Source organism: Camellia sinensis, chromosome 3 (assembly GCF_055761805.1).
Source record: "Camellia sinensis isolate YWXY chromosome 3, ASM5576180v1, whole genome shotgun sequence".
In the NCBI taxonomy this organism is placed as follows: domain Eukaryota; kingdom Viridiplantae; phylum Streptophyta; class Magnoliopsida; order Ericales; family Theaceae; genus Camellia; species Camellia sinensis.
The window spans coordinates 179,592,789-179,664,877 of record NC_138963.1 but is presented as its reverse complement, the minus strand read 5'-3'; the positions used below and the strand labels follow the sequence as shown (position 1 = coordinate 179,664,877).

The following is a 72,089-nucleotide window of genomic DNA, read 5'->3' as shown; positions in this document are numbered from 1 at the left end:
CCGATAGGTGCATCAGAATTTGATTGTAGCTAGAGAAAGCGTCCATGAAGCTTAGCATTTGATGTTCGGCCGTGGCACCGACAAGTAGATCTATGCAGGGAAGGGGATAGTTATCTTTGGGGCAAGCGCGGTTGAGGTCGGAGTAATCGACACAAAGTCTTCATTTACTGTTGTTTTTATGGACTAAGACCACATTTGACAGCCATCTGGGGTAGTTCACACTTTTGATAAACTATGCCTCAAGGAGCTTATCTACTTCGAAAGCGATGAGAGTATTGCGTTCTGGGTGAAAGATGTGCTCCTTTTGGCGGAAGGGTCGAAAATGGGGTTCAATGCTGAGACGATGAGTGATAAAGGAGGGGTCAATACCCGGCATGTCGGAGTGGGTCCAGGCAAACACGTCATTGTGCTCAATCAGAAGAGCAGTAAGGTCAGCCTTAGCTTAGGGGGACAGTTGGCTGCCGATCTTGGCAGTTTTTGTCAGGTTAGTGGGGCCGATGAGGACCTCGACAAGCTCTTCCACCAGTTCTCCTCTGACCAGCCCGTCTTCGTCTCTGACGTTGAGTCCTTCAATGATCATAGCCTCCTTCAGTTTGACATCTTTAAGTGTAGCAACATAACATTCTCTGGCCACGGTCTGCGCTTCCCTCACCATGCCGACTCCGAGGTCGGTAGGGAATTTTACGGTTAGGTGGAAAGTAGATATGACAGCTTAAAAAGCATTTAGGGCGGTGCGACCGAGGATAATGTTGTAAGCAGAGGGACAGTCGACGACGAGGAAAGTGAGCAACTTTGTGGTCTGCCGCGGATATTCTCCAATCGTGATGGAAAAGTCGATGGAGCCTATGGAGGTTACCCAATCTCCAGTGAAGCCAACCAATGGAGTTTGGAGAGGGGACAAACTTTCTTCCCCGACCTTAAGCTGGCGAAAGGCGTTTAGGAAGATGATGTCTGAAGAACTGTCGTTGTCGACAAGCACTCGTCTGACTTTGTAATTGGACAGGACAGCGAAGATGACGAGGGGGTCGTCGTGAGAGTAACAGATGCCTGTGCAGTCGGCCTCCGTGAAGGTGATAGGCTCCATCCACTATTTGGGATGTTTGAAGGGGCGGCCCAGTGTCGTGACTTCTTTATTAGAACCCTGCTTGATTTTTCTAAGTTTTACTCGTTGGGCCGAACGAGATGGTCCCCCACATGCAAGCCCACCGGCAATAACTCTGATCTCTCCGACCGCGGGGGGTAGGGTTTCCTTGTGCTCGAGGTTGTTGTGGGGGTCGATCATTGCCTTGGTCGGGTTGTGCGGGTTGTCGAAGAGAAGTGTGGCGGCGGTTATTTCTGGTAAGTTCGGTTCTTGGCCGTTGCTGAGAGCGGGCTGTTGTGAACCGACTGAGACGACCCTGGAGTACTAAACCCTCGACATGGTCTTTGAGGTTAATACACTCCTCGGTATTATGGCCGTGGTCCTGATGGAAACGACAGTATTTGGACTGGTCTCATCGGTTGGAAAGAGACCTAGATGGTAGGGGCCATTTTAGGGGGTAATCTCGCTGGATCTGGTTCAAGACTTGTTCCATAGGGGAATTGAAGGGACTGTACCGTTCGAACCGACCGGACGGTCGGATAGGCACCGATCGGCTGGCTTGAACAGGTCGGTCGGAATACTGGGGTGTTTGATATGTGTACCGGGTAGTTCTGGTTTCAGGGTCCTTTATCTTCTCTCTGGTGGTTGGATTTTTGGTTGTGGAATCTTGTCGGGCCGCTAGGAAATCTTCGACATTCATGTATTTTTGGGCTTTAGAGAGGAGGGTTGCCATGGAGGTTAGGGGATTTGTAGAAAGGGAGAAAAGGAAATCGGAGGATCGTAGACCGGCCATGAAAGCCGTAAGAATGACCTTGTCATCATTTTCTGCCACCTGTAAGGCCTCGGTGTTGAAGCGGTTAACAAAGTTGCGTAGTGACTCCCCCTCCGTCTGTCGGATGTTGAGGAGTTGAGTCGCCGGACGCCGCTGGCACTGGGCACCAATGAAGTGGCTGAGAAAGGAGTCGCTTAGGTGCTGGAAAGTGGAGACAGAGTCTGTCGGCAGCTGACTAAATCACAGTCGGGCCGACCTCTTAAGTGTTACGGAAAAAGCCCGACACATGATCTCGTCGGGGAATGCATGGAGGACCATGAGGGTCCTATAAGCCTCCAAGTGGTCGATTGTGTCCGTTGTACGGTTGTAAGAATCGATCGAGGGCATTTTGAACTTAGAGGGTAAGGGTTTGTCCTTAATGGATGCAACAAATGGTGAGTTGGTTGTGGCAGAGGGTTTGTTCTGTATGTTCTGTATGACCCCTTGCAGTTGGAGTTTCATGGCTCGGAGTTCTGCATCTCAAAGAGAAACGTTGTCACCACCGGAATGTAACGGGGGTTAGACAGGTGCTTGGATCGGTGGATGTGGGGCTCGAGGTGGCGGGTTCATGTCTTGAGGGGGGGTTGTAAGCCCTCCAAGTTGGATGGGTGAGATTGTTGGATGGGATGGCTCGAGGCTCGTTCCTAGTTGGGTGGGACGTTTTGAGGTGGCGGAGGAGGTATAGGGAAGTCACTTTGAAGTAAAGCATTGATCAAGGCTTGGTTTTGCTCGGCTAGGCGGTTAATGCTATTGGTGAGTTCTGTGAAATACTGCGGTGGGTTGTTTGGGTTAGGAGGGTCGGCTTGAGGGTCGGTAACGTTGTGTTGAGAAGCCATGGATCTAGTTGTGGCCATCCACCTTTGCGGGTGGCAGGTAGGGCTTACCGGGAGTGGGTCTCCGGGACAATGAGCACGTTGCCGCGCAGAGCAAAAAGGTTTCCCACAGACGGCGCCAACTAATAATACTTTTGTTATTGGATACTCCAAATGGAACGGGTCAGAATGATCCACGCTTCCCAAGTTGTCTTCCGAGGGATGAACCCGCAGGGAAAACTTGCAAAAGAGTTCAACGGGGAACGAAGAGTCCCCCAGCGAACCCTCCGACGAGCAAGTTAGAGAAGTGAGGGTGATGAAAATATAGAAAAAAGATGAAGATAGATAACTTAACCTTTTCTTTGTCTTAGAAACCTGCTTATATCCTTTGCTCATCATTTTCTTGTCTGCCCCGACCTGTCATGTTGGCCGAAAGTCTATGTTTTAGCTCGCCTTGTTCATGGTGAAGCCATTCTACCCCGACGTGAAGGAGTTATCGCATTAAATGCTGAAGTGAAACTCACTAATGGCTGATGTGTGGTGTAATAACTTTGCAGGATCTTCGTCTGCTGATGTGGCTGGTTCTTCTCTTGACAGGTGTTCTAATACCATTGGTCGTGGGTGTAATGTTAGGCCCCAGCAATGTTGGGCTTTAGTATTTGAATTATGCATTGGGCCCTAAGTGGTGGGTCAACAGTCCTTGTAGGCCCACCTACGTCAAAATTAGTGTTAATTTTTTCAAAAAACGATTCTGATTTTTTTTTCTTCTAAACAACAAACTAAACATGGTTCAAAAAACTTTAAAAAAAAATTCATCTAACGTAATCTTTTTGTAAATTTTGTTGACTTTTTAAAGAAATTTCAAGTTAAATCAGGTTATTTGGTGCTTTGGAAAGATACAAAGGGTAATATTGTCTATCAATATTGCCCCTGTAATCATTCTTAACGTTTAGTTTACCGCATGAGTTAAATTTTTATGCGAACATAAATCTAAAAAGGCAAGATGAAATTTTTAATTTTTTTTTTTAAAAAAAAACTTATAATTTAACAAATCAAGAGAGGTGTAAGTAATTTGCCCTTAGTTTTAAGGTTAGTGTTTGTTTAGAATTGGTGCGTGGAATGGCTTATATATTAATCTTTTTTAGATGACGCCATATTTTCCCAACTTGATCTTTCCCCATTTGGTTATGAGAACGACATAAGTTAAATTTTGGTGTACCTACTAGTGGGTTTCAAAATTTTTGTTTTGTTTTGTTTTGTTTTGTAGAAAATTAGTGAAAAGTAATTCGAAATAAAATTTTATTTGGCGATATGGCTATGTCAAAAAGTCATTGGCGTCGCTAGAAGAGTTGCAAGAAAATTGGTTGAAGAAATCATCGGCAACAATAGGTGGTAGTGGTGAGATAGAGAAATGTGATATTCAACTAATGAATTATTGAATGAGTGACATATGTCACATTTTAATATAATTTGGTAAATTTTAATAAATAGATTTCCATAGATAGATTCTTTTGGGTAAATTGTGTCTGTTTTTCCCAAAGATTAGAGTTTGGACATCTCAAAAGATTAAAAAATAGACTTATACCCTAAAATTCCTTTGTTTTTGTGTTTTAGATAACAAAATTATTAAAAATCTTAGAGCATCCACATTAGGTTTCCTTTATTAATTTTGGAGCTATATTAGTTAAATAAGGCCTAAAAGAATCCTTGCATTAAGTTAGTTACAACAAAATAAATTTTGACATTGTTACAGTATATCACTTGATGTAGTGATGTATTTTACCAAGTGGTTCACCATCTGGTCATTTACTCGGTTGACCACTCAATAAAAAATGAATATTTTATAAAATTAAATTTTAAAATAGAGAGTCTGATGAAGTGTGTGCATAAAAAATAATAATAATAATAAATAAAAATAGAGGATTTGGTCAAAGCCTCTTTATAATAAAATTTTAATACATTAAGGACAGGTATAAAAAGTTTTCATTGAAATATTCAACACATATCACTATTACCAAAATATTAAATTTTAAAATAATATAACTTTTGATCTAAATATCGATTTTTAATAAAATTAAAATTTTTACAATCCTCTCATCAAGATCTATGAAATAAGATTCATGTGGGGTTGTTTAGGATGATCTAAATAAGTGCAGTTTTTGACTTTTTACGAAAAAACGTAAAATATGGGTTGGGTTTGAAGTGATGTGGTAGAGAGATGATGTGACTTAAATAAGATAGTGACTTTTTGACTTTTTTGTGTTATGCCAAACTAGGCCTGAGTATGAAATTCTTTAAATTTTTTTTTATTACCGTCAAGACTTTTGTAAATAGTAACATGTTATCCTGATTCATAGTAACATGTTACTCTAGTAATATTATCCAAGAAAAAAAATAAAATTTTACTTTATTCTTACTCAATTATGCGCCTCCTTCTTAGTAGGTTTATGAAGTAAAATAGATTAGGTTGCCCTTTCACCAAACAAGGGTCTAATAAAAGGGTTTTGATTTTAATAAAAAAAATGCTAGCTAAAATACAAAAGTAAATTTTTAGTTATAATTTGATTCAAATTTACTAAATCTAATGTGGATGCTCTTGCAAAGGCTAAGAACCTATTTGGTATTGGTTTTATTTAAAAAAATTTGTTTATACTTACAAAAGTCTTATAACTTTAAAACATTTTTGAATCTGTTTACAATTTTTGAAAAAATAAATTTTTTTTTCATAAAAAATAAGCATAAATGTATTTAATAATTTTTGTAAGCAAAATATAACAGATGTAAACATTATCGAACTACACCTAACAATTTTCAGAAGTTTAGAAAACAATTTAAAAACAAAAATCTTACTAAAAAAATGTGACAGACTTTTGTCTCGGTTGTGTGGTAGAGATTAAAATGGTGTTACGTTGATCGTGTATGGAAAAAAAATCTAAATCACAAATTGATAATTCTGGATAAAAATGTTGGATTTGTGGTATTCAACAAATCTATAAATATCTTCTACAAAAAAGTGTATTTAAATTTTTTTTTTAAAAAATCAAAAATAGTTTTCAAAAACGTGATTTCTGTATTAGTTTTCATTGTTTTAAGTTTTCAAAACAGCGAATGAAAAACAAATATGTTTCGGATGCGCGGATGAAAGATAAAAAATTTAGACAATTAATTACAAAAGAGAAAGAACTGTGTCCTCTTCGTAATCTGAGAAGTCCCTCTTTCATGACTTCGTAAATACAAATGAACATACTACTGTTTTGAATTAAAAACAAAAATTTACATAAAATCTTCTCCAAATCAAATGTACCAATTAAACAGGATTGAAAAACGTTGTGACTCTTTCAAACATGTAGTAATGTATAGTCTTTTTTTGTTATTAATTAATGGCATATTCGTAGCTTCCAACACGTGATAAATAAAAAATTCACTTAAATAAAAAAATCCAGAGGTGATTCGAAGTCCAACATTCGTTTGGCATTTTTTCTATTTTTTTTTTTCACTTAAAAATGCACAAAATAGTATTGTATTCATCTTTGTAGAGTAGACCCCATCTAAAATAAATGTTGTGTTATTAGTACTGTATTTTATGCACAAAAATAATATTCAAACAGAATTTTTACACAAAATTTAGAATAAAAATACTATGGCAATGATATTCTTATAATTATGAACTAAAATAACAAATATTTTGACTTCTAACAAATATATATAAATGAGACATCGGTATAAATTTTTTAGAATTAATTACAAAAAAAAACCTTCAAGGTTTCACACATTTTTCACTTTAAATCTTGATGTTTCAATTTCGACAAATTAAACTATGGAGTTCCATCTATATTTCAATTTACTCCCTCCATCCATCTCTATCTGTGTAAGGTAACAGAGGGGGTTTGAAGTAAAAAGTACGTGAAATCTTAGGGTTTATTTTGTAATTAATCATTTTTTATTTTTAGTATTTTAATTTTAAAAAATGGTTAATTACACAAAAAAATCTAAAGCTTCATGTATTTTTCACTTTAAACCCTAGTATTTTTCATTTTAAACCATCTCCGTTACCTTGCACAGGCGGAGATAAACGGAGTGGGCAAATTGAAGCATGGATGGAACTCTAGGATTTAATTTATCAAAATTAAAACACTAGAATTTAAAGTAAAAAATGCGTGAAACCTTAGAGTTTTTTTTTTTTTTTTTTTTTGTAATTAACCCAATTCTTTATATTTTGTTTGTATAACAATTACCCTTAGGACTTGGAGCATGGTTCATCCACATTATCATGTATGAATTTTTTTTATTGATTGGAAAGAAATGGCCGGAGGCCCATTGTTTACTTGAGCACAAGGCATTAGGTTTTTACTTTGCACTAATCTTTCTTTTTCTTCAAAACTTATCACCTAAACAATTTTAGCCATTGAATAAGCTTGCCCATTAATCAAGAAAAAGAAAATAAAAAACTCCTTCACCTAATGGCTGTTGCTGGGTATTTTAAATATTTTAATTTGAACAACTCTTTCCCTCTTTTAATATTTGCCACATTCTCTCTAATTGGACTTTCATCTCTAAAATTTTCCAAAGAAATAAAGTTGGTTCCTTGGCCTGCACTCCAAATAGGGCCTTAAATGTATAAATACACGCCTCCGCTGAAACAACCCTGCCATGTTACATCCTTCTCATACAAGCCTGCTCTTGATATTCTTTTATTCATTTATTGGTATTAAATTTTCTTCTCCAGGCGCATATATTCTTTCAAGTTCAGTCTTTATAAAGCACATAATAGCTAGCATTTTGTAGTATCAACATTTTCAATTTTTTGGTCTGGAGAGAGAGAGAGAGAGAGAGAGAGAGAGATTCATGGCAGAAACAGTGAAATATGCTGCAGATAATGAACTGGGTTGTGGTTTCATGAGTTCAATTTTCCGACATCGAAGCTTTGGGCCGCGAAAAACACCCAGAAAATCTCTTCCAACTAACGGAAACAACAATTCAATCAAGTCTCCAAACACCCATAATGTCAACAGGCTGCGAAGTGGCTCCGGTGAGACAACACTTCCTGTCCCTGCTAAATCTGCACCAAAAGGCAATGAAAACCCGAGAAAGAATCCAAATTCCACCAGTTCAAGGCCTTCAGAAACTAAATATCAACCAAAAGTCGAAGAAAAACCGATAAAGAATCCAAATGCCATCAGTTCAAATCCTTCAGACGCCACGAGAAGCTCGACATCATCATCAAACAGTTCAGGCCTAAGGCAGGCTTCAACTATCACCTCCGGCGAGCTGAGCCTGACGATCAGGGAGCACCACCGACTGTCCAATTCAAGCGGAACACTTCACAGAGCCTCTTCGGGCAACATTCTGAAGCAGCCGGGGACCAAAACTGTTTCATTAACAGACAATCTTAATAATAAGGCTCTGGATTTTCATCCTAGGACTGTGATCACAGGCAACATTGTGAGGAGGACAGGTGCTGAAAGCCCACAATTTCGCAATATTTTGGGGGGAATGATGAATAGATTAGACCCTGAAGTGTTGAAGTCTCTGGGAAATGACAGGTACAAAGAGGGTAGATTTGAAGAGGCTTTGGGTTTGTACAATCAGGCAATTTCTATTGATCCAAACAGGGCATCATATCATAGCAACAAAAGTGCTGCTTTGATTGGTTTGGGGCGTTTGGTAGAGGCAGTGTTTGAGTGCAGAGAGGCTATTCGGATTCAGCCTTGTTATCACAGAGCTCATCATCGGCTCGCGACACTGTATCTCAGGTATCTAATTTAATCTAATGAATTGAAAGAGGGTTTATTTATTATTATTATTTGAAAACAATCCACTTTTAATGAAACATCAAAATATTGTTCATAAACTTTTTAAAACTATTTTGCAGAAAAAAGTGGTATGAAATTATGGCTTTTTATTTAGTTATTAATTTTTATTTTTCTTTTCGAAAACACCAAAAAAGAGAAAGGAAAACCAAAGTGACACCAAACAGTGCTACTTGGCGAAACCTGTTTGGTTGTGTTTTGGTTTTGTATTTTCTGTTTGCATTTTCAAAAAATAGTAAAAAATTATTTGGCGAGCTGTTTTTGAAAACTGTTTTTGATAGAATTTTTTTAAAACAACTCACTTTTTAAAAAAGATCATATAGTTTTTGAATTTTTGAAAACTATTTTCACACTGCATTTTTTGAAATTTTGGTTATTTTGTTGCAAAAACACACAAAAAAAGAGGGATAAAAGGGGTGTTTTTGAGAAAAAGTTTCGCCAAAACAGTTTTCAGAAACATGATGTATGACTATGTTTATTGTGTCGCATAGATTGGGAGAAGCAGAGAAAGCATTGCATCACTACAAACAATCAGGCCTTAAGGCCGACAACAACGACATTGCCAAAGCTGAAGCTATTAAAAAACATGTCACCGCGTGCACCAAAGCCATAGAGCTAAAAGATTGGAACTTATTGCTAAAGGAGAGCCAGTCTGCAATTTTTTCCGGTGCTGATTCAGCTCCACAGGTTGACTACCTCTCTCCACACCCCCTTCTTTTCCATGTCAACACGGAAACTTATTAATTAGCAGTCTTGCCATACTTAGTCTCCTCATTGCCGGTTAACTTTTTTTTCTTGAAGATCTTTGCTATGCAAGTTGAAGCACTATTGAAGCTCCATAGGCACCACGACGCGTACAACACATTTCAGAAAGGACCTTGTTTTGATATTGATTCTTGTACTCAGTTCTTTGGCCCATCGTGCAGTGCTTATCTGCTATCAATTCGAGCACAGGTCTACATAGTTGATGGCAGGTGAGTAAAATTGAAAAAGTTTTAATGTTTGTTACAATGTAATGTTGAAGCGTCATACTTGGGACTGTTTTACGTGGCCTAGTCTCACTTGTTTGGTGCGTATAACACTTGCGATTTGAAGATTTACAATATTTATAATGAAATGTCCTAAAATTCCAAATCTTGAAATGTCCTAGGTTTGAGGATGCACTGTCTGTTGCTCAGTGGGCAGCTCGACTAGACTCAAGTAATGAGGTAAATGCAGTTGTGAAGAGGGCTCGGGCTGTGGTGTTGGCTCGTTCAAATGGTAACCAGCTTTTCAAGGAGATGAAATTCTCAGAGGCCTGTTTTGCATATAGCGAAGGACTAGAATACGATTCACACAACTCAATTTTGCTCTGCAACCGAGCAGCTTGTCGATCTAAGTTAGGCCAATTTGAAAAAGCAGCAGAAGATTGCACTGCAGCCCTTAATGTCAAGCCTTCTTACAGCAAGGCCAGACTGAGAAGAGCCAACTGCAATGCCAAGGCGAGACTCCCTTTGTTTCCATATTGAAGTCTAATCATTTAGATTTTCTAACAACATTTTGCTTTACATGTTTTCTGTTTGCAAATTGGTTTTATACCCACAATTTGTAAAGTTGACTGTTGGTTTGTTTGGTCAGCTGGAAAGATGGGAGGCTGTAATTCAAGATTATGAGACGCTGCTACGAGAAACTCCAGGAGATGAGGAGGTGGGGAAGGCCTTGTTTGAAGCCCGAGTTCAGATCAAAGAACAACATGGTGAAGACACAAAGGAAATGAAGTTTGGGTCTAATTTGGTATTCATCTCTAGCAACGAGCGATTCAGACACTTCGTAACCGCGCCTGGTAATTCATAAATTTCCTTTCCTTTTAGTTCTTTTTGCTTTTGTAGGATTTCTGAAAAATTGAACAAATTCAATTTTCCTAAATGACAGGGATGTCAGTGGTGCTTTTCTGCAATAAAACATGCCACAAGCAAGTGTTACAGCTCATGGAACAAGTCTGCAAAGGCTTCCCATCCATCAACTTCCTCAAGGTTTGTCACTTTCGAACAAAAACTAGAAATAAAAAGATCAAAAGCAAAAATGAGTTAATTTGATGCGAAAAATTTTCAATGTAGAATAAATCATTGGTGGCCATCATTGAATTGATCTAGCTAACAATATCTATATGTGTTGGTAAATTCAGGTGGAAATCGAAGATCATCCCTACCTAGCAAAGTCAGAGAATGTGAGCTCCATTCCATCTTTCAAGATTTACAAGAATGGATCAAAAATAAAAGAAATTCCTGGAGACAACCGTGAGTTGTTGGAAAGCTCAGTGAAATTGTATAGCAGCTAAATCAAAATAAAAACAATACCAACGATGAGGATTTACGCGTGCATAAAAAGAGATCACAATTTGTTTTTCTTCCAAGAAGATAGCTCACCCGGGGAAAATTGGAAAGGTAAAAGAAAAAAAAAAGGGTGAATTTGTGTCTCCATTTCTCTGGCTTGTGACAAAGTTTGACAATGAAATTAGAAGAGACTTGGTTTTGTTTTGATTGAAGAATATATGCAGTGCTTTGCTTAGACAAAAAGTTGCAAAAGAACTAGTGGATTGTTTATTATAAGAGAAAATTACTCAAGAAGGTTGGTTAGATGAAGTCTAATCATACTTCTTGGTGTAGGCATGGGACGGTGGTTTGGTGTGGATTAATTTTGAAAGAGAATTATACTTATTCTGGTTATGGTAGAAGATTCCCCTCTCTCTCTGTACTATCATAATGAAATTCTCTTTAGTTTGATACTAACCATCATTATATGAGTCAAAATATGCCCAAATACAAATACTGGGTTGGGCCTATCAATCACAAAGTCAACAGTTAATAAGCCTAATCCGAGCCTAATTCGAAATAAACCCAAACCTCTAATCTCTCACATCTGAGAGGCTGCTTACAATTTGATGATTTCTCACCAATTAATATAACCCTATAATAAGATGACTAATGATTAGAAGAGATTCAACAATCTAATTGTTGGCTTATAAACTTAACAATCAACTATATGACCACCTCTCACTCATTCTTTTCCCAAATGCAAATAAGCTACTGTAGCTTGACTTCCGTACTCCTTTCGAATACGACTAGCCCTACAGTTCGGACATCTGTGATTCTGAATTTGATTCCACAAATGCAATGTCAAATAGATAAACACAATTGAGTCCAAATCCAACAATTTTTTTGAAAAATTGATTTTGAATCAAAATGTTAAAAATTGGCTGATTTGCCAGATATAGAGTCGCTACCTAAATATTTTTAAAAATTTAGGAAATCCGAGACTCGTGCCAAAAGCCACGTGTCTGTCATCACCAAGATTGTCTCGACTCGGGAACTTAGATATTAGAGGGGAAGGTCATAAGTTGAGCACCCTACTCGCCCGATCAAAGATCGGTCTCTACTAATCATGATATGAATCTTATTTATATTATATACTCTCGTTCCGATTTATTAGGCTAACTTATTACATGTTGCACACAAGTATAGACTAATTGGCAAAAATTAGAATACTTTGATGTTTGTTTTGAAAAATAAAGGTTTGAATACATATCACTTAAAAAAAAGTAGGCTCATATGTACATTCATCAACTTATCCCAATTTGAACAACTAGCCTTCATCCACAAATATAGCACTTAAGCACTTAGCCTCATGGTAATTATGCTCGACATGGTAACAATCACACTTATGCAATATGCTAAAGCAATAGAGCTTACCCCAATTCCCGAGGCGAGCCAAAACAGAGAAAATAGTTAGAAAAATACATGATCCTAACTAATGAAATATGATTAATGCAACACATGCAATATGTAATTAATAGGCTCGGCTACTAATATGGCATTTGAAACAACTTGATAGCATGCAGTTTCAACATGTTTTCAGCGAAGTATGTAACTACAATACTTTGTTAGAATGATGAGCTAAACCTCATGTATGCAAAACAAATGGATGCAAACATGGAAAATGCTAAAAGAAATATGATATTCTAAACTACCCATCATAAGTGAGTAAATAAAAGGGAGAAATACTTGGGGTTGGAAGACATACACATTATTACATATTGGCCCTCGCACAAGAGGGTCCGAATGAATGTCCTAGCTAATTACTACGAATTAACTAATCTATTACAACCTAAATGAAATAAATTAACTATACTAGCTAATTATTATAACACCATAAATTAACTAACTACTTTAGCTAATTAATTAAGTACAATATAAAACTAAATAGCTATTCTAACTGAACTAACTAATTAGTTATAGGTTTGCCACTTTAAGTACAACATACTACTATTACAACATTATTTTAATGAATCCCAAGAATCGAGGGACGGTTCATGCATGGATGTGGATTTCCACCCAAAAATGCTTTCCGTTTTGCTACCGAAATGCTTCTGTTACACAATCAGGAGATTGCACTAATTTTTCACCTCAGTTTTTGCCCTGTTCTGTAGGAAACAGTACACTTTCTTGTTGGAAAAAGTGGTCGGCCACCCACTAATAATGGCCCTGCCACCTAGTAAAGATGGCCTGTCGGCCACTGATATTGGATTTCTCCTGTTACGACAGAAAATAAACAAAGCACAAACAGAGCATTCTTAGGGGATGTTTGTCCACTCTGCCTCTCCCTATCATCAAACAGCTCAAATGAGAGGTAGGCTCGATTCGCAAGCCATAAACCGGTGCAATTTCATTGCGTGATGACTTATGAACCAAGGGATACAATTTCGATAAATGCACAATAAAAGACTCTCAAAACCTCCTCCCTATCATAGATTGATCAAGGGAAATGGTTGACATTGATTCTTGAACCGTTTTCATCACTAACAAGTATGAAACAACTCAAGACTCAATGAGTCCAATTAATGTCCGATTGAACCCAAACCATTTTGTTATCTTGTTCCATTTTTTAAACCATTGAGTACCCTTTGTTAAATTATCTTCCATTCATTAGTCAATTAAGTCCAATAATGAGCTTTAAGTCCACTAAAGGAGGGAAGTACCAAATCAAATGTTGTTTTAGGCATGAGAGGGAGATCATGCTGTTGGTAATGAACCCCCAAAGAGATTAAACCATTAAGCACAATATCACCCTTCAAGCTTAAACAACACTCCTTTTAGAGCAACTCTCAAAATAAAAAGAAAAAGTCAAGAAATGAGAGAGATTGCAGAGATGCTTAGAGGTGAACACAAGTATGGAAAGCAAGAAATAAATGCTATCAACTCAAATAGGTTGGTAGCTAAGGCCTAAACTACCAAGCCTATGAGGACCATTATACTACAAGCATGCAATACAAAGCATAAATGAAACTAACACATAAAAACAGTCCCAAGTTAGCTCAAAATAATGCTGGAATTGAGGTAAAAATAGCTAAATGAGTAAGCTAAAACAATAGAGAATTTAAACTAGTTAACAAGCCAAAGGAGGGGTGGCTAACCCTTCCATTTTTGGGACTTCAAAATCACATTTTTAGCCTCTAAAAACCTCTGAAAATCAGTGGCAAAAAGCTCAAAAAAAAAGTTAAGGAAGAGATGGGAAACACAAGTGTAAAGGCTTAGGAGATAAGGTTCAAAGAAGGGTGATTAACCTCTCTACTTTTAATAGCCTTAAATCACAAGTTTCAGCCCATAAAAACAGTGTAAAAATAGTTAAAAAAATAGTAAGAAAATATAGAAAAGAAGTAGTGTATAGATGCCCAAAATTATACCTCTTGAAGCAAGGTAACTCTTTTGTTAACAAACCCACAGTTCTCACTCTCAAGAGCTGAGATTTGAGCTCAAGAACCTTAGCAATAAGAACTAAATTTTTGGTTTAGGAAGTGTAGAGAGAGATTGTGCAGGTTACAAGATAGAGAGAGAGAGAGAGTGCTATGCAAGTTATGGTCCTTAAGAATTTTTTTCTAATCTAATTTCAAGAGGGGTGGTCAAGTATATATAAAAAAACATGTTACTCAGTCAAAAATATTTGTATAGGAACAATTGGTGCCATGCATGCACTTGTGGGGGACAGCTGGCACAAATATCTGCAAAAATCTATTTTTTGACATAAGTGGTTGGCAGGCCACTAAAAAGGGGCGGCAGGCCACTAGTGGTTGGTCAGACAAAAATTTGTTTTCAAGCCCGATTCAAATGGGCATATCTCCTTCATTCGGACTCGGTTTTAGGTCATTCTTGAGTCTAAATTGAAGTCCTAGAAGTATACTTTTCAATGGTAGCGGCCTCACATCTAAATTCTAAGTGTACAAAGACATATACCTATTTTAGTGAAGGTTGCTCATTGCTATCCTAAAGGATTGATGCCCAACTTTTTCCCCAACTAGTTTTCTTTCCTCCCCTCCTGTTTCCTTCAACTTTAAACCTATAAATAAGAATGTTTTTAAAGATTTTTCAAAGAGTTCACCTTCTTTTCATTTATTTTCACTTTGTCCTTACTCGATTTACTGAAAAGTGCAATGTTTTAAACGAAATGCGAGCCTCGGAATATCGTAGAAACATTTGGAAAAATATTTTGAAAAAGATGGTTTTAAGGTCTAAAATAGTTTTGATCTAAAATAGTTTTGGTAAAAAATGGGGTGTAAGGTTGGGATTTAGAAGCTCTTCTTGCTGAAGAAATCTTACATTTGCACAACGTAACTTTTATTATCGAGTGATTAACTTGAGGAGCCCAAGTCTTAAAAAAAGTCAAAAATGGGATGTCTACAGTTTTCCCTCTTTGACAGAGCTCGAAGTCATGAAATGACGTGAGTGAATGTCAAAACCCGAAGATGACCCATTTTGACAAGGTTGTAAGACTTGGGCAAACAAACAAAATGCAAATGCAGTTGCCTAAACCCGACGGTTGCCTACGTATCTCTTTGCAATGAATCAAATCAGCGTTGTTCAGGAGCAAGATGCAAATGATATGTACAATGTAATGAGACAATCAAATCACAAGCAGTGCAAAGCACACGAATACCATAAAGGAATGGATATGCAAATCAAACTACGTTTTATATAGAAAAAAAGTGGGCACATCCAAACGACGCCTAACACAGGCTAAGTGCCTACACCCTCAATACTGGCCTCAGCGCGTCATAGATGCTTATACATAACAGAACCATGTTTCAACGTGAAAGGGGTACGAGCACATGCAAAACTATGTTTTTCGTAGAAAGAGTATAAGTAATTGGGTGGTATGATATAAGTGAAGAATGATCTGTTGGGGAAAGACGCATTCGGAAATAACAATGCAATGGGATGGTAATGATCCTAAATGCTTAATGCAACATGACAAAGTACGATGCAATGAATACAATGGATGTAGTGAATAAGGCGTAGGCTGAACCACATTTTACCTAAAAAAGGCATGGACATAAAACATATCACGTCTAAAACAAAAAAGGTATTGACACCCTCAATACTGGTCTCAGTGCAGCATGGGTATTTACACATGACAAAATCATGTTTCAATGAGGGAAAGGTATGAGTGCATGCCAAACTAAGCTTAACATGGAAATAATGCAGGTAATAAAATGGTATGATGTAATGGATGCGATGGATAATGTAGTAGATGAATATGGTGACATACTCCAACCACGATGGAATCGTGACAGGAAGAAGAACAAATCCCAAACACGCTGAAATCGTGTGAGGGAGAGAACTCTCAAACCACGCTGAAACCATGAGAAGAGGTCCTGCTGCTTAGGGTCGTGCCTCACGCATCCTGAGATAAATTCCAAATATACTGAAATCATGTGAGAAATGGTGAGAAATGGTGAAAAAATCGTGAGAAAAGGTCTTGAGAAAACCACTTAAGGTCGCGTTCCATGCGTCTTGAGATAAATTCCAAACACGTCAAAATCATGTGAGGAAGGGACACTCAAACCACGCTGAAATCATGAGAAGAGGTCCTGAGAAAACCACTCAGGGTAGCGTTCCACGCGTCCTAAAATAAATTCCAAACACGTCAAAATCGTATGAGGAATGGAACACTCAAACCACGTTGCAATCGTGAGAAGAGGTTTTGAGAAAATTACTCAGGGTCGCGTTCCACGCATTCCGAGATTAATTCCAAACATGCTGAAATTGTGTGAGGAATGGAACACTCAAACCATACTGAAATCGTGAGAAGAGTTCCTAAACTGATACGATAAATGCACAAAGTATAATGAGTTTGTACGATAGATGCACATGATATATGTAACAAGCAATGTAGTGGATGATGCTGAGAAAATGCAACAAACAATCGAAGCAGAGCTTTTGAAAGTAACTTATGGGGCTAGTGGTGATGAACTGCTCTACTCTAATGGGGATCTCCCCCTTGCGTTCTTCGAACTCTTACCTTCAACTTACAATTCAAAGGCCCACAAATGCTGACAACGGGTAACCTCTGCATATAGAAGCCACAGATGCCGTTTTTTTTCTTGATCACATTCACAATTTTTCCTATTCTCTAACGGGGTGACAAACTAGGTTGGTGCAGTATCCAAAGTTGAGGCGCATACATGCTTCCTCAACCTATGGGGCTGTCATATAGATTTCAAGCCAAGGATACACCCTTGGGTATTTAAACTAAATTTTAGTCTCGAAAATTTCAAACCTTTGTGTTCTAAGCATCGCCATTCGAACTCTAGTTTCCATCGTCGCAGTTGGTCTCCTAAGAACTCATTGGAAACACAACGAAGATGCCATTGGCAGGGAATGGTGTTCAGGGAGAGCATTTTGATTGCCATTCTGACTTAAAGCAGGTTTTGAGCTTGAGGTCGAGGTACACTCATACTTCAAAGAAATGACAAGGCCTGATAAGGTGCATTTGGAATGCAATCTCGAAATTTGCTAAAGTTGAAACAAACTCAAATGCTCTAATTTTTCCTCTTTTCTTTTGCTTTGCAGTACAGAACCTACGTAGCTTCAGATAGGTCCTTGTTCTATTGCTTCCTCTTCTGATCTGGGTTGGACCCTGTAGTTTATGAAAGGAAGAATACTGTCTTGCATAACATGTTGGGAATGACACGACACTCTGAACACAAAACAATTTATTTTCTTGAAATTGGAACAAAGAATGAATTCTTAATTGGGTATTGCGCCTACGACTGACCACAGTACAAAATACGACTCAACAAAGGAAGAACAAAGTAAAAACAATCTAAACACGTCTATTTACATCTACCGAAATGAAAACGACTCAAAACAAAAATCACAAACACAACACTTCGATATTTGCTTTCTATCGACGGGAGACCTGTCGGTTTACGAGGAGCCTGTTTCTCCAGGTATTATTTTCTGCCCTTTTCTTATTTGTGGCCCTCACATCACTTTGGCCCTCAATCTCTTTTTCTCTGAAAAGCCTTTTCTTTACTTTTTCTCTCAGTGCACATCTTTCTATTCTTTAATCTCTCTTATTTTTTATCCTTTCCTAGGTGTGGTTAATGGATAAGCTGAAAGTTGTGGACCTTATGAGGGGGTTCGAATATTCTGCTCCATTTCTAGTTCGTGTTTCGCACTTGGCTCGATACCTTGTTGCTTGAAGGATGAGAGAACTTTTGGCCTCTGTTGTTAGCTTCAACTGTGCCCTTTCTGGCGAGTCCGCTGACAACGGGGAAAAGATAGAAAACCTGATTCGATTGTGCCCCCTAGTTCATCATTTTGACCTTTTTTGTGTTTTTACTTTTGCTAAAACAATTTTGACTACCATGAGAGTTAGATTGACATGCGTGTTCAACTTTCTGCTTTGAAATCATGTAAGTCAGGCTGTGAGCACTGAAAATTTTCCTTTTTTGGGTCTAAGAAATGATCCAGTTTTGGAAAAATAGAATAAGTTTCGAGAAATTAATCAACCTCATTAAAAATCCTCAAAAACTATGTTTGCAAATGGCCATTGCTCAACTAACATGGAATTAACTCTTGAGATGCACAACCTCAGATCTGAACTTGAATTATCTTGCAGCTGAATCTTTTAACGGAGTAGGACAATCGATTTTGAACGAAGATGAGCACGAAGATAAGCCAATTTGCATATGGATAGGATAGCCAAGTTTGAACAAGGATAAACCAATCAACATAGATAAGACAAGCATGTTAAAAATGGTTGGGGCCGAACTTTAGAATGAAGTTGCCTACGTATCCCAAAGATGGGAATTAGGCCATACATAGTTCCCAGGTAAGGTGCACTCGGGTATTAACACTCTCCTTTTGCGCTCTAACTTTTGCCAGGGCCGTCCTTCTGGATTTTCAACCTTGCGAGCTATTTTTCCTTTCTTCTTTTTTTTCTTTTATTTTTTCTTTGTTTTCATTTTTTCATTTTTGTTCTTTTTTTTTTACTCACTTTTGCTTGGGTCACCCTTCTGAGTTTTCGGCCTATCAAGCCTCTCAAGGATAAAAAGTTTAACTTGTCTATGTTGATTGGCCGTAGGATCTTTAAGCCATCTAAATCCACAAGAATGGTTTATGTCCCTGACTAAATAGTCTTGATAATGTAAGAGCCCATCCAATTAGGTTTGAATTTGCCTCTAGTGTTGTAGATAGGAACTCGATTGTCTTTCAGCAAAAATTTTCTTTTTTCAGATTCTGGGACTTGGCTTTCTTGCCGATCTTCATTGGCCTAAAAAATGACCTGGTTTTGAATATTTGACCTTTTTTGCCCCTAGTTCAAGAGCTACTTCTAATCCAGCTATACAAGCTTCCTTTGATCATCTGACCTTCTTGCCCCTAATTCAAGTGTTGTTTCCAATCCGACCATGCAAGCCTTATATTTTGGTTGATCGTTGAACATTTTGAATCAAGGTTCATGGTTTGAAAACAAAGGGGTCGAGTCTTGAGGCTGAGAGTGATCCTATGCTGTACAATCTCAAGATCAATTCTAGGCATGTCTTCGTAGGACCACGCAAAACATATTTTGAAATATTTTAATAAAGCAACTAGTCGCTTATGCTCTTCTGAAGACAATGCAGAACCAATTTGGACCAAGCCAGGATTTTTCTCAATACTCACATTAATAGACATGATCTCATTCATTAAGGGCTTAGTAGGTCTCTCTTTCTCTCAGTTAATCAAATTTTTGCAAATCCCAAAGAATTCCTTCCTCTTTGTTTTCATCACAGTTTTGGAAATAGTTTTTAAAAAACTTTGGTCAATGCAATGATTTAAAGGCAAAGAGAAGTAGGTGAAAATTATTGTCATTTCATTCAGAACTTCTAGCGCAACTGGCTCAATAGTAAAAACAGACGCAAAAGAAAAAGTGAAAAGACAAACAAAAACAAATAGGGAAGTGATGTTTGAGTTAACACCCCACGAAATCACCAACCTCCGACATAACAAGACTGACTCAATACAACACAACAAGACTAATTCAATACCCAAGTTTGAACATAAAATAAACAGCATTTTCAAAGTGCTAAAACGGTGCGTGCCATCCACCATATTTGGAGAAAAAAAGCGCCATCAGCAGGTGGTTCATCTACAATCACATAATCACATTTTCCCCCAAGTTCATCGATCTAGCGCCGATAGACTTTTAGGACCCGGTGAAGCGATAACATTGTCATCAATCAGATCTTGTATTTTATGGCGAAGCCGAAAACAACAATCAGTGTCATGGCTAGTTTGTTGATGGACGGTGCAGTACTTGGCAGCATTATACTTGGCTGAAAGGGGATTAGGGAGAGGCCGAGGCCGAGGCTCAAGGGTTTTGAGATAGCCTTGTCCTATGAGGATTTGGAGAGCTTTGGATGAGGTCATGAAAAGGGGATTGAATGTGCAGTTACCAATCCTGACAGGATTGATAGAAGGGTTGGCAGGTATTAATTGGGTTTGGAGGAGACCTCCTACAAGTGTAGGATTGGAGCTGAAAGGAGTGTTTCTGGTATGACAGCCCTTTTCATAGTTTAGCCCCAGATTCAAAATGGCCCCAACCTGAATGATAAAAGTGTTATCCACAGTCTTTGTAATAACTCTAAGCACTTGCGATTTGTTCAACCCTTTGACCTTCAAAACCTCAATAGCCTACTGAAGATGTTCATAGGGATCGATGCTTGCCCTGACCTTGTTCTTGCCACTTGTTTTAGTTTTGCCAAGAGATTTGGTGGCTATGTTAAGGCGAGACCTAGTTGTTGTTGACATGTCGTCACCCAGACTTAAAACGACTTCGGGTTGGCCTTCTTCAAATGCAGCCCGTCCTAAGATTGGAGACCCTTTTGACAAGAAATTCCTGGTATGTGATGTGGTCGATGATGGAGCCAATATCCCAAAAGCTAGATTTGCCACAGTTCTCTAAAGATCTGCAATCATGCTCATTAGCTCAAAAATAGTGGGTTCATGGGTTTGAGATGATTGGGGTTCAAGTGCATCCATCATACACAAGTCTGTGCTTTTGAGAATGAACACCTCAGGCTCAGGTAAACGGGCTGGGGTGATGTATATGCTGGGGTTATAGATAGATGGCAGTGAATGGATTAGGTTGAGGTGGGGAGGTGATGGGTTAGTGGTGGTATGAGGACTTTTTGGTAGAGCTATGATCTCTTCGTCAATAAAATCCTGAATCTTATGACAGAGACAGATGCAACGGTTTGTATCATGATCTTGCTATTGATGATAAACACAATATTTAGCGGGGTCATGTCTTGATGGAAGAGGATTTGGAAGGGGTCGGGGTTCTAAGAGCTCTAGGTGCCTTTTTGCTAGCAGCATTTTCAAGGCTTGAGAGAGACTCATGTAAAGAGAATGGAAATTTCAGGCTTGGGGCTGAGTTGAAGTGGTCGATTTTTAGCTATTAGCAGGAAAATGGTTTTTGATAGGAGTGGTGACAGTGTTTACTTCTGAGCAGTTCACAGCTGTGCTACCACTGGTAGTAGCATTGGAACTGCAAACAACATTCTTCTTCAAAGGCTCATTATCTTCCACGATGATCCCTTGCCTGATGGCATCCTCGATTTGAACCCTCATTTCATGAAGCTCTGTAAAGGTAAACAAAGGTAGAACAATCATCTTCTGCAGCAACTTGCCATGTAAATTCTGAACAACCATTCTTATCTGATCCTTCTCGAAAGGTCTCGTGGTCATCATCGAGGCTTTGGCCCTCATCTTTTCACAAACTTAGAGAAACCCTTCTTCGGCTCTTGTCTTGTTGCCTCGAGATCACGAGTTGTGACCTCAATCTGTGTATTGTAAGAGTACTGAGCAATGAAGGCTTCGGCCATCTCCTTCCAACTCTGTTTGACGGAATCTTCTAACTTAGCATACCAAATGGCCGCTATACCCAACATGGTGCGACTAAAGAGAAATAGCTTCTGTGGTCTAGTTAAGCCCATCGGCCGCAAGATATCAGAAAACAATCACAAGTGGACCATTGGATCCCCAGAGCCGTCAAAACAATCAATGTGCGACATCTTAAACTGATCTGATAATGTAACTGCAGAATCAGTGTATCCATCCTTTATGTCCGGAATGGAGTTAACCCTTTGTGCTCTCTTGAACAACTTCTCTAATTTGTTGATTTGAGCACAGTTGGATCAACTTCGAATTCAAATGGTGCCTCGGTCTGATAAACCGGTGCTTTGGAAGCTTGTGTTAGGATTGGCTCTGCTGGATTACCTTGGTTTTCTTGGACATTGGCAATATTAGCAGTGGTACCGAGCAGGGATAGCTGCGGTGGGTACATGTGATGCAGAGGCTACTATTGGCTGCGATTACTGCTGCTGTAGCCTGGTTATAACCTCGGTTTGACTGGCCATAACCTCAGCTTGACGGACTGCGTCATGCTGTAGTGTCTCGACTGTTTGTTACAAATGATGTATTAGTTCCTCCATACTGGCTGGGGGATACTATGCCATTGGAATAGGTGACTAGTCTTATGTTGGGCTGGAAGTAAATGATTGTTCCTGAACTGGACTAGACATAAGTGAGCCGAAGGGTGACTGCTATAGGAACTGGACTAGTGAATTCAGTCTAATCCTCCTTCGTCTTGAAACCGGCGGCAGTGAAGCAAACGCTGGTTACCCCTGATCTAGGTCCCCGACCTGAACAAAGTCTTTTGACACAAGTCTAGAGCACCCGAGGGATATCGGAGCCTTCTGAAGCTATGGTTCCAGGACTACCTAACAAAAGAGAAAATAGACAGTACCTCAGCCTAATTTCACTAGAATAGATATGATCACAGCTGAGTGACTGTACTCCACACTAACTTCTGCCCCAAAATAGATACTAACCTTGCAACTGATATGCACATTCCTGTACAGTTTCACTGTAAAGCACATACCAGTTTAAGAGAGAGCCAAAACACCCCTAAAAAGGGATAAGGTTACTTTGTTCTAGTTTTGGCATGAACTAGGGTTTCACTATTTCAATCAATCGGTTTCATGCAATCCTGCATATGGGTGAACACCCTGTCATAGTTTGGAACAGTCACTATAGCTTTACTATATGTAGCTAGGCCAAATGGTCAAAAAAAGGTACCTTAGCAAGACTATCTAATATACCTCTTACATCTAACACCAAAAAGTAAAAGGAGGATCAAACGATACAGCAGTAATCCAGATCTAAGGGTTGTGTTCCCAACATGGCAGAGCTCACGACCAGTCAGCCTCTTGGCAAGCTTTTAGGCAAGCCTCCAGAAAATCATCCAGGAATAGCAGATGGCAAACATAGTGACTAAGCGCACCAATGCAAATACAATGCAAAGAACATATAAGTGTAGATAAAATTTCACATCATGAAGTTCGAGTCAAGTTCTCTAAATTTCCCAGCAGAGTCGCCAGAAATTATAGCTTGACTTTCATGTTCCTTGCGGATACGACTAGCCCTGCAGTTCAAACTCCTGTGGCTCTAAATCTGATTCCACAAGTGCAATGTGAAATAGATAAACACAAATGAGTCCAAATCTGACAATTCTTCTGGAAAATCAATTTTGAATCAAAATGCCAAAAATGGACTGCTTTGCAAGATACAGAGTCGCCACCTAAATATTTTAGAAAATTTAGGAAACCCGAGACTAGTGCCAAAGGCCACATGTCCGTCATCACCAAGATTGTCTCAACTCGGGAACTTAGATACGAGAAGGGAATGTCATAAGTTGAGCACCCCACTCGCCCGATCAAAGATCGGACTCTACTAATCATGATGTCAATCTTATTTATATTATATGCTCTTGTTCCGATTTATTAGGCAAACTCACTACGTGTTGCACACAAGTATAGACTAATTGGCAAAAATTGGAACACTTTGATGTTTGTTTTGAAAAATAAAGGTTTGAATACATATCACTTAAAAAAAAAGTGGGCTCATATGTACATTCATCAACTTATCCCAATTTGAACAACTAGCCTTCATCCACAAGCATTCAGACAGATGTAGCACTAAAGCACTTAGCCTGATAGTAATCATGCTTGACACAGCAACAATCACATTTATGCAATATGCTAAAGCAATAGAGCTTAGCCCGATTCTTGAGGCGAGCCAAAACAGAGAAAATAGTTAGAAAAATACATGATCCTAACTAGTAAAATATGACTAATGCAACATATGCAATATGCAATTAATAGGCTTGGCTACTAATATGGCATTTGAAACAACTTGATAGCATACAGTTTCAACACGTTTTCAACGAAGTATGTAAACTACAATACTTTGTTAGAATGATGAACCGAACCTCATGGATGCAAACAAATGGATGCAAACATAGGAAATGTTAAAAGAAATATGATGTTCTAAGCTACCCATCATAAGAGAGTAAATAAAAGGGAGAAAGACGTGGGGTTGGAAGACATACACATTATTATATATTGGCCCTCGCACAAGAGGGTCCAAATGAATGCCCTAGCTAATTACTACGAATTAACAAATCTATTAGAACCCAAATGAAATAAATTAACTATACTAGCTAATTATTACTACACCATAAATTAACTAACTACTTTAGCTAATTAATTAGGTACAACACAACTAACTAGCTATTCTAACTAAACAAACTAATTAGTTACAAGTCTGCTACTTTAAGTATAACATACTACTATTACAACATTATTTTAATGGATCTCGAGAATCGAGGGATGGTTTATGCATGGATACTCCGAAAATGCTATCTGTTTTGCCACTGGAATGCTTCTATTGCACAGTCAGGAGATTGCACTGATTTTTCACCTCAGTTTCCACCATGTTCTGCAGGAAACAGTACACTGCCTTGTTGGAAAAAGTAGCCAACAGGCCAGAAGTAGTGGTCGGCCGGCCACTAATAGTGGCCTGCCGGCCATTGATTTTGGATTTCTCCTGCTGCAATAGAAAATAAACAGAACACAAACAAAGCATTATCAGGGGATGTTTGTCCACTCTGTCTTTCTTTATCATCAAACAGCTCAAAGGAGAGGTAGGCTTGATTCGCAAGCCATCAATCGATGCAATTTCATTGCGTGATGACTTATGAACCAAGGGATGTAATTTCGATAAATGCACAATAAAAGACTCTCAAAACCTCCTCCCCTATCATGGATTGATCAAGGAAAATGGTTGACATTGATTCTTGAACCATGTTCATCATTAACAAGTATGAAACGACTCAAGACTCAATAGATTCAATTAACGTCCGATTGAACCCAAGCCATTTTATTATCTTGTTTCATTTTTCAAACCATTGAGTACCCCTTCTTAAATTATCTTCCATTCATTAGTCAATTAAGTCCAATAATGAACTTTAAGTCCATTAAAGGAGGGAAGTACCAAACCAAATGTTTTTTTAGGCATGAGAGGGAGATTGTGCCGTTAGCAATGAACCCCCAAAGGGATTAAACCATTAAGCACAATATCACCCTTCAAACTTAAACAACACTCCTTTTGGAGCAACTCTCAAAACAAAAAGAAAAAGTCAAGAAATGAGGGAGATTGCAAAGATGCTTAGAGGTGAACACAAGTATGAAAAGCAAGAAATAAATGCTATCAACTCAAATAGGTTGGTAGCTAAGGCCTAGACTACCAAGCCTATGAGGACCATTATACTACAAGCACGCAATACAAAGCATAAATGAAACTAACACATAAAAACAGTCCTAAGTTAGCTCAAAATAATGCTAGAATTGAGGTAAAAATAGCTAAATGAGTAAGCTAAAACAATAGAGAATTTAAACTAGTTAACAAATCAAAGGAGGGGTGGCTAACCCTTCCATTTTTGGGACTTCAAAATCATATTTTTAGCCTCTAAAAACCTCTGAAAATCAGTGGTAAAAAGCACAAAAAAAAGTTGAGGAAGAGATGGGAAATACAAGTGTAAAGGCTTAGGAGATAAGGTTCAAAGAATGGTGATTAACCCATCTACTTTTAATAGCCTTAAATCACAAGTTTCAACCCATAAAAATAGTTAAAAAAAACAGTAAGAAAATATAGGAAAGAAGTAGTGTAGAGATGCCCAAAATTATACCTCTTAAAGAAAGGTAACTCTTTTGTTAACAAACCCACAGTTCTCACTCTCAAGAGTTGAGATTTGAGCTCAAGAACCTCAGCAAAAAGAGCTAAATTTTTGGATTAGGAAGTGTAGAGAGAGATTGTGCAGATTACAAGATAGAGAGAGAGAGAGAGAGAGAGAGAGAGAGAGAGTGCTATTCAAGTTATTGTCTAAGAATTTTTTTCTAATCTAATTTCAAGAGGGGTGGTCAAGTATATATAAAAAACAAGTTACTCAGTCAAAAATATTTGTAGATGAGAAACTAGTGCTGTGCATGCACCTGTGGGGGACAGCTGGCACAAATATTTGCAAAAATCTATTTTTTGACACAAGTGGCTGGCAGGCCACTAAAAAGGGGCAGCAAGCCACTAGTGGCCGGCCAGACAAAAATCTGTTTTCAAACCCGATTTCAAATGGGCATATTTCCATCATCCAGACTTGGTTTTAAGTCATTCTTGAGTCTAAATTGAAGTCCCGGAAGTATACTTTCCAATGATGGTGCCCTCATATCTAAATTCTAAGTGTACAAAGAGTTATGCCTAGTTTAGTGAAGGCTGCTCATTTCTATCCTAACGGATTGATGCCCAACTTTTTTCCCAACTAGTTTTCTTCCCTCCCTTCCTATTTCCTTCAACTTCAAACCTATAAATAAGATGTTTTTAAAGATTTTCAAAGAGTTCAAATTCTTTTCATTTATTTCCACTTTGTCCTTACTCGGTTTATCGAAAAGTGCAATGTTTTAAATAAAATGCGAGCCTCGGAACATCGTAGAAACATTTGGAAAAATATTTTGAAAAAGTGGGTTTTAAGATCTAAAATGGTTTTGGTCAAAAATGGGGTGTAAGGTTGGGATTTAGAAGTTCTTCTTGCTAAAGAAATCGAACGTTTGTACATTGTAACTTTCATCATCGAATGATCAACTTGAAACGCCCAAGTCTTAAGAGTTGTCAAAAATAGAGTGTCTACAGCTACTCACTCCATCATTTGAGTTGTTTATGATGGATCCTATTTGCACCTGATCGCCTCTCCGTTTGGAAATGACTTGAAAATCCCATTTGGAATCAAAATGTGAGTTGAAAAAATGGGAGCATGATAATTACCCTAATTTTATGGGGGCTTAATTAAATGAGAAGAATTGAGACGCAAGAAGACACAATCATCTACCTAACCATTATTACAAGCACCATACTCTTTTTTCCTTGCACGTGATTTCCTTCCTGGAATTACTGGGAAGAAATTCATAGAGAGAGAGAGAGTCTAAATATATGACCATGAGAGAGAAATATATGATGTTGCACCACCAAAGTCATGTAAATCATAATAACCCATTTGAAACTAAAAGAAAGCTCCTGTTCACTGCTTTTTCTACCTCAATTCTTCATTGCTACATTATGCTGCTGAGTACAATAATGATAAGTAATCCGAAAATAATTAAAAAAAAATTTAAATTTAAAATGTGTGGATTGTATTCAAATTAGATATAGGTTATAATTCACGTTACACTAAATGATATTTTTACAATTAATAGTCATCCTACAAATTCTTTATTTTGAAGTGATAGAAGCCCACCGTATGTAACCACATCATTTTATACAAATTTATATTTTTTATTTTGAGGCCTCGTTTGGCAAGAGGCTATTTTAGCCAATTAGCCAAAAAGTTACTAAGGCCTCGTTTGGGAACAGGCTAATTTAGTAACTTTTTGGCTATTTGGCTAAAAAGGTAGGTAAAAAAAACTTGTATGTTTGGGATGACTTTTTGGCTAATTACGAAAAGATGTGCAAAAAGTAGAGAGAAAAGAGAATCTTTGACTTTTTGGTATGGGTTGTTGACTTTTTGGCTAATTTAGTAACTTTTTGGCTAATTGACTAAAATAGCCTCTTGCCAAACGAGGCCTAAATTAGCCAAAAAGCCAACAACCCATACCAAAAAGTCAAAGATTCTCTTTTCTCTCTACTTTTTGCACATCTTTTCGTAATTAGCCAAAAAGTCATCCCAAACATACAAGTTTTTTTTACCTACTTTTTTAGCCAAATAGCCAAAAAGTTACTAAATTAGCCTGTTCCCAAACGAGGCCTGAATATTTTGAAAAGTTAGGATGGTGAATCAAAATCAAAATCAAATCCAAATTTGGTAACCCTGCGCATGTATGCGTGTCTTTTTCCAATTTGTTGCTATGTGCTAGGGTTTGTTAGGCACATGCCAGAGCTCCAGCCCTGCCGAGATCTAGGCCATCAGAGTTTGTATTTATTCTAAATCTTATGCTACAAATTGGAGAGCCCAATGAACCATTAAACACCCCCAAGAAAGGTTGGAGCTAAGCTCACATCCCCAATAAATTTAACAAGTTCAAGAATGAGATGGCTAAGGAGTTTGCTCGGTATTGTTCTTAAAAAGCGACATGTCTTTTAAAAATAAAAATAAAAATTGCTAATAGTTTTTAGTAATAGTTTGTCATATAATTTTTATGATTTTTATATTTTGATCCATGTAACTTTAATTGTATTAATTTTCTGTTTAATTATTCACATTATATCATTTAGTTCAATCAATAACATCTGTTAAGAATATTAATAGAAATTAAAGAGAAAATGATTTATTCAAAAGGAATAGATCATTTCAAATTAAAAGTCAAATCCCTCAATCACTTTTTGATTATGAACCCCTTGATATAAATTCAATTTTTCAAAGAACGTTATCAATTTAATTAAATTGAAACACTATGAAGATTTAAAAGACAAATTTGATACGATTAAAATTACATAGACCGCATATTGAAACAAGAGGCAAATTACGATCGTTACGTATCCAAATAAAAATAAAAAATGATAACAAACCTGGTATGGTTCAGACATGTATTTCATTATGAAGTGAAGGAGCAACCAAAATTGTACACCAATAGAGGCCCAAAATGTCCAATTCATGCATAGATTTTCTTGAGAAATACATGGTGCATTAACACTCTATAAAAGAAAATAAAAATATACATGGGCAGCAAAAATCTTTTCCAAGGAAAGATCACAAGCTGTACACAGAGTTATACATTTGACAAAACAGAGCACAATTAAGAAAACAAAAATGTAACCTACATCACTAAATGGTAGCTTGATTAGGAGGATTTCTCACACAAGCCAGACCATTTCAAACAACTGAAAATAATAAAAAAAAATAAAGAACTATAAATAAAAATTATAGAGTGACAAGAAAAGAAAAAATGGCAAAACAGAGCAATCAATCACCTTGATCATCATGTTATATATTATCTATCATCTCTTCCAACTTCGACTCCTTGATAATGGATCTCTCACACCACCAACAACCCAAGTTTCCTTTGCAATATCAGATGATAATTTGTAGAAATCAGTGTCACATCTCATCAGCACTGCCAAGCTCTTACTATTCTTCTCTTCCTCCATACCCAACTTTCCTTTCTTTTCTACTTCCTCTTCTCTCTCTCCACTCTCATCTTCTTCTTCTTTTCTCTCTTCTAACCAGGTTTTAGCAGGAGCAGACCTACAACGCATGAGCAACAGAGCATTTGGGGGTGGAGCAACAGTCTCTTCTTTATCGGATTCGTTTATCTCTTTACTCTGTTCTTTGGTACACTCATTCTTTAATTTGTTTTGATCTTCTTGTAGAACCATGAACCATTTAGAGAAGACAGTTCTTGAACTCTCATTCTCATTGCTGACTTGGTTTTGTGAACAATCTTCTTCTTCATCATTGTCATCATCTTCATCATCAGAGGTTATGTCCGAAGCAGGGAATGTGCCGAAGCATCGAAAATCAAAGCGAATTCTCCGTAAACAAGTCAAGAAATGCATTACATCTTTCTTGATTCCGAGAGCTTCGACCCAATTGGCTCTCTTCTTTTGTTTTCTATCATTGTGAAGCCTTTCAATCTCTTCCATAACTGATTGCCAATTCTTGCAAGAACTGGCTGATTTGGGCCTCACTTTGATCTGTCCGGCGCAGGTAACTTTGGGTGATGTGGGTTCAGATATGTCTGAGCCCATGGACTTGGTTTTAGCCCATAAGAGAGGGCTGGCTTGGACTCCACCACCACCACCACCTCCTCTGCTGTTGCTTGACCTTTTCAAGTGGTGGTGGTGGTGGAGGTGGTGACGCTTGTTGGATTCAGATGGTCTTGCAGGGCTGCAGATGGGTTTGGGCATTAGGGTTAGGTGGGCTCTAGAAGGAAAACAGACCAAGAGATCTGCAGAAGGAGGGCCTTTGTTTTCTCTGCCTTTCATGGTGTTTTCTCTCTCTCTCTCTCTCTCTCTCTCTCTCTCTCTCTCTCTTTTTCTTCTTGTTCTTCTCTGTCAGTGTGTGTCAATGTGTTTGATTCAGAGAATATCAGATCTTGTGCTTGTGATCTTTGGGGTTTGGGGTGTGTTTGGATTAGCTTTTTAAAAAGAAATGAAGGCTGGCTGTGTGTGTTGACAGCTTTCCTCTGCTACTTTTGTTTATGTGTGTGTTGTGTTCCTCTTTATCATCTGTATGTTAAATTTTTTCCAACTTCCTTTTTGCTGCCTTTGGACTATGGGGTCACAAGAGAGTGCTTCTTTCTAGGCCTCTACTTTTTTGTTTTCTTTGGTTTTTTAATTACCTTGCCAAACAAAATTAAAATAAAGAAAGAAAGATGAAAAAGTTGAGGCCCAGCTGCCCACATTCATTGTTTCATGATCCAATGATGTCCTCAACTTGTGAGCCCATATGACAGTTATGCCATGGTGATGGCGTGGTACTACAACCCAAGAGTTATCCACAACTACCAAATCACCCCCTCTTAAGGCTCACAGTGACACTCAATTGTTTTAAAGAGTTAGAATTCATTTTAGAAAAGGCTCATAGATTAGAATCAATTCATTTCTTTACGTAAAGTTAGAATCAATTTTAGAAAAGCTCATAGATTAGCTTGGTTATATATTGCACTCTGCATGATCTTAGTGAATTAATAACTTAACAATCGTGTATTTAACGGTATCACTATTTGTTAAGGATTTAAATTGATCGTTTAAATTTAAACTTAATTTGATATGAGTTTTACTTAAAATAAATTTAATTGACATATTTTAAAATTTTAAATATTTTTTTAATATCTAAAAAATATTAATGTCTTATTTTTGAAGTGAGCATGGGATAATAAAGGGAGTGATGTGATGCAATTGAGAGCACGAGGGATGGCCCCTACCCACCACTCCTCTTTGAGTTGAGACTAGACTTTAACTGCTTTTGTTTGGGACCTTCCATGAGGAGGCTCTCTACTATATTCTCTCTCCTCCCTCTTTTTATTATTTATATCATCAGGGGGTGGAGGCGGCTCAGTAGGAAGTTGGAATCAATCTTCTTTTCCAAAGTGTCTTCTTTAATTACTAGTATGACATTGTTTTTAAGTAGTGTTTATTATTAGCAATCACAAAAAATATGTAAAATTGAAAAGTTTAAGCATCAGCTATGCCTGAGAGAGCCACTTAAAAAAGATTTCTAATGTTTGCTTTTCCAGAATGGCATGTGTACTGGCTTTTTATTTTATTTTTTATCTTCAGCTGATTTGTAATTTTGTGCACAACACCAATATTCATAACATTCCCTCTCAATTACCCACCCCCATATGCTACAAAAGCTATCTTCTTAGTTTGTTCAACAATATAAAATGTTCATTGTGACACATAAATGGTAGCTCTGTTGGAATGGGCAACCATAAATTGCAGGACTTCAACTTGATTACAAATGACACCATCAAGGATCGATCGTTACCTTTTCAATGAGAGTCATCAGAGTTATAATTTAACAAGTCATTAGAGTTACGATACAGTGTGATTGAATCATAACTTTAACGCATCGTGTTGTACCTGAAAGAGATATCCATAATTGGGATTGCAAATGAATCGAATTGTTCATGAACGAACTTGGCTCAGCTTGTTAAGGGCTCGACTCGGTTCGGTTCGGTTCGGCTCGTTTAGTAAACGAGCTAAATTTGAACTCGAATATTAAGCTTGGTTAGTAAACGAGCCAAGCTCGAGCTTGCGCAAGCTCGGCTTGTTTATATTTATTTAAATTATATAATAAATATATTATTTATATATTAAATAATATATATATATATAAATAATATTTTTTTATTTAAATAATATTAAAAAAAATTATTCGAGTCGAGCCGAGCCGAGCTCGGGTTTCATTAATATTAACGAGCCGAGCCGAGCTCTAACTTAATTCCTTATTGAGTTGAGTTCGAGCTCAATAAACGAGCTGAATAAGTAAACGAGCCGAGCTCAAACTCAGCAAAACTCAGCTCGGCTCAGTTCATTTGCAACCCGACCCATAATGCGCACTAAAAGGATGCATACTAAATTTTTTTGTCTAAAACATTAAGTATTTTTGCCTAAAATATAAAGTACCATTGTAGTGCTTGAGACATGTGGGGTGTAGGGAAGATGGTTTGGAAGTGAAGAAGCTTGAATGAGTTATAAAGCTTAAGGAGTTTACAGCTGTGGGAGGCGAGCAGAAAGTGTCCATGCCCCTATATGATTCCTTCCTATTGTCATGAGAAAGAGCACTTCCATTCTTAATTTTTTTTTCATTAAAGGGCTGTGTATATGTTTGATGACCATTCTTGTGGTTTGAGTTTTGTCAAGATTTAATTTGTTTACCATTTAAATTAATCTCAAACAATTTTTGATCAGGTCAAGTTTAAATAGTATGATTTTGATATTAATTTATTGAGTCCAGATTCAAATTGTGTATAGACTTAAATTTATTTATATTATGAATTGAGATTAAGTTGAAGGTATCAAATTTGAAGAAGGTTCTATGGAGAAAAGTTCGTCAATATGACTAGAAAAATATTGCACTCTCAACACAAGATTCAGCTCTATCTTTCTGTGCCTAATCTTTATTCCATGCATTTCTTTAGAACTAAAAAATTCTCTGGAAAAAAATATAAATAAAATACTGTTATGATTTTGTAGCCTGTGTTTGGCAAGTGGGTTTGTAGGCTTTTTTGGCTATTTTAGTCACAAAAAACAAAATAGGCTATTTTAGCCATAACAAACAAAACATCACATCCAACCCATAATCATTACATTCTTCTCTCACAAAAAAACTCAAAAAAGCCAAAAAGCCAAAAAGCCCTTCCCAAACCAAACTTTTAAGCCCAGGCTAAAATAGCCAAAAAAACCAAAAAGCCAAAAAGCCAACCCACTTCCCAAACGGAGGCGTAGTGATATGCTAAATTCGGTTAACCATCTCTCTCGTTAATCTATGTAAGATTCGATTCCTCTAACCTAGATTCTCTTAGGAAAGATAGTGTTTTCTATATTAGTATTCTATTAATTTATGTTTTCTTCGACAAAAATCATGTACTTAATCTACATTGCAAAAAAGTAAAGGTATTGTTTTAGATTATTGTAGATTGCAATAATAAATCATGGTAATCCACATCCCACCAACAATGATGAATATGAATTGAAAGTCCCACAAGAATATACAATTACTTGTGTGTGTGTCAATTTCCGATGACTACACTGTTAATCAAGCACTCAGCTGAAAAACACTGGCAGAATAGATTAACCTCGAACGACCTGTTACAAAAAGAAGAGATTGAGATTCCGGTGGTGGTTCGTCCACTCAGGGGCACTCTGACGATCAAGTCAGTTATCTCTCAAAGATAGCAAAAGTGCTTAACTCACTATTCAGAGCATAAAAAGCATACCTTAAACCCATGGGGTGCCTCTCTTTTATAGCCAACACTTACCTAATCCCAATAAAAACCTAACTTCAATGGACTTAGGGCTAGTTTGACATGTACTAAATAAGTCAAAAAGTCAAAAAGTCACTATCTTATTTAAGTCACATCATCTTATTTAAATCACATTACCTCTCTAACACATCACATCAAACCCAACCCAACCCAAACCCAACCCAAACCCACCAATAAGTCAAAAAGTGCACTTTTTTAGGACATCCCAAACCAACCCTTAGTATTATTGCTAATCTTGGACTGCTAGTAGAATTGGGATAAACTCTCTAAGAGTCTTATCTTTACCCAAATTGAAGTCCTCTCTCATTCTAGGACTCTTGTCCCTTATCCGCTTATCCCGGATTTCAGTATCTTCGTAGATAACCTTGGTATAGCCAAGATGATCTCGGCGTCATGACCAGGACACGTGGCACCTCGGCTGGCACTTCGGTGACACCTCGGCCACGTGTTGTCATTCAAAAATTATGTCCTCACAACTGCCCCTAGGTTCTATTACCTCGGCATCCTGAGGTGATGGAACCTATATCATTCATTCCTTTAATCATGACCCCGGTTTAAATTCAGCTTGTAGATTTTTCTAAAATTTCAGCAAGTGTTAAACATGACCTCGGTTTAAGTTCAGCTTGTAAATTTTTCTTAAAATTCCAACAAGTGTTAAACATGACCTCGGTTTAACTTCAACTTGTAAATTTTTCTTAAAATTTCAACGAGTGTTAAACATGACCTCAGTTTAATTTGACATCGGTTTAACTTCACCTTGTAATTTTTTCTTAAAATTTCAACAAGTGTTAAACATGACCTCGGTTTAACTTCAACTTGTAAATTAAAATTTCAACAAGTGTTAAATATGACCTCAGTTTAACTTCAACTTGTAAATTTAAATTTCAACAAGTGTTAAACATGATCTTAGTTTAACTTCAACTTGTAAATTTAAATTTCAACAAGTGTTAAACACATCATCGGTTTAACTTCAACTTGTAAATTTAAATTTCAACAAGTGTTAAATTAAATTTCAACAAGTGTTAAACATGACATCGGTTTAACTTCAACTTGTAAATTTAAATTTCAACAAGTGTTAAACACATCATCGGTTTAACTTCAATTTGTAAATTTAAATTTCAAAAAGTGTTAAACATGACCTCGGTTTAACTTCAACTTGTAAATTTAAATTTCAACAAATGTTAAACTAATCTTAGCTTGTAAATTCCAACTCCCAAGCATCATCCTCCAGCCCTCTGTCCCCGCGTGTCTTCCTCGGCCCTTGCATACTTCTCAATTTTGGCCATGAGTTCCTCCATGCTCTTTGGCAGTGTCTTTGCCAGTGATTTTCGAAGCAGACAGTCATCTTTCAGGCCGTTCTTAAAGGACACGACCACCACCTCTTGGTTGCATCCTAGTATTCGGTTGAACACCTCATAATACCTCTTGGCATAAGCCCTACGGCTTTCATCCTCCCTGATTCTCAGGGCCATCAGGGTGTCCACCCTCAACGGTTGTAGTTTGTTCGTCATAAACCTAGCCACAAATATCTCGGCCAGGCCCTCCTAGGTTTTCACAGTTCCTTTCGGCAACTTGTGAAACCAGTCTAATGCAATTTCCCCAAAGGACGAGGGGAACACCTTATAAAGCAACGGCTCGTTCTCGGTGTATAATGCCATCGAGTTCAAGTACAAGCCGACGTGAAAGTTCGAGTTCGACTTACCGTCGTATATCTGAAATCTCGGCATGTGGAACCTTTTCGGGGCCTCAAATTTGTCCAATTCTACCGAGAACGGTGTCCTCGGCTTGACCGAAGAAGTCACCTCGGCATCTTGTCGCTTTCTCTGGAGGTAATCCCTCAGATCCTCCTTGGTTTGTCTAGGAGCTCGGCTATCTCCGGATTTCAGTCTCTTTGGTGCACTGCTTCCAGTGTCGTTGTGAGTCGTTTTGGACTTCCTTCCACTGGTCGTGTCGAAATAGAGTTCCTTTCCTTGAACATCCCGATGTTCTTTGGTGCAGTCTTCTTTGGTTCGACGTGTCTTCTGGGATTCTTCCATCCTTGATTCTCCATGCCCGACCTCCCGTGAAGGCCGGTAAGAATGCCCCTTTGCCTTGTCATGTTGAGGGACTACAGGAACTGTGTTTTGCCCCCCTTTCTGGGCATCTTTCTTGGTCGCTGGAATCGTCGTATCTTGTAAAGGGAACGGTGACTGCATGACGTTGTTTTGCATCATGAAATTGACGACCATTTGTAGGTTCGCCAATTTGTTTGCCATTTCCTTCATCTCGTCGTCCCTCTGCAGGTATCTATCCTTCCATACCTAGAGGTCATCCTCGTTATAATACCCGCTTCAGTCTGATTTCTTTGGCACGTCGCCCTCCTGGCCGACGTCCTTTTCTCTGTGATTCTTATCACGAGTCTTTTCGTTGCAATTGTCTTCTTCGACGGCAAGGTCAATATGTTTCTCGCTCCCAGTAGAGGTGTAATCCCCAACCTTCTCTTTCTGTCCATCATTGGCCATCTATTCTCCTTTCTTTCCCACAGACGGCGCCAAATTGTGTGTGTCAATTTCCGACCACACTGCCAATCAAGCACTCAGCTGGAGAACACTAGCAGAATAGATTAAACTCAAACGACCTGTCACAAAAGAAGAGATTCCGACGGGGGGCACTCCGACGATCAAGTCAGTTATCTCTCAAAGATAGCAAAAGTGCTTAACTCACTATTCAGAGCATAAAAAGCATACTTTAGACCCATGGGGGTGCCTCTCTTTTATAACCAACACTTACCTAATCCCAATAGAAGCCTAGCTTCAATGGACCTGGGATTACTACTAATCTTGGACTCCTAGTAGGATTGGGATAAACTCTCTAAGAGTCTTATCTTTACCCAAACTAAAGTCCTCTCTCATTCTAGGACTCTTGTCCCTTATCCGCTTATCCCGGATTTCGGTATCTTCGCAGATAACCTCGGCCTAGCCGAGATGATCTCGGCGTCATGATCAGGACATGTGGCACCTCGGCTGGCACTTCGGTGACACCTCGGCCACATGTTGTCATTCAAAAATTATGTCCCCACAACTTGTTTGCTTAAATAGTAGTGTTAAAGATTAAGAGCTTAGTCATGAAAAAAAAATGCTAAGAAATCGTATGTAATTCATCTTTAATTCTTATATCGTGAAATTTACATTTAAAATATATTTAGAAATACTTTTTTTTTTTGGGGGCATTTTTAATTTGAGTTTTTGGTCTATAGTATTACTATTAGTTAATTCATTTCTAATAGTTTTATCATTATTACTCAAAGTCTAGAATTGATTGATTTGAGTCTTCAAATAATCTAAAATTTCTTCTTCATGTAATGCTTACATGTGTTCCTATCAAGCTAGTTAAAAAATAAAGGCCTATTTTGGCAAATTAGTTAAAGTTTCGTTTGGTATTGACTAATATAGTTAACTTTTTAGTGTTAGGACTATTTTAGTTTGACTTTTTTAGCCTTGTTTGGTTTGAATTTTTTGATTGTTTTTGACTTTTGTGAGAGAAAAAGTATAATAATTATGAATTAGATGTGATATTTTGTCTTATTTACTTATTTAACATATTTTGCCAATTTTTGCTTTTTTAGCCCCAAAATGATAGTCAAATTAGGGCAAAAGTCAATTTTTTGGCTTTTAGCTTTTTTGGGTCACATTACCTCTCCATTTTTTTTTACATTTTTAAAAAAAAAGTTAAAAAATTAACTATTAACTAACTTCCCAAAACAATTCAAAGTCTGTTAGCTTATAACTTTCATATGGATGCATCGTACGATTATGAGATAGCCACGAGTTTACTTCTCGACTTAACCTCAAGGTTAGGCCACTACAGACTTTGTATATGCTCATTAGGGCTGCAAATGAATCGAACTGTTCATGAACAAGCTCGGCTCAACTCGTCTCGTCTCGTTAAGGGCTCGGCTCGATTCGTTTAGTAAACGAGCCGAGTTCGAGCTCCCATAAGCTTGGCTCGTTTATCATTATTTAAATTATATAATAAATATATTAAATAATATAAATAATATTTTTTATTTAAATAATATTAAAAAAAATTTATCGAGCTGAGCTGAGCCGAGTTCGAATTTCATTAATATTAACGAGCCGAGTAGAGCTCGAGTCCAGTTCCTTATCAAGCTAAGCTCGAGCTCAATAAACGAGCTCAATAAATAAACGAGTCAAGCTCGAGCTCAGCAAAACTCGACTCGGCTTAATTCATTTGCAGTCCTAATGCTTATTCCGAGATCTAAGTGAGCTCTATTGTGTTAGTCCAAACCTAGTCAATCATACTTGGCCCATTCTAGATTACACGCGAGTTGGAGTGTTTAATGCACTTTTGGCCCAAATCTGAGCACAAAGGGGTCTTTTGGGAAGTGGGTTATAATCTACTTTTCAGATTATAACCCACTTCATTCTCTCACAAAAAACTAATTATAATAAGTTTTTAATCAACTTTTAACCAAAAAAATTGATTATAACCATCTTTCCAAAATAGCCAAAAATGTCTACAAGTGTCCAAGTCCAACTGGTATCACAGTATTAGGGCTGAGCAAGGAATCCGTGAAATCCGTAATCCGATCCAGTCCAGTCCAATCCGATAGGTTTGGAATGGTTTTTTGAATCCGTGGTTCGGTTCCGGATTGAATAATTAAAAATCCGTAGTTCACGGATTGGTTCCGGATTGAATCCCACGGTTCCGGATTGGAACCGATCCGGACCGTATACAAATAGTCTATATTTTTATTATACATCCTCCCCCATAGTATCTTTTCTTATTCTATGTAAAATCTAAACTCAAACCTAAAATCGTATAATATCTTCTTTTATTACTTTTGTTTGTTAGTTTTAAGTTTTAATTTGCAATGGTCTAAATACTTATGGTGAAACCAGTTTTCTTATGGTTGTTTAAATTCTAGAACAGTATGTCGTTATTATAGAAAAACATGTTGCTATTATGGAACTAATATAACGCTATGTTTATATTTTTATGAAATTCAAGTGTTATATATATATTTTTGTTATTTAATTATGTGAATCCGTGGTCCTAAACCGATCCAATCCGTATTTAAATGGATTGGTTCGGATTGGTTCCATGATTTAAACGGATTGGATTGGTTCCAATTTTTTAGGAACCGTAAATAACGGATTGGTCCTGATTTTATCCCAATCCGGTCCAATCCGGACCATGCTCACCCCTACACAGTATCCGTTGAGCTCTCGAGTCTGACATTAGCATAGATGCTTAGCAAGTCAATCGTGACCAACCAAATATACCTATCCATCAATTATATTTTAATAATGTCAAACTCCTATTTTGACATATTAAAATACTCATAATATTATAATTTGACAATTATATTATAATAGTGCAAAAAAGAATTTTTTTCTATAAAAAACTGTTATGTTGTATTTAGTTAGAGGATTTAGGGAGGAATTTGGAAAGGAAAAAAGAAAAGGTGTGTGAAATTAGGTGAAATATAGGTATATTTTATTCACATTTCACCTACCTTTTTCATTTCTTTTTTCAAATTTCTTTTCAAATCCCCCCAACCAAACACAACATTAAGGTATTTATAATTTTGCAATCTGTATAGAGGACCATTGGAAACTTTGTTAGTATAATGTTTTTAATAAGTATTTAATTTCAAATTTATTTTTAAATCCGACACGATCCAACTAAACTGCTAATATACCTCCATATTAGAGGTGTAAATATGGCCTGAGCCTGGGCTTGGGCCAGGCCATGTGGGCTCCCATTTTTTTATCTGGCCTGGCTGGCCTGGGACATGTCAAAAAGTAGAGCCCAAGCCCACTTCAATTAGGGTCTAAGGCCTTTTTTTTTTCAAAAAATAAATGATAAATATATTATGTATATAAATTATTTATGATGGATAAAAAACAAAACAAAAATTGTACTAGAGTATTTTAATTAAGATTAATGAGATGTTTGGTTATGTTTCATTTGTGGTGGTATTTAAATTTAATTATGTATGACTTATGTTTTTTTGATTATGAACTTATGACTAAAAAAATATGAAATCATGTAATTTTCTTCTTTTGAAATGAATAATTTTATATATATCAAAATGAAATTTGTAATATTACAATTATTAAATTAAATAGATAATATTTATCAAATGAATAATTTTTATTACAAAATAAAATAAAATATTACAAAAATTTATATCATTAAATAAAATAGATGTAGATTATTGATGATGACAAAACAATTGCATCACTATAGGTCAAGCACATCCCAACTAGATTGACATCTACTAACCTAACAATTATTTGCATTATACTCCACCTCAATAATCTAATACAAAAAAATAACGAAATGAAATAGTGAAAAATAAATTGTTGATCAATCATCGGAGGAAACAAACAATTCACTCGTGTTGTCCGAAGATATGTCATCCAAATCGATTTGAATTGTCTCATTTTCACTATAATTTTGTCTTCTCGTAAGCGCATACATATGATTTCTGGATATCATTAGTGCCTTAACAATTTGGGACAAAAACCTGCTGTGGTAATCGCTCAGCACCCACCCATCCACCTGCACTAAAAACTATTTCCGAAACAGCTATAGAAATAGAAATGGTTAGTATATCACGGACCATCTGTGAAAACACAGGTCACATTGTTTCATTTTGTTTCTATCAATCCAAAATGTCAAAATTTTCGAAATCATCCACCGTTGGGTTTTTCAAATAACGTTATAGTTCAAAACTACTTACGCTTGTATATTGAGATATTCTTTTATTTTTTATTGCTAAAAGAACACTTAATCTTCCTACTCGAAATGAGGTTGTTGATGTAGTGTGTATAGGTATATTTACATATGCATATTTTTCAAATAAGATTTTGCATGTTTTCATAATAGGGGCAAATTATTTTTAATCAATGAAAATAAGTTCTAAAAATTCCTGTAAATCAATTTCTTTGCAACTAAGATCAATTATTAGAGCTAAACCTAAAAGATAAGACAATAGATCAAAATATTCATCAAATTTTTCTTTCATTACAGTAAAAATGATTACATAATATTCATTATCCATACATTTTACGAAAACTTTCATTATTTACGCTAACATATGTAAAAAAAATGGTGAAGTAAGACTATATATATAAGAAAATAATTTTGTTACAGTATCAAAAAAATTTAGAAAATCTTTATATAAGGTTACTTGGCGCTAATTAAGTTTTATAGGAGCCAGTACTCCTCCGATTGATGTTTTTATAAAAAAATAAATCTATTATCTTTTTTTTTTTTTTTACAAGCTTATTTAAACATATCATACGTTGAATTTCATCTATTGTCTATATCTAAAATTAATTTTTTTAAATGACATACCTTCTCGTTGATAAATTTTTTTGTATTCTGAAATTCGATTAGCAGAAGACATAATAATAACAATCACATTTTTTATTACCAATACAAAAGTCTTGTATACTTGCATAGTTTCTTTAATAATTAAGTTTAAAATATGGGTACGACAACGAATATGAAATAAATCACCACTAACAAATAATTGTAAAGTTGATTTCAAATGAATTACAATCTAATTATAATATGTAGCATTATCTAAACTAATAGTAAATATTTTATTTTGCAAAGTCCACTTATATAATACATTTCTTATTTCTACACCAAACGAATGACCAGTGTATGAAAATTCAACTAATCTAAATGAAATAATTCTTTTATTTAATTTTCAATTATTCTCAATAAAATGTACAGTGATACATTGATATTCTAAATCATTATTTGACCACAAATTAAATGTTAAACAAACTCTTTCATTCAAATTTTTGAAGATGTCAAAAAATTCATTTTTAATATCTTGAAATTTCTTTAAAATTCTGTTTCTGTAGTATTATCGAAAAACTTTAATATTGCGGTGCAAAAATTTTGTGAACCATTTATAAAAAATCAGGACATTCACTAGTAATTAAAGGTTATTATTTTTTAATAATATAATTAACTATATAATTTTGTGCACGTATAAGATCATATGAAAATGTTTGCAAATGACTAGTTGATGAAACCCCTAATTGGATTTAACATCTAATATCAAGTTGTTGACTTTGCAACTGTTTGTTACCATGCCTTTTTAGATGACTAGTATCTCTTGCAGATGCAGCACTAAGGATTGTTTGAGGTGTCCTAAATAAATGCATTTTTTTGTCTTTTTGGACTAAAAAGTTAAGGAAAAAAATATGGATGTTTGGGTTAATTTTTTGACTTTTTACGAAAAAAAATGTGTATTAAAAATTATATAAATAAGTGTGTAGGAGAAGTTAGTGGAGTTGGCGTACAGGTTGGGCAGGGTAGTGGGTTGGTTAGGAGATGGGAAATGATTGTCTCCTTTTCGGGCTTGAATTGAACGGTATTTTTCGGTCCGTGGGGGCCACCACAGGTCCCATTTTGCTAATTGGAACCGTTCAATGTGCAGAACTCGTCGAGTACTATATGCTTGTAAAAAATCACGTTGATTGGATATCGATAACTATCTGATCGTGTTAGTTTTTTTTTGTCAACTGCTAACTATAGCACCATTCATTTTTTATACAAAACTGATTTGATCACGTAGTTAGCGATATCCGATCAATGTGATTTTTTATAGACATATAAGTTCTGGACGAGTTATACACATTGACGGTTCGGATTATCAAAACGGCATCTGTGGTGGACCCTTACAAGCCCAACATTACTGTCCAACTTAGTGATTTTATATATGTAATTTTTTTCCCCTGTTACGGTACTAAAAGGGTCAAGTTAGTCCCCAAAACTGTGTAAAGTTGGTTTGATTAAAATATTATGGATATTAATTTTTTTATATTTTTAATTTGTGAATAGTGATAACTTTTTTACTTTTTTTTGTAACTTTTTGACTTTTTAAATTTTTTGGAACACCCCAAAGGCCTAAGTAAATGTACACAATATTTATATTTTGCTTTAAATATAATTGTACCATTAGGATTATTTATAGATATTTTTTCAAAATGATCTAGATGATGATCCAGCTGTTAGAACATGGATATTAGGTACATTAGAAAGAGAATCAACAGATTCATGTTGTATAGTATATGCATCAATATTGACATGAGTATTAGGAATATTATGATCCATAATAATATAAGTAAAATAATATATAAGAACTAACAATTAATTTAAATAATGAGTAAATAATAATAACTAATCTATGTTAAGAAATAATTAATGTAAAAAATGAGTAACTAATAAATTTAATACGATACAAAAATTAACTTCTTCTGAAAAAGTTTGTTCTTGCACAATTGTAGTTGTTACTTAGGGATAAAATTTCAAAATTAATTGAGAGAGTTGAGAGAGAGAATAGGATATTGAGAGAGATAATTGTTTGTGAAAAATAAAATGAGAAATGAAAGATATTTATAAGAGTTTGGGAAGATAGGGTTAATTTGTAAATAAATAAATAATAAAAAAAAAATTGGCCGTTTGGTGTTGAACGGTCATTTGATTGTTTGAATTAAATTCAAAATTTTTTTTTTGTTGAATTTTGATAGTTGGATATAATAGAGAGCCGTTGGGTTGGGCCGTGACTCGACCTGGCCGCAGTGTGAAATTTTTTTAAGTCAAGTTGAGTTGGGCCGAGCGAACCAGGTTTTAAAATGATGGCTAAAATTCAAGTCCAGAATCTCAAACTGGGCTCAAGGCTGGGCCTAACCGGGTCAGGCTTATGCCAAATCGCAGACAGACTTCGGGTCGTCATAAGTCACGGATTAGTTTTACACCCTTAGGGTGTGTTTGATTGGACGGACTGGAAAAGGGGGGATTAGAATCCATCGGACTTGAGTCCTGGGACTGTGAATCCCCCGGACTATTTGGTCGGATTGGATATGTATCCTGTGTTTGTTTTTTCATGGGATTAGATGTCTGGATAGGACTATTTTCAGTGAATCCAACGTTTGGTTGGACGGACTGGATAGGATAAATGAACAAAAGACTATTTTACCCTTTTCAATTGTTTACTAAGTAATAGCAATATTAAACATATCTTTAATATTTTAATTATTTTTAATTAAATAAATTCGTTTTTTTTAAATTAAATAAATAAATAAATAAAATATCAATAAAATTTGTTTTAAATCATTACTGTATAACAAATCATTATTTTTTTTACATGCAAAACTTTACTGTGTTTGTTTATTTACACAATTAAACATTAAACATACTAATGGTTAAATTTTGTTTAAAGATATTTAAACATACTAATATTGATAAAAAAAATTTGACTGGTACAGATTATTTTTATTTAAACAAATAAAAATTTATTGTTGAAATTAAACATACTAATGGTTAAATGTTTAAATTTTTATTTAAACAATTAACATTGAAATTATTTTGATGTACAGATTATGTTTAAACAATTAACAATTAACAATTAAATAAATGTTGATGTACAGATTATGTTTAAACAATTAACAAATGTTGATGTAATTAACAATTAACAAATGTAGATGTAATCAAATGTTGACGTATTAAAACATAATTTAATAGATGTTAAATAAATATACATGTTGATGTACAGATGTTGAAATAATTTAATAAACATGTTGATGTACAAATGTTTAGATAAAACATAATTTAAATAAATGAAATTATTTATTGTTGAAATTAAACATTTAATTGTTTAAATAAAACATCTATTAAAACATGTATTAAATTTAAATAATGAAATTAAATAAAACATAAACAAAATTTTAAAATAAAACATCAATAAAATATCTATAAAAAATTATTTTAAAAAATTAAATAAATAAAAAATTAATAAAAAGTTAAATAAAATTATTTTATTTTTAAATTGAGACATTTAAATTTTATTAAATTTTATTAAATATAATACATAATTAAATAGTAGAGGGTCAAAATTGTCATTTTTGCATCTAATCCAAACAGTGATTAGTCCCCCCAAAACAATCCCACCCCCCCCCCTAGGATAGGATAGTCCCCCATATGGGGGACATGGAGTCCGGCCGGACATGGAGTCCGCCGGACTAAAAAAAAATCAAACGACGGATAAGGAGGGAGGCCGGACATGGAGTCCAAACAGTGGATAGTCCCCCCCCTTATCCCCTAATCAAACACACCCTTACTCCCTATGTAACCCGAACGAGGCCCGTGTACCGTAGAGGGATCCGTAACCGCCCTAATATTGGATTCGGGTTTTGGGCACAGAGCGAAAACCCTACAAACCTCATGGCCAGTGTTCAGTGTTGATGCCAAAGTCTTGAAACGATTCAACACTATCACAGAGAAACCCTTTGAAAGCTTCTCTATTTTCCCAGGCAAGTCTTCATCTCTAAACTCTCTCTCTTATCTGTGATTGATATTCTTTCTAATACATGTATTAATATATCATCATAAAACCCTTATAAAGAAATGAGTCTACACATGTACAGAAATCTCATCTCATTCTCTTCCAAGAACTCAAACCTTTTGGGTCTCTACAAGCCCCATGTTTCTTTCTCTTTCTCTCTCTTCTGTTCTTCCTCTGAGCGAGATCGACTAAACTCTAGAATTTCCCTATCCGACTACTTGCTTCACAAGCACCAATTCTCTCCCGAAACTGTTTCCAAAGTTTCCTCCCCAGTGAGGTATCTGATAAACCCAGAAAGATCCGATTCGATACTGTTATTTCTCAAGGAGACTGGTTTTTCGAAGACCCATCTCGAGCAATTAATCAAACACTACCCCAGAGTTCTCTCTGCCAATCTTGACCACACCATCAAGCCCAAAATCAAAATATTTCAAGACTTAGGCTTCTCATCCACCGACATTGTCGAAATCATCTCAGCTGATCCGTGGATTCTAATGCGCAGTGCTGATAATCAGCTTGGCCCTTCAATTTTAGCTTTGAAGAGTGTCTTGGGTTCGAATGTAGACGTTTCTAGGGTCTTGAAGATTTCTGGGTGGTTTTTAAAACATGATTTGGGGAAGACTATGATGCCCAATATAGAATTCATGAAGAGCTGTGGAATAAGGCAGTCACAGATGATCAAATATGTGTATAACTTTCCGAGATTTTTCTTGCATAAACCCGAGACTATTAAGGAATTCGTTAAGCGGGTTGATGAGTTTGGCATTGATAGAAGTTCCAAGACTTTTCTTCATGCTATCCGGGCTATTAGTTCAATGACTGTAGAAAATTGGCAACTCAAATTGGAGGTTTTCCGGGGTTTGGGGTTTTCAGAAAATGACATTGTGTCGGTGTTTAGGAGGGCACCTCAGGTGTTTGCTGTGTCAGTAAGGAAAATTAAGGCGGGCACGCAGGTTCTCCTCGGTACGAGGAACTTGGATATCTCATTTATTATTAACCACCCAAATTTGCTTATTTTCAGTGTTGAAAAAAGGCTTAAGCCACGGCTACAGGTTCTGAAGATTTTAGAAAGCAAGAATTTGCTTTTGAAAAAGCCTAGTTTGACAACAATATGTAAGATCTCTGATAAGAAGTTCTTTGAGAAATTTGTGCGCCCTTTTTCAAATGAAGTTGGCAAAATGTACACTCCTAATGTGGTATCATAGACAGCAGAAATATGTGCAATTGGCTGAGATCTTGAGACGCACATGTCCATATGAAGTTCCTTGGGAGATGAATGAACAATCTGACTCAATATGGCCATGTCATGGATTAGCATTTGTAAGCATGCGGAATGGAAGGGATTTTTTCTTCAAGAAGCATCAGTGGTATGTTGATCCTGATATTACTTTAGGTGTATGCACTTTATTTTCTTGTACATCTAGTGATTCTCAAGTACTTAAATCTGAAAACACGTGTTTTGGTTACCCAGATTGTTGTCTCATTTTAAGTGAATTATTATTAATCTTTATTTTTTGTGTCTTGTTTCAATTTAGGCAACAAGTTGTTTGCAACTTTGTTATCCTGTTAACTGCACCAACTTTCCAATTTATTTTTTATATCAATGTATAAGTATTAAAATTAAGCATGTGTACCATGATTTATTTTACTTTTCATTTTTGTTTATCCATTGTGATGTTTCAAAACACTGAATGCCTAACCATTTGTTATTAATATTTTTTTTTCTTCTTTATCATGCATTTAGACTATGGCTTACATTCTAAAGCCCTTCGGACTTCCTATGAAGCTAATAGTGCAGCAATATCTAAAGAAAATATTTGCAGTAAGATTATAATAACTAAAACATATATGCTGCCATATCTTGTCATGGTTGCGTATCATATGAGCTGTCTAAGATGCATTCATATGGCGTAGTTGGCCATTAGCAGTGAATATGAGTTTGGAGTGCATTAGTTCTTAATAGATTTTGACTTTGATGGATTTACATGGTTATGATTTTTCTGTTCAGCAGATCCATGTGAGTTCCCTTTTTCATTCCCTTTGTTTCTGAATTTCCCACCTATGGTATATTTTGACACAATTTTAAGATGAATTTCCCACCTTGAGAGATTGGATTTTACTATTTTCCTCATTAAAATAGCAAAACAGGTTTGTTAAAAAACAAAAGATCTAACATAATGATTCTAAAAATGTGTTATTACATGATCTATTTCAGGAATAATGGACTATCTTGGATATCTCATTGTCCAAAGAAAATTGTTCTTACATTTAGAAGTATCTTAAATTCTGATAGTGTGTTTGTTACCACATTTTAAAGCATATAACGTATCATGTTTCTATTCCCCTTCCTCCTTCTGGAACAATCCAATTTACAAGTAACTGGTAACATAAGTTTGTTTTTACAAATATTCTAATTCAATTGCAATGATGTAGAAAATTGTCTTCGAATGATTTGACAGCTGAAGATACTCATGGGAAAACCTAGCTTGTGAGAGCCTAATGGTCATTCAATTTTATAGTCCCACTTTTGATGGCAATGATGAAGAAAATATTATTTTTATCGAATTCATGAATCCATGCATCTGTAGGATAGGCAGTTTATTAGATAAATGTTATTAAGCGGTAATACCGGCAATTGTAATCCTTAAGCTGGTAGCCAGGTTAATTAGCATAGCGTCTAGCATGAGGCAATTCTTGCGAGCATCTTATATCAAAATATGTGTGCTTCAGAATTTGTTACGAACATTTCCAACAATTTTCTTACATGTATCTTGCTAGTGCTACTTGTGTGTTCAACGAACTCGGTAGCACTGCAAAAACTTATAATAATAAGTCTCTTTGCTCGTCTCTATTTCAAGTTTACGTTTCTTTTCGAAAGAGGGATCTCCTAAATTTGACTAATTTGATCGACATCTACCTTATATTTTATGTCTGAGAATTCTGAAGTTAGATATTTGGTGTACTTCTTTTAGCGTTAAATGCATATCTGAGATCCCATAAAAATTAAGTTTTCTCTTTTTTTCTTATTTGCTAGAAGTACATTATCTCATCTCGACATACTCTACCATACTCTACTAAAATGGTAAAACACCGAACTGCACCACCCTAGGAATTTACTCTCGTGATATTAACCAGGTCTCACAATTGCAATCTCTCACTAATGTACCTTTGGAATTCTTACACGTGCAAGGGTGGTGCCCTACCACCCTAGGATTGTACTCTCGTGATATTAACCAGGTCTCACAATTGCAATCTATCACTAATGTACCTTTGGAATTCTTACACGTGCAAGGGTGGTGCCCTTGTTTCGTGCTGCGAATTGAGTCCTGAGTAGTGGATCCCTGTCTTGACTGTTGTTTATCATCTTGTTCTTTCTCAAAAATGCTTAAAGCTGGAATTACTTGGTCGCAAGTAGCAGGAAGAGAGAGTATAGAAGATGATGATGGCCAATGTTTTTTGGTCATTTTGATCAATTTTGTTAGTTCACTAGATGTGGAAAGCCTTTTACAGGGCAAGGAATTTTTTTTATTTATTTTGGTGGGCAAAAACAGGGCAAGCAATTGAAGAAATACCATTGGGCAGTATAGTATGGTGATTTTCTTTGCATTATGTAGATTACTTTTGAAAAAACATTGGACTGGCTTTGCATATTCTCTTAGCATCTATGAGTGAAGTTGTCCGAGACTTGTGCATCGTTATGTATTATGTAAGAGATGGCTATATTTCATGATATATCATTGATGCTAATGCGAAGATATTATTAGCAATGAGTGAGCTGACATTATTTTAGATAACGTTAATGTTGAATTATTACACCACAGATGAGATGGCTGTATTAATAATTGAGTGGCATGAAGTGGTAGCATCGTGCAAGGCCTTCATACAACTTTTGGAACAAAATAATTACCAAAAAGAAACTAAAAATTAGGGATGAAATTTAACTTGACATTGATAAATTCACGAATTTAGAAATTCATTTCGAACAATTGAACTTTCACAAAGGTGGTGGTTTTCAGTTTAATACAAAAACATGAATTATTAGAAAAATAAAATTTAAAAAAAAAAAAAAAAAAAACATATTTAGTATATATATATTGCAAAGCATATGTAAGTGAATAAATATATGTATGTATAAAGTTTAATGAGTTTCCAGACAAAGTGACTGAAGATACCTACTGGTTGTTGTTGGAGAGTAGGGGGTGGCAAAGTTGGCAAGAGAGGAATAGGAAATGAATTTTATTTTTTAAAAATAATTCTTGTTTCATTATTTTGCAAGAAACAAACACGAAGCAAGAATCAAATTATGAGGGCATCTTTAACAAGAGAGAAATTATTTTAGGCATTTTGCCGTAATCAACTCAAAAACCAGTGTAATCTCTGAATTCGCTCCCATCTTCTACTGATTCAAGGAGTAAAATTTTTGGCAGAGTTTTATTCATCTCCATAAAATACCCAACAAATTTTACTCAAAACGAAGCAAAGATTATATTTATATATACAAATGTTACATTTTGTGTTTTTGCTAATCAGAACAAGAAAATAAACAAGAAGAAGAACAACAAAAAATAAACAGCTATGGAAAATCATCAACATTCTCAGTAAATATTGAACCACCACCACGGCCACCGCCACCGCCACCGAGTGAGTTCAGTTCGAGCGCTGACTAGAATGAGTTCATTTCGAGGAGGTAACTAGGGCTCTTGAGCAGCTTCTCCACAGCCTCCCCATAAACTCCTTCAAATGCTCCATTAGCCAAACAGGCGTTACCACTCTGCTCATCCGCCTCCGTTTCCGCTTCACGGGTTGCTGTTGTTGCAGGCCTCACCACCACAAGCGTAGCTCCTTCCATCAAAACACCGCCGGAAAGCTCAAGCCTCTGCTCGTGCCTCATCCTCATTCTCACCGCCGGCACCGTCGTCCTGTTATTCCTCCACCACACTCCATTCCCATTCCCATTCCTGCATACTTGTCCTTCCTCCTCTTCTTCCTCGCACTTGTCTCTACACTCCCTCAACCCCTCTTTCTCCATCACCACCGTCCCTTCCTCTTCTCTATCCCTCGCCACCAACCTCTCCATCTCCCCATGCTCTTTCACCACCTCCTTCATCATATAGTGCCTCGCCGACGCCGCTATCAACGCGCTTATCGTCCACACCACCCTCATCTTCAACCCTCCTCCTCCTCCCCCCAAATCCACCTCCCTACCACCTCCGCGACGGAACCCGAGAATAACGCAGCTCCTCAGGGTCTTCCCGAACTCCGCCCTCCACCTGATCACTGCCCCCTTCTCCAACCTCAGATCGCCGGAGGGAAGCTCGATGTCCAGCTCCCGGATCCCCTCGAACCCGCGGAGAATCTGGGTCGGGGAATTCTGGGATCGGGTCGGTTCGGGAAGGGGTTTGGGGGAAACGAGATCGTGAAGTGACTTGAAGATGGATCTGAAGAAGGTGAGGAAGAAGGGGTCGTCGTCGTCGGAATCGGAGGAGGCGGATACGACCCGGTCAACCTTGAGAAGTAGGGTATCGGTTTGAGGGACGAGCGAGTTGAATCGTCTCGAAACGGCTCGGCATCGGAGAAGGGTTTTGATGTCGGAGATGTTGTTGAAGATGAGGAGAACCAGCGAGTCCGGAACTCGATCGAAGCAGTCATCGTCGAGTCGTCTTTGGTGGGATTGCTGAGGCGGCTGCTCTGTGAGTGAAAGCATAGCTTGAAGATTGCTTGGAATCTCTGATAAAACAATGGGGAAATTGAAAGATAAAGAGAGAGCTGTGATATGAATATGATATGAAAGAAAGAAGGGGAAAATAATGGTTAAAAAAAATAAAAAAATAAAAATGAAGAGGATTTGAGGGGATCGAAGATCAGAGAGAGGTTTGACCGTTGACCAGTTGATGTGTGGGGCCTGCAATTTCTTCATTGGAAAGAAGCCGGCAAGGCAATTATGGAATGAAATGTTCGCTCGTAGTGATGCTATTGCTATCACCACACCACTCCGCTGTATAATATTCAAGAGCATCTCTGATGGAGTTGCTATTCATGATTTTAAAAATTGGATCGGAACGGTTGGTTTAACCGATTGAATTGTCGATTAGTCGGAGTTTCGATTTAGATATACCAACTGAACCAGTCATAATGGAAAATCGGCCTATTACCAGAAGAACTGGAAAAATCGGCGGTCGAATCGTCGAACCGGTTGACCCGGTTCCGGTTCACCGGGTTGTGAAAATGAATTTTTTGTTTTTTGTTTTTTGTTTTTTTATTCTTTCTTTCTTTTCTCTTTCTTTCTTATTATATATATATATATATATATATATATATATAATATAATATAAGAATATAAGAAAACTTTAATTTGAAACTCTTTTTCAAGATTCTCCTCTTGCGAGGAATCTCATTAAGAGCTTGATGAAATTATTGTGAAAGTGTTCATCTATTTACAAGAAAAAAATTCTTTCAAAAAGACTCAAGAAATCTATATGGGATTTAATTAAATGTATTGGAGGGAATATTGAAATTTTGATATCCCTCTAAAACTTTTGCTCTTCTTTCAATCAAATTATTTGAATTAAAATCATATGGCGGGAATATTAAATATTTGATTTCATCTTTCAAAATTGAAATTAATAATATTTTAAAATATATTATTATATTTTTCAGTAAAAAAAATATTAGGACAAATATTTAAGATAATTTAATATTTTTAATTTATAATTTTATTACTTATATTTTTATTTAAATATAATTTTAATATATTTATTACGTCACGTTTCGATTTCGGTTCAACTCGACGGTTGAACCGGTGACCCGTCCACCCGATCCCTTTTCCGGTTTGCTCACCGGTCCGATTTTTAAAACATTACTGCTATTTCACTTGTCAAAGATGGCAGATGCCATATGTGTTCTCAAATATGGCAAGTAAAATAGCAGCTCCCAAGTTTGCCAAATCAGCAAAAATGAACAGCAATTTGGCACCAAATTCAGTTGAAAACAACAGAATTTAAGCAATAAGGAACCCAACAAATTCAGAATCAAAGCCAGTTTATACAAATTTTTTTTGCCAAATTCACAAAATCATTTATCACCAAATCATTTTTCAGAATCATTTTTTTTTAATCATTTATCACCAAATCAGTTGATGCAAATTGGAGTGTAAAAATCAGATGGATTTTATGACAATAAACCAAACCAAAATCAGATGGATGTTCTTTGAAGATCAAAATAAATATCAAAATAAAATAAATGGATGAACAAAAATAGTTGGATCAACAAAAATTAAACCAAAAATCAAAATAAATAATTACAAAAAATCGGAGAGCACATACCTGAGTTGTTTGAAGATTTGGAGATGCTTGAGTTCTTTGAAGATCCGGTTTGAAGCCATCGCGAGACCTGAGTCTGAAAAATCACGACCACCTCCACATTAATAACCAAAAAAATAAATGGAGAGCAAGAGAGAGAGAGACAGATAGAAGAGTACAGAGATCGAAGCGTACAGAGATCGGTGAAAAGAGAGAAGACAGTGCGAGAGTGAGAGAGCGAGATCGGTTTGAGGAGAGGGAAGACACTGCGAGAATAAGAGAGAGAGAGAGATCGGTTTGAGGAGAGTGAGAGGAAAGACAGTGTGATCAGAGTGAAAAGAAGGTTGAAAGATTCTCAGTGTGATGAGAGTGAGAGGAGAGGGTTGGATGAGAGATCGGTTTGCGGAGAGTGAGAGGGATGATTCTCAGTGTGATGAGAGTGAGGGGAGAGAGTCGGATGAGAGATCAGCTTGAGGAGACTAAGAGAGATGATTCTCAGTGTGATGAGAGTGAGAGGAGAGGGTTGGATGATTCTAGAGAATCATCTCAGCCATTGAACATTTTAGATGTGGACGGTTGTGATCTCTCATTCTTCCCTTAAAATAGCCGATGTGTTTTTTTTTTTTTTAAAAAAAAATTCAATAAACAGTTGTCTTCAAACGGCTATTTTTTTTTCTAATGGTAATATTTCGAATTTCTATAAATAAAAACTCTCCATGTCAAGTTTTTTAAATTCAATAAACAACTATTTTTTTTTGAATATTTTTTACAAAATAATGTAATATTATTTTCGCAATGTATAATGTTAACTAATTTTTAGTATAATTTAACTTTTTGGTGGGGTGAATTATATTATATGTTGACTAATTATATTTAATTTTTTTTTTTCCAATTTTTCAATTTTTTTTTATTTGTTATATTTGTTAAGTTGGGAATAATATAAATATATAATTTTTTTTACAAATAGGTAAAAAAAGTCATAAAAGACAAAAAATAAACAAAAATAAAATTACAAAAAAACTTATATCCAAACAACACCTACAAATTTAGAGAGAAAATTGGTTGAGATTTGCTAAAATAGTAAATGACCATTGGAGCACCATTGCTATAATTTGGCAAAATAACATTATTTATTGTCAAATTATAACAATAGCAATGACATTATAGCAATAATGGTTGGAGATGCTCTAAGAGCATTTACAATGGAACTCTCAAAACACTTGTTAAAATTATAATTCAGTAATAATGATAAAAAGTGAGTCTCTAATGGCTTGTTATTTTACTTGTCAAAGATGACATATGTTATATTTGTTCTCAAATTTGACAAGTAAAATAACAATTGCCAAACATGCTACATCTGCAAATATGAACAGATTTGTAGCTTCAAATTTAGTTGAAAAAACAGAATTGAAACAATAGAAAACCAAGTAATTTTTCAAATTTAATTTTTCTAATTGAATTATATTTTATTTTTTTTCTATTTTTTTTATTTTTTATATTTGTCTAGTCGAGAATAATATAAATATATAATTTTTTTTACAAATAGTTAAAAAAATGTCATAAGAGACAAAAAATTATACAAAAATAAAATTACAAAAAAATCTATATACAAATAACACCTACAAACTTGGAGAGAAGGTTGAGAATTGCCAAAATAGCAAAGGACCATTGGACCACCATTGTTATAATTTGACAAAATGACACTATTCATTGCCAAATTATAGCAATAATAATGGTATTATAGCAACAACCATTGGAGATGCTCTAAGAAATAGGCTCCGTTTGGTGCAGCTGTGTAAAAGTAATTATAAATTATAATTTAATATATTATAGATTATAGTTTTAAATATAAGCTGTTAATCTATTTAGTTTAGTTGTGGAATTATTAATTTAATTAACAGAATAGTATTTATTTGAATAAGTTGTAAAATAATTTTTTGTCGTGTAATATTTTTTTTGCCTTTATAATTTTTTTTTTTCATTTTCTTCACTTTTAATCTAAAAAAAAAAATTTATTTCATTAATGAAAATTAATATAATTACTATCCATTAATATAAAAATCGATGCATTTCATCACAACAATTGTTATTTCATTTTTTTTGTTTCATTTTATAAAAGTTATTTCATTAATATCAATTAGCAACAATTTGTTTTTTCTTTTTTTAATTACAATACCAAAGAATTTTATAACGATATAAAATTCTTTTAATAGAAGTTATTTAATTGAAATACATTTATATCAATATTAATTGAAATAAATTGTGCAATTTATTTCTTTATTTAAATTGTGCAATTGTGCAATTTATATCAATATTAATTGTGAAATAAATTGTGAAATTTATTTAATGGATATAAATTGCAGAATTTATTTCAATTAATATTTTTTTCATTTTTTTTATTACAATTATGCAAAACCCTAGCCACCGTCGGTGGCTTACAAGAAACCCTAGTCGACGCCCCCTTCTTCTTCTCCTCATTCTCCTCCTCATCCCACCGTTAGAAACCCCTTGCAAAACCCTAGCCGTAATAGTGAAGAGAGAAACAGAGAGAGAGAACGTTCAAGCTCGTTCTCTCCTGCGATCGCAAAGAGAGAGGGAGAGTCAGATCATCACGCCGTTGATTGTCATCATTATCGTCACCATTTCAGATCGTGATGTGGTTTCATATCATGAGAGAGGGAGAGAGAGAGAGAGCTCTGGTTCACGCCGAAAATCGCCTCTTACGCTCTCTTTCTCTCTCTTTGAAGAAGTGAACAGTGTTTGGTTATGCATTTATATATTGGTTTTTTGGTAATATTTGAAGTATATGAGGGGCATTTAAGTCATTACACTCCTCAAAACTCAGCTATCCACTTAAGCTATTTCTGTAATCAGCTCTCAACTAGCTTAAAGATTTAAGCTGAAAATCACTTAAAAAAAGCTATAATCCATCTTTGAAAAGCTATATCAAACACTCCAAAATCACTTATTTTAAGCTATAAGTGGATTTAAGCTGAAAATAAGCTCTACTAAACAGGCACAGAGAAAGGCTTGACGGATTGGATTAGATTGGTTTATCCTATTTTTGTAATTTATGTATAGATAATTTATTTATAATAAAATTCAGAATTACTTGACGAATATAGCCCTGGTTTGGTATGGGCTATTATGTTAGAATAATCACAAAAAGAAAAAAATTAATTAAAAAGTCAATAAGATAAAATGTCATATCCAAATTATAATCATTTTATTTTTTCTCTCATAAAAATCCAGGCTTTGGGAAGTAAGTTAAAAATTAAAAAATTTAAAAAAATTAAAAAAATTGTAACATATTTAAATATTAAAATATTTAAAATCTTAACAAAATTAAAATATTTTTAAAATATTTAAAAAATTAAAATATTGATTTGAATTGAGTTTTGAAAAGAGTTTTGAATTATGTGTTTGGTTATGAGTTTTGAAAAGTAATGATTATATTTTAAATTGAATTTTGAGAAATGGGTGTAGAATTATGATTTGAAAATTCAAAACAAACACCACACCCAAATCAATGGGTGGAATTATAATTTGAGAGGCTTACCAAACGAAGCCTAACTTTTTAGCTTTTTTGAAAAATGTGTAAAAAAGTAAAGCTGTTAGCACCATAAATCTGTAATTTTTATTATTATTTATATAATTGTAGGACACGTGGCATCCGCTTATTCATTTGGAAGTTAAAAGAAGTTATAGAGATAATGAAGAATATGAAGGACAAAGTGGATGAGTGGGAGGACAAAGTGGATGAGTGGAAGGACACATGGCAAGACAAGATTGAAGATGGAAAAAATGGGTAGTTACTAAGTAGTTATTACTGTATTTTTTCTTCTATAAATAGCCATTAATGGCTACATTGTAAATAGATTCAGAACTTAATCAAAGACAATTGATTTCAATATTTCTTATCATTTTCCTTATCTTAGGAGTAGTTTAATATAGATTTATATTTCGAAACATTTATTTTCGGCATTTCCATTTCGAAGCATTTTATGCACTTTCTTTTCGAAACATAGGAGTAGAGGTAAGTAATTATTACTTCGAATGTTCATTCAATCATCTTTCTCCGTCCCTTTTTCTTCTTTTACTTTTTTTTTTTCTCTACACTTGGCAAATTTGAAGTCCTCTTCGTTGAGGTAAAAGAACCGTCAACACAATCGCTTGATAATTGGCTTGAATTTAATCTGTAAGAATTTTTCAATCCTTGCTGGCACGCTCGCATTTATGATATTTTCCTTCGTAGGAAAAATAAGCCAACAATTTTTGGCACGCCCAGTGGGGCAGCCAAGTGTAAGAAATGACAAACTATTTGGATTTCGCCATTCGAACTTGTCAATATGAAATATATTGGCGTGAAAGAGAAATTTTGGATCTTCAATAAGAGATCCATTTTCTTGATGAAATAAACTTTCATCCCTTACAATATTATTTGGTGGAAGAAAAAAGACACCATTTAATTGGAGAAATTCATCAACTTGATATGGAAATTCGCCAATGGAATGATGAGTTATCAACTCTTACTACCAAGTTTTTAACTGAGGCTCTAATGGCCGGAATTGGTGAGTTTTTTCAAAATTTTTCCATGGTTAAAAATAGCAAAAGCAAAGAGTTGATTTCATCAATGGCTCGGGGGGTTCAAGAGTCCGTTCTAAAAGAGCCAAATTATGAAATTAACACAACGAAAGAGTATGTTCTTGAGCCAAATTTGGCTAAGAATGATGTTCCATGTATGACTCGAGAGGTCCAAAAACCAAATTTTAGAGAGTCAAGTTATGGAAATAACACATCTATGGGTGATTTTCATAAGCCATTAATGGCTAACATGGAAAAACAACCTACTCTGCCAAATAATTATGAAAACCTATTCGGCAAAAGTCATGTTTTTAAAACAAACATGGTCAAGAATAATGAACAAGCCACTGTTCATGAATTCAAAATTTTTGACATTTTTCAAAATGTCAAAAAGTATGAATTTTCATGGTCACACCATACCATGACTTTTAGTGTTCAAAATCTTTTTTGGATTTGTGGTTCACATCAAAATATAATTTTGATGATGTGGCTAATAAAATTAACAAATTGTTCTTATGAGTTCGAAGCACTAAGAACAAGGGATGACCATTTAAAATGCATGAATTTGGCTAGAAAAAGCCTGTGCATTTAAATAAATGGTTGAGAATGGCTTATCTTTTCAAATTGATGGCCAGTTGTTTGTATGTACACAATCAAAGCATCGAAGATACATTCGAAGCATCAAGAATTGTTTCAAAGGTTTATTACTTCCCATTCGAAGCTGTATAAAGTTTGAAGATACATTCGAAACATCAAGAGTTGTTTCGAAGGTTGATTACTTCACCTTCGAAACTATATAAAGCTTTGAAAACTTTCGAAATGTGTACATCTATTCAAATATATGTAAAATGACAATTAATTAGTTGTCGAATAATGCCTGTTTTTGGCATGATAAGTTGGTTCGAAGAACAACAGTTTTAGTGTCTTCGAAGAATTAATAACTGGTTCGAAGCACAAAATTAATATTTTCATTAATTATGTATGAACCAGAACATACAAAACGTGAATAACTACAATGTTGGCCAAAAGCTGCTTCGAAGGCTCTTTTGCCATAATTTTGTAAGCTCCGAAGCACTCCATCTTGTATTAACAGCTTCGAAGAAACAATAATGGTGGTTGTGAACCTTCGAAACTTTGCCGAGTATTTCTAAGGATGTATTGTCCTTTGTCGGCACTTTCAACCTTCGAAAGATGATTTTGGTCCTTTGTACCACCTTCGAAACTTGTTACTAGTCCGTAATAGCTAGCATTCGAGACATCTAGTCATAATGTCATACTCATTCGAAACACTTCATTGGTGCTATTATATCATTCGAAACACTTTGTTGATATTATTCGAAGCATTTTATTGCTTAGATTAGTCATGTGCTTGGTTCGGCCCTTCAAAAATTCAAGTAAACATCATTTTTAAGGGTCGCGGGGGGTAATGTTAGCACCATAAATCTGTAATTTTTATTATTATTTATTATTTATATAATTACAGAACACGTGGCATCCTCTTATTCATTTAGAAGTTAAAAGAAGTTATAGAGATAATGGAGAATATGAAGGATAAAGTGGATGAGTGGGAGGACAAAGTAGATGAGTGGAAGGACACATGGCAAGACAAGAATGAAGATAGAAGAAATGGGTAGTTACTAAGTAGTTATTGCTGTATTTTTTCTTCTATAAATAGCCATTAATGGCTACATTGTAAATAGATCCAGAACTTGAATCAAAGACAATTGATTTCAATATTTCCTGTCATTTTCCTTATCTTAGGAGTAGTTTAACATAGATTTATATTTTGAAACATTTATTTTCAGCATTTCCATTTCGAAGTATTTTATGCACTTTCTTTTCGAAGCATAGGAGTAGAGGTAAGTAATTATTACTCCGATTGTTCACTCAATCATCTTTCTTCGTCCCTCTTTCTTATTTTACTTTTTCTTTTCTCTACACTTGGCAAATTTGAAGTCCTCTTTGTTGAGGCAAAAGAACCGTCAACACAATCGCTTGATAATTGGCTTGAATTTAATCTGTAAGGATTTTTCAATCCTTGCTGGCACGCTCACATTTATGATATTTTCCTTCGTAGGAAAAATAAGCCAACAAAAGCGGTGATGTGTCCTAAAAGAGGTTAAAAGTAAAAAAAAAAGGCCAAAATAGTAAAAAATCTAACTCACTTCCCAAACAAAGCCATAATGAGGAAAATGATACATAAGTTCACTTTCTAGATCCAATAACGATGTGTCAATAAAATTTTTGGTTGATAATTAAAGAATAAATGTGTGTGTGTGTATGTGTGTGTGTGTGTGTGAGAGAGAGAGAGAGAGAGAGAGAGAGTTGACTAAGTTGCCGTTTGGCAAGTGAGTTGGGACTAAAAAAATATAAAAAGATAAAATAAATAAATAAAACAAAATATCATATATAAACCATAATTATTTCACTTTTTATTTCATAAAAAATAAAAATAAAAGTCAATTTGTTTTTTTTCTTTTCCAAATGAATCTAATTTAACCAAGCTAATCAGTCAAAAAGTCAAAAAATCAGACTAAAATAGTTCTTTTCAAACAAATCTAGTGCCACATTATTAGGTCTAAAAAAATGAGTCTAATTATTTAATCTGAATAGCAATACTCATATAATAATTTGATTTCCTTATATATGTTTTTGAAAAAAGTAAACTTTTAATTTTTAAAAAATTATATTATTACAATTATAGAATTAATTCGATTTATTTATAAAGGGCAAATTCTACTAACAGTTTCTGTAATTTGGGACTTGTGTCAGTTTGATCTCTGAACTTCAATTGTGATACATTTGACATTAAATTTTGAATATTGTTTTAAATAAGAACGATTAAAGACACTGTTACTCCAATTCAATAGCAAAATCGTCAAATTGATAAAATATAAATTAGTTTGACAAAAATAAATGTCAAAAAATTATTTTTTAATTTTTAAAAATTATTTCTACCCATCAAAGACAAAATTATATAAAAATGATAAATCTTTTACATTTTTATTTTTTTACCAAATTAATTTTTAGTATGTATTTGAATAATGATCATGTAATGTGTAGTTGTTTTTGTTGATATTTTTGGATGTCTATTATGTAATAGATGGTTGTATTTGTTGTTAACGGATATTTTTAAATGGTTATCATATAATGGATGATTATTAAGTTTTTAATGTGTAATTGATCTGTTTAATATATGAAATGTTTTTTAGTTTTTGATTTTCTGAGTTAATAGATTGGTTTAATAATAATTTCAAAGTTGTTGCTATGTTTAATTTTTGAAAAAAATAGAAACTAATTTAATGAAAAAAAATATCAAAAAAAAATTATTTTAAAAAATTATTTCTACCTTTCTGTATGAATATAAAAAAATACCGTATTTGATGACAAAGAAATCCAATGAAGAAGATGATCAACGCCACCTCACGATCGCTACCTGCAAGACAAAACACCCACAGCCGTAGCTGGGGGCCCTCCGACGCCCAAGTCAATCCTTTAATATTATCGAAATATTTAATAGACTAATTCACAGAAAGAAATTGCATACCTCAACCCATGAGGGTGTTGCCTATTTATAATATCCAGTGACTTACTTAGCAAGTGGTGTGAATATTTCAAAAGTCTTATCCCAAACAATCTTTGGTTGCTCATGATTTCTATATCAATAAGATTTTACATCTTAATGAGTTTTGCATGACATAAGAATTGGACAACTGTCATTCATGTGATAATCCATAACCATACTGTAGACGCACCCTTGGGTCTCATGCTATAGTTCGGACTCAAATGTCACAGTTCTTAATCTAATCTCACAATGTGCGATGTGGGATTGATAAATCACCAAAGAGTCCAAATCCGGCAAATCGTTTTGGAAAACTGATTTTTAAGAAAGAAGTGCCAAACATGGACTGCTTTGCTAGATACAGAGTCGCCACCTAAATGTGTATTTTGGGAGAATTTAGGAAACCCTGACTCGTGCCTAAGGCCACGTGTCCATCATCGCCAAAGTTGCCTCGGCTCGGAAACTTGGGTACGAGAGGGGAAGGTCATCAATGAGCACCCCCGCTCGCTCGATCAAAGATCAACCTGTACTAAGCATGATATCTTGTTTTTGAAAACATATGCGTTCTTATTTCGGTTATTAGCTAGAATTTACTATGTGATGCGCACAATACACAAGTATAGATTAGATCGCCTAATTTGAAACAAAGCATTGCATTTTCGTTTATTTGGAAATGGTTTGAAGTTTGCTACTCGCAAGTAGGCTAAAACACGGATTTCAATGAATTATTCCAATTCAAGCAATCCAACCTTCACCCACAGGCATTCAGGCAGTTATATCACATAAGCAATTAGCCTCTTGGCAAGTATGTTGTCATGTTAACACTTACATACATGCAAGATGCTAAAGCATAAACACTCATAGTGTGCTCTGAGCCAAAACAAGAAATTAGTTAGAAATCATGCATGATCCTAGTTCATGTTAAAATGGCTAATGCATCGCATGCAAAGTGCAACTAGAATAGGCTCGGCTAATCTAAAATGGCATATGAGATGCGACAATTCGATACATGTATTCAAGTAGGAATTGAAATACAATGCAGTTAGTATGATGCGCCGAGCACGGCACAGGCATTCAGGCAGTTATATCACATAAGCAATTAGCCTCTTGGCAAGTATGTTGTCATGTTAACACTTACATACATGCAAGATGCTAAAGCATAAACACTCATAGTGTGCTCTGAGCCAAAACAAGAAATTAGTTAGAAATCATGCATGATCCTAGTTCATGTTAAAATGGCTAATGCATCGCATGCAAAGTGCAACTAGAATAGGCTCGGCTAATCTAAAATGGCATATGAGATGCGACAATTCGATACATGTATTCAAGTAGGAATTGAAATACAATGCAGTTAGTATGATGCGCCGAGCACGGTGCATACAATACAGATAAATGGTGCAAACATGCATAACATAAGGATGTTAAATGAAATATGCCCTAAAACTAACCATCGTAAGCGGTTAAGTAAAAGAGAGAAAGACGTGGGGTTGGAAAACATCATCACACACACGCACGCTTATTACATAATTGCGCCCTCTCGACGAAAGGACCGAAAGAATAATACAAATTATCTAATTAACTAACGAACAAGCTAACTAATTATTACACAACACTTAACTAATTAAACAAATTAATTAAGCTATGAAAACAGTAAAACAGCCTCGGGAAAAAGGATGCATGCATGCTCGGTCGGCTTCGCTTGGAAATCCGTCGCCATGCCACATGTTACCTCTGTTTGCACTGCTTTGCACCTTTGAAAACTGCAAAAGTCTCAAGGATGCTTCTGAACCACTCCCTGAGTGTTGTGGGAGGTCATCGACCAAAAGATAGGGTCATCGGCCAAGGAAAACTGGTCATCGACCAAATATAAGGCTCTCGGCCAAGTGTTTGTTGCCGATCGGCACTGAATGTGGTCGATCGACCATCTCTTCCTGTGAAAAGCTCATGTTGCTGCAGTAGAGGACAAACAGAGCATGGCAATAAATTTACAAGACAATGTATGCACAACCACCCTCCCTATCATGTCATGAGCTCAAGGGAGTATGGTTCTCGACCCTTAGGCCACCAATCACGTATTTCAATGCATGATGGCCAAATGAGCCATGTATAAAATTCAATATCAAATGAAATGCACAAAAACACATAGGGGGCCCCAACATCTATCATGTTTGATCAAGAGGCAAGGGATGCACACACAATGCAATGCAAACATGCAAGCATGATGCAAGCAACTCAAGCATGCAACAAGTATGCAACAAGATCATGCAATGCACCTAATATGCAATAGACATACAACCTAAACATGTGAAGATACATGGCATGCAACAACATGCAAAATGAAGCAAGCATGCAACAACATGCAAGACAAGCATGCAACAACATACAAAGATGGACTTAAACTAAAGTGAACAACTCTTAAACATGCCCAAATTAATGGCCAAAGTCATGAATTGGAAGCATGAAAATGCAAAGCAAATATGCACATGTGAATGGTCCAACACCTAGGCATTGGAGGGCAACTTTCAAGAGCATTTAAAAGAGGACAAACATGGACATGTGACATACATTGTAAGCTCTGAAATCATGTTAGGAAATGTGCCAAACCAACCAAACAAAACAAGCAAATCATACAAGAAGGCTCAAGGCTTAAGGCTAGCCAAGGGGTTCAAACCAAGGCTATATGAAACATGATGTAAATGGCCAAAGTGAAACAAAACAGTCCTAAAACATGCCAAAATAAGCCTAAAACATGCAAGGAATGAGGCCAAAACATGTTAGAATAAACGGCCGAAAGCATGAGACATGCAAGGCTACAAAAGAGGTGTTACACTACACCTATCAAAACCAAATATGGCATGATTTAAGTAACCAAAATCAGAGTTATGGCACATTAGAACAAGACCAAAAATACATTGAAATGGCATCCTAGAGGCCTAAACATGGAGGCATACACAATGGTCCATTCATGAGGCATAAGACATCAACTCTTTAAAACATTAAAGGAGTGATAAGTGTAAGAATATGAGCATACTATATGGACTGAAATAACATAACAAGTAATGCCAAATCACTGAAATGACCCAAGTAAAGCATGTTAGTGACTTGGACACTCAAAGCTAACAAGCTAGATTACATGGTAGCTATACAAAACAATGCAAGCATGACTAAGACAAGGCAAAATAGAGCTCTAGCATGGTAAAACAAGGCTAAAAGTTTTATGGAGTTAAGCCAAAATCATGCTAAAATGACATGTTACAACATGATGCATGTTGAGGCAAACAAGAAGATTGTAAGACAAGTATATGAAGCATATAAGAGGCCATCAAACCAACTTGAAACAGAGGTATATTATGGCAAAACAAAGCCTAATACACACTGAAATGAAGCTAAAACAAGCTAAGCATACAAGCCACCAACATAAGCCATTTATGTAAGCATTCAAGATGACAAGAAGAGGGGATGACCCTCTCCTATTTAAGACCTCAAAACCACATTTCCACCACTGAAAATCCTCTGGATTTCAGTGGTAGAAAGCTCATGCAAAGCTAAGAACAAAGGCCAAAAGGGATGGCCTAAAACAAGGCCTAACAAGGCCTTGGAGGGGGTAAACAACCCCAAACCAAGAAGCGACCTTAAACAAAGGTCTAAAGCAAGTAAAAACATAACTTTTATTAGTTAATAACTAAGCTTAAAACAAGAATCAAGAAGGGTTAAAAGCTTAAGCAAGAATAGGGTATTAAAAGCAAGTTTGCTCACCCTTGAAGAACACCTCCAAGAACACAACACCAGCAGGTTTCTCTGATAAAAAATCACCTCAAGAACCCTAACACCAACTACTTAGGACCTCAGCAACCAAGGATGGTGTATTACTAGGTGTTTGTGTGTAATAGTGAGAACAAAACACCCTTTAGAGCACAAAAACACACACAAAGATGGAAATATAGAGATAGATAGATACAACTTCCTAATCCTAAATTTTCAGAACCTCTGAGAAGGGAGGAGGAGCTCCCTTCTTATAGAAGTCCAAATTCTAAGCTTTCTAAGCAAGTTAAGGCAAGGGACAAATCCCTCCATACACGTGTATGGAGGGGGTGAATTGTGGATGCCAGTTGTGCCAGCTGGCATAAAATATCTGCATAAAGAAGATGAACAGGATTCGGCCAGAAAACATGGCCGATCGACCAACATAAGGGCCGACTGACCAAAAATAGTGCCGATCGACCAACACTTTTGGCCGATGGCAAGAAAACAGGGCCGATGGCTTTATGCCTTGGCCGATGGGTTGAGGTAATGGCCAACAAGCCACCCTCTTCCCTTAGAAGCAAAAATACAAGTGCTTGGTCCATAACCAAGCACAAAACAGACAAGTTGAGGGATCTTAAGGCAAGACGCGCGGCCGAGACTTTCGGGAACGAATACGAGCATGGATGATCATCGAGTGTTCAAACGATGACGTCCGAGTCTTAAGGGCGGTAAAAAATGGGGTGTCTACACATACCATGTGGCAATACTTATACCCACATAATTCGTGTGGTTATGTTTATTCCCTCTCAATTACCCCCAAAGCTTTTATTCTCTTTGAACCTAGTGACAGAGTGGAAACTTTCTGTTGCTCTGATAAAAATAGCTATGTAATATTACCTAGCCAGAACCATACATGAGTGCTAGGGCTTATTCCAAAATGCCTAACCTTGTTAAGACTTATTTTGAAAATGCCTAGTCTAGTTGAAACTTATTCCAAAAATGCTTAACCTCGTTAGGACTTATTTCGAGAATGCCTAGTCTTACTAAGACTTATTCCAAGAATGCCTAACCTGGTTAGGACTTATTCTGAAAATGCCTAACCTTGTTAGGACTTAATCCAAGAATACCTAATCTCGTTAGGAACTACCAAAACACCAACTTGCTTATTGGCAAGCAAAACTCACTCGGCAAGGAATGCCACTGTTGGCCACACCTGCCAACCTACTTCACCAAGCAAAACCCGCTTGACAAAGATTTTCTAAGCTGATCAAACCTGCCAACCTATTTTGCCAAGCAAAACTCGTTCGACAAAGATTTTTCAAGTTAGCCAAACCTGCCAACCTATCTCTTGTCCAAATCAATTTGGCAAGGAGATAAAAATTTTAACCAAAGTTAGTGTAATTCATTTTGCCCCCATGATCTATCAAGCGCAGACTCCATCTTAGCATATTTGACCAAATAGCGGTCTCTTTCCAACATGAATAATAATGCATAAAGTTGATGCTCCACATATAACAAAAATCCGACATAATATATAAAATCTCTGCTCCGTATCATAATAACTGATAATAACACCTCCATGTCCAAAATGATAATGCGTAAAACCCATACAATGCAGATAATAAAAATCCTATATAATTGATCTTCCATATCTCCGTGATCAGAATAATAGTACATAAGCTTTGTACTCCATATATAAAAAATCTGATACAATAATTGATAAAAGTATCTCCATGTCCAAAATCATAATACACAAAAAAATCATGCTCCATAGAATTGCTCGATTCTCTCCTTGAATCAGGTTTGACACTTATCTGGACACCGGTGTGGTCTTTTCTTCTCTTTGTTGGATCCAATTGTTTCCCATAATTGTACGGATATACAATTATGGGATATAAAAAAATACCGTATTTGATGATACAACGAAGAAGATGATCAACACTACCTCGCGATCGCTATCTACAAGACAAAGCACCCCTAGCCGTAGCTGGGGGCTCTCTGACACCCAAGTCAGTCTTCTAATATTATCGAAGTATTTAATAGACTAATTCGTAGAGAGAAATTGCGTACATTAACCTATGAGGGTGTTGCCTGTAATATCCAATGGCTTACTTAGCAAGTAGTTTGAATATTTTAGAAGTCCTATCCAAAATAATCTCCGGTTGTTTAGGACTTCTATATTGATAAGATTTTATATCCTGATGAGTTTCGCATAACATAAACCACTAATGCAGTGTTTGATAAGAATTTGACAACTGTCATGCATGTGATAATCTATAACCATACCATGTGGCAATGCCTAGACCCACATAATTCTTGTGGTTATTTTTATTCTCTCTCATTTCACAAAAGATAGAATTATATAAAAATGATTTGTTTTTATTTTTTTTTTCACCAATTTAATTTTTAGTTTCTTAGAAAAAAATTTTGAAAATAGATTTTGAAAAAAAAACCAAACAAAATTTTGTAACAAAAAAAGTTTCAGCATTATTCATTAACAAAAGCCCATTATATTTCAAACAACATACAAATTAACTAATACAAAATAAGTTGTATGAAGACTTTGCCTTTGCAAATGGACTATTTGCAAAGAAAACATCTTTAATTGTTTTTGTTTGGAACAAAATTTAAAATTCAGAGTTAAATGTTTCTCAATTGAAAAGTCAATGATCAAAATGACACAAGTCTCAAATTATAGAGATTGTTAGTGTAATTCACTCATTTATAAACGATCAGAAGAGTTTAAAGTAAAAAGGAAAGGGAAGGAATCTGTCTAGCTGGATATCTTAACTAGAGAGTACTGTTGAGTCTCTGTGGGCTCACTATGGAATCTGCATTGATGATTCGAATTGTTCAATATGTAGAGTTCGTCGAGTACTTTATTCCTACAAAAATCATGTTGATCAGATATCGATAGACACTTGATCAAATCATATTTGTATTATAAAATCATATTTGTCGTTGACACAAATGTGATATGATTAAGTGGTTATTGATATCCGATTAACGTTATTTTTTGTAAAGATAAAGTACTCGACGAAATTTACAAATTGAACGGTTTGAATTATCGATGCAGATTCTGTAGTAAGTTTACGGATGCCTAACAACACCTTCCAATCCAATTTGAACCGGAGAGAAACCTCCTCCTAATGCTATGCTTCGTTGAGAGATTTGAGGAGAGATTTGGAAAGGGAAATGAAAAAAGTAGGTAAAATGTGAATAAAATATACTTACATTTCACCTAATTTTACACACCTTTTCCTTTTCTTTTTTCAAATCTCTCCCTAAATCTCCTAACCAAACATAGCGTAAATGAAATGGATAACGGGCATCGGCTCAAAATGGAACAGTCAATACAGTAAAATAAATTAGAGAGAAACTTAAATATAAAGAAAAAAATTATATTTAGCCTTCGTTTAGCATTCTAATCGTGGACTAAAATAGTCACAAAATGACAAATTAGGTTAAAAATTTAATAAAATAAAATGTCACATCCAAACCAAAATTATTTTATTTTTTTACTCACAAAAGTCAAAAGGCTCATTCTAAACAAGACTTTTTAGCTCAAGCTAAAATAGTCAAAAAGTCAACCCACATCCCAAACAAATTTTTAAATATGCAATTTAGATTTAATATTTGATTTGGTATGAGTTATACATCTAATTTATATAATTCAAAATTATACTTTTTTTTTTCTTTTTTTTTTTTTGGGGGTGAATACGTAAAATTGTTGATTCAAATTTGGTAGATTGCCGTAGACGGAACAACCTGGTTTTGTTTTGGCAATAAAATACTAACACAAAATGTTTTGGATGTCACCTTCAGGTATTACAGTTGGTATTATTTAATATGGTAGAGGACTAATCACCTCATTTAATGTGATGAGTTCTATGAAGTTTAGGTGTCGTTCGATAACACTTACGTTTTTAATTTTTTATTTGTATTTATAAAAATTTTAAAAATTTATATAAAAACTTATTTGGTAAAATTTTTGATTTATAAATCAGTGGTCTCAGTTTATAAATTTGGCCAAAAAATAAAAACACAAAAAATGTGTTTCCGTTTTGAGTTTTGAGTTTTTTTTTTTACCACCCAACACTAGCCACCACCCGCCACCATTTTCCACCACCATCTTCCGCCACCACCACCCACCCCCGAACACCACCTGCCACCACCATTCACCACCTACCTGCCATCACCACCACCCGTCACCACCACCCACTCGCCACCACCACCAACCCCTCGCCGCCACCACCACCACCACCATCCACTATACACCTGCCATCCACCCACCACCACTCGTCGCCACCACCCGTCACCTACTTGCCACCACCACTCACCACCTACCTAGCACCAGCACCAGCCACCTGCCACCCACCCGCCACCACCACCCACCACCAACCACCACCACCACCACCACCACCACCCACCACCCACCTGCCACCACCACCCACTACCCACCACCACCACCACCACCACCACCCACTCGCTACCACCTACCATCCGCCACCGTCATCCACCCACCCACCACCACCACCACCTGCCACCTACCCGTCACCACCCGCCATCCGCTACCACCCACCACCCGCCACCACCACCCACTCGCTACCACCCACCACCGTCACCCACCCACCCGCTATCACCACCCACCACCCACCCACCACCACCAGCTACCCACCACCCACCATCACCACCAACTACCACCGTCTTCCACCGCCACTTGCCACTACTTGCCATTTCTCACTCTTTTTTATATTTTTAATTTTTTAAAACATTTTGTCAATTACCAAACGCGTTTGTAGTTTATGTTTTTCTAAAAATAAACAAAAATCAGTTTATAAAATTTTTGTAAATATAAACTGAAAACGTAAACGTTACCAAACACACCCTTAATGTTTTTGTTTTTGCATAAAAATAAAGAGTAAAGCTTTGTACCTCGAATTTTTTGAGCCCCAAATTGCCCGAATTTCTATCTCCTCTCCATCTCTCTCGCAGACCCACCCTTCGGCCTGTTCTTCTTTCTCCAGATCTATTTTTTCAGAACAAAATCCATGTATAAATCAACAACTCTCCAAAACAAAGATAGAAATTGAAGAAAGAAATAATAAAAAAAAAATCAGAGAAAAGAAAGATAGAAATTGAAGAAACCAGATTTTGAGAAACCTAAATCCATTATGATAGTACTTTGTGGTATCAGAGCTTGGAACAACCTAAGAAGAGACTCCATTGTCTAGACCCACCAAGGTCTCCAAACCCACAGCCCCAAAATCCATCATGTAACTTCCACCTATCTCCTGAGATTTACAAAACAAGAGTTCATGAGAGAGAGAGAGAGAGTGTTACGCCATGAGAGGGAAGAGCTTGGTTTTGATTATGTGGGTTTGGTTTTGATTTTGTTTTGATTTGAGATATGTTGTTGTGATTAAGAGATTTGTTTGTATGCTTGATTTAAACATGGGTTTTTATGCTACTCATCTCATTTTTGTGATTCATGAGACCCATTTGTTGAATGTTTGTTTGTATATATGAAAGAAGATGCGGGTTTTGGGAGCATCTCTGTTGGTTAGATATTGGTTATCAAATATTTAACAAAGAAGAGAGGAGAAAGGAAGAAGAAGAAGGGGAAAAGAAGAAAAAAACAAAAACAAAAACGATGTCGTTTTTGCCTACTCGAGCCATTCGGGGCAACTACATTCGAGCTACCTAGTAAAACTCAAAAATAAAATGGGTAAATTACACTAATAGTCCCTGTAATTTGGGACTTGTGTCACTTTGGTCCCTGACTTATCAATTGTGACACATTTGACCTTGAATTTTGAATCTTATTCCAAATAAGGACAATTGAAAATATTATTAGATTTTTCAAGGGTAAAATTGTCAATTTGATAAAATATAAACTAATTTGACAAAAATAAATGTCAAACAAATATTTTTGGATTTTTAAAAATTATTTGTACCCATTAAAAATAAAATTATGTAAAATTGATAAATCTTTTAAATATTTATTTTTTTTACCAAATTAATTTTTATTATGTGTTTGGATGATGATTATATAAAATTAAATTTAAAAAATTAATCATGTAATTTTTATTAATTTTTATCAATTTTACATAATTTTATCATTGGTGGATAAAAATAATTTTAAAAAAATTAAAAATATTTTTTTGACGTTTATTTTTGTCAAATTAGTTTATATTTTATTAAATTGATGATTTTGCCATTGAAATTAAACAATGATAATTTCAATTGTCCTTATTTGAAACAAGATTTAAAATTCAAGGTCAAATATGTCACAATTGAAAAGTCAGAGACAAAGTAATACAAGGCCCAAACTATAAAGACTATTTGTATAATTTGCCCAAATAAAATTAATGGACAATCTGATTAGTACCATATAAGACATTGTATTATACAATTTACAAATATGATCACTCCAACATTAATATTTATGTCACACAAACCACTTTTTTATTACATTTTATTTATCGTATAATATTTATTAGTTAATGTGGCACATTTGTTACGGTTGGTAGGTACAATGGAATCCATGAAACTTGTTACTTCTTGTTGTCTCAAACTGCTGTAATAGTTGGAATCTCAAACTGCTATAGTGGTTGCTATTAGTAATAAATTATTACAACTTCAATTTAAAAGTAAGCTCCAATGATATGCTAAATAGGTTGTAAAAAATATGATATTATTAAAATTTTGTGTCAACTTTAATAAAGTTTTCGTTATTTTTACTTTTTTTATTATGAGAGAAATAATATTTTGATTTGATTTTTTATCAAAAAAAATGACTAATGTGTAATTAAGGTCTCGTTTGGAAAGTGATTACTTTTTAGGTTTTTTTGTTATTTGATTATTTTAGTAAGTTATTTTAGTTTTTGTGTTTGAGAACATGAGTTGAATTTTTTGTTGGATTACTGTATTAGAAAATGTGTTTAAAATGATGTTGGATACAAAATGACTAAAATGCCCCTATAACTGTGCACGATCCTTTTCCAAGACACTTCAAACGTAGATTTTGAATTTTTTGTTATAAAAATATTTGTTTATAAGAAATTCAAACTAAGTATTACGAATTAAAAATAAATTTATAAATTTGTAAGAAATTTTACTTTTAATTCTAAATTAAGAATTTAAACAAATGGCAAATTGTTTACAAATTTGACTTTTAATTCTAAAAACTACGAATTAAAATAAATTACAAATTTGGGCAACATTTGAATTTTAATTATAAAAAATTGTAAGAAATTTGACTTGTCATTACAAAAATTACTAATTAAAATAAAATTAGTACTCAAATAGAGTAGAAGTTTGACTTTTAATTATAGAAATTATAAATTAAAAATAATGGAAAATTTGAAAGAAATTTGACTTAAAATTCTAAAAATTCCAAATTAAAAACATTGGCAACTTTGTAAGAAATTTGACTGTTAATGTTTAAAAATTAAGAATCAAAATAAATTAGAACTAGCCTACAAAAAACCAACTTTTCAGTATAAATTTTATGATTTGTAAAAAAAAAAATTACAAATTTGTAAAAAAAAATTGAATTTTCAATATAAAAATTATGAATTACAATAAAAATACAAATTTGTAAGAAATTTGAATTTGAATTATAGAAATTACGAATTAAAAAAAATGGAAACTTTGTAAGAAATTTGACTTTTAATTCTTAAAATTATGAATTAAAATAAATTACAAATTTTTAAGAAACTTGACTTATAAATATAAAAATTACAAATTAAAAAAAAATCCACATTTGTAAGAAATTTGACTTTTCATTCTAAAATTTATGAATCTGTGGGGATATATTTTTTGAGCACCAAC

The 72,089-nt window shown here is 35.4% G+C and overlaps 4 protein-coding genes across 4 annotated transcripts; 2 read left to right on the top strand and 2 right to left on the bottom strand.

Moving 5' to 3' along the window:
• The first annotated feature begins 7,233 nt into the window (after positions 1 to 7,233).
• On the top strand, positions 7,234 to 11,227 carry LOC114315500 (TPR repeat-containing thioredoxin TTL1). Its single transcript, XM_028262115.2, has 7 exons — positions 7,234 to 8,457; positions 9,006 to 9,201; positions 9,316 to 9,488; positions 9,665 to 9,995; positions 10,132 to 10,336; positions 10,426 to 10,526; positions 10,679 to 11,227. The coding sequence occupies exons 1-7, from the start codon at positions 7,550 to 7,552 to the stop codon at positions 10,829 to 10,831; spliced, it is 2,067 nt and encodes a 688-aa protein (XP_028117916.2). The 5' UTR covers positions 7,234 to 7,549; the 3' UTR covers positions 10,832 to 11,227.
• A 17,602-nt stretch (positions 11,228 to 28,829) lies between these two features.
• LOC114315501 (nucleolar GTP-binding protein) lies at positions 28,830 to 30,711 on the bottom strand. The gene has a single exon (XM_028262116.2). The coding sequence runs from the start codon at positions 30,177 to 30,179 to the stop codon at positions 29,193 to 29,195; it is 987 nt and encodes a 328-aa protein (XP_028117917.2). The 5' UTR covers positions 30,180 to 30,711; the 3' UTR covers positions 28,830 to 29,192.
• A 14,416-nt stretch (positions 30,712 to 45,127) lies between these two features.
• Positions 45,128 to 46,270, top strand: LOC114315483 (uncharacterized). The gene has a single exon (XM_028262096.2). It carries the CDS (start codon positions 45,128 to 45,130, stop codon positions 46,268 to 46,270), a length of 1,143 nt encoding a protein of 380 aa, XP_028117897.2.
• A 3,255-nt stretch (positions 46,271 to 49,525) lies between these two features.
• LOC114315504 (F-box protein AUF2) lies at positions 49,526 to 51,279 on the bottom strand. Its single transcript, XM_028262117.2, has one exon. It carries the CDS (start codon positions 51,079 to 51,081, stop codon positions 49,729 to 49,731), a length of 1,353 nt encoding a protein of 450 aa, XP_028117918.2. The 5' UTR covers positions 51,082 to 51,279; the 3' UTR covers positions 49,526 to 49,728.
• Positions 51,280 to 72,089: the final 20,810 nt, after the last annotated feature.

Excerpts from the sequence above, each read along its gene's own strand:
- LOC114315500 (XM_028262115.2), top strand. The coding sequence starts at position 7,550 with ATGGCAGAAACAGTGAAATATGCTGCAGATAATGAACTGGGTTGTGGT. Across the intron at positions 8,458-9,005 it reads CTCGCGACACTGTATCTCAG|ATTGGGAGAAGCAGAGAAAG; the intron begins GTATCTAATTTA and ends TGTGTCGCATAG. Across the intron at positions 9,489-9,664 it reads GTCTACATAGTTGATGGCAG|GTTTGAGGATGCACTGTCTG; the intron begins GTGAGTAAAATT and ends GAAATGTCCTAG.
- LOC114315501 (XM_028262116.2), bottom strand. The coding sequence starts at position 30,179 with ATGAAAGGCAGAGAAAACAAAGGCCCTCCTTCTGCAGATCTCTTGGTC.
- LOC114315483 (XM_028262096.2), top strand. The coding sequence starts at position 45,128 with ATGAGTCTACACATGTACAGAAATCTCATCTCATTCTCTTCCAAGAAC.
- LOC114315504 (XM_028262117.2), bottom strand. The coding sequence starts at position 51,081 with ATGCTCTTGAATATTATACAGCGGAGTGGTGTGGTGATAGCAATAGCA.